Source organism: Hippopotamus amphibius, chromosome 9 (assembly GCF_030028045.1).
Source record: "Hippopotamus amphibius kiboko isolate mHipAmp2 chromosome 9, mHipAmp2.hap2, whole genome shotgun sequence".
NCBI lineage: Eukaryota > Metazoa > Chordata > Mammalia > Artiodactyla > Hippopotamidae > Hippopotamus > Hippopotamus amphibius.
The window spans coordinates 38,592,568-38,656,859 of NC_080194.1; the positions used below are offsets into that span (position 1 = coordinate 38,592,568).

At 34.2% G+C, this 64,292-nt stretch overlaps 3 protein-coding genes and 2 pseudogenes across 3 annotated transcripts; all 5 read right to left on the reverse strand.

Annotated features, from left to right (window-relative positions):
* Positions 1-3,606: 3,606 nt before the first annotated feature.
* LOC130860794 (putative olfactory receptor 56B2) lies at positions 3,607-5,870 on the reverse strand (annotated as a pseudogene).
* A 10,676-nt stretch (positions 5,871-16,546) lies between these two features.
* LOC130860795 (olfactory receptor 52N4-like) lies at positions 16,547-23,600 on the reverse strand. Its single transcript, XM_057749367.1, has 2 exons — positions 23,530-23,600; positions 16,547-17,519 (listed from the first exon to the last, which is right to left on the reverse strand). Exons 1-2 carry the CDS (start codon positions 23,598-23,600, stop codon positions 16,547-16,549), a joined length of 1,044 nt encoding a protein of 347 aa, XP_057605350.1.
* An 11,112-nt stretch (positions 23,601-34,712) lies between these two features.
* On the reverse strand, positions 34,713-35,672 carry LOC130860796 (putative olfactory receptor 56B2). Its single transcript, XM_057749368.1, has one exon. The coding sequence runs from the start codon at positions 35,670-35,672 to the stop codon at positions 34,713-34,715; it is 960 nt and encodes a 319-aa protein (XP_057605351.1).
* Positions 35,673-42,020: 6,348 nt separating this feature from the next.
* LOC130860797 (putative olfactory receptor 56B2) lies at positions 42,021-42,980 on the reverse strand. The gene has a single exon (XM_057749369.1). It carries the CDS (start codon positions 42,978-42,980, stop codon positions 42,021-42,023), a length of 960 nt encoding a protein of 319 aa, XP_057605352.1.
* A 13,073-nt stretch (positions 42,981-56,053) lies between these two features.
* LOC130860798 (putative olfactory receptor 56B2) lies at positions 56,054-57,013 on the reverse strand (annotated as a pseudogene).
* Between the last annotated feature and the right edge of the window lie 7,279 nt (positions 57,014-64,292).

The following is a 64,292-nucleotide window of genomic DNA, read 5'->3' on the forward strand; positions in this document are numbered from 1 at the left end:
CTGCTTATAAAATGATATACAAGTAAGAGAATACTTTCATCTGCATGTATCTATATCTGTGTTCTTGTCTGTGAGCAATATATAATATGTATATGCAGAAATGAGAATTACCACAATTTAATTTTAATGAATATTAGAAATTTTAATATTTATTGAAGAGTTTTGTTTCTTTCTGTGCCAGATCTCTAATGACACATGTTGAAAGCACTTACAATGTTTAGTAATGTTTCAATAACTCTCACACACGTTCATATGTTTATACGTCTATTTTACTTTCAAGTGGGGATGATGATAAATATTATGGCATTGCAGAAGTCATCAAAAGTTCAGGTTTATTATGCTTAGATATTAAGTTAGGAAAGTTTAGATGCCCGGTTTTCAGATAATAATGATGATGGTAATAATACCAAAGCCAACAATAAAACACAACTGATTCTAATTTTATATCCCTTGATTAGATAATAAAAGTAGTTCTTCTGTATTTTAATGAAATGAAAAAATAAAAATGATTTTGGAAGTAGATAAATTGAACCCTTTAATTCTATAAGGTATAGGTAACTGATGATAATTGTTTTTAATTGAAGCAATTGGTTTACAATATTGTGTTAGTTTCAGATGTACAGCAAGTGCTTCATTATACATATATGTATGTTTTTCATATTATTTTCCATTGTGGGTTACTATAAGATGTTGCATATAGTTCCCTGATCCATGCAGTAAATTCTTGATGTTTACTTTATATATAGTAGTGTGTATCTGTTAATCCCATACTCTGAATTTATCCCTCTCTCACCTTTCAACTTTGGTAACTGTAAATTTGTTTTCTATGTTTGTGAATCTATTTCTCTTTCGTAAAGAAGTTCATTTGTGTCTTTATTTAAGATTCCACGTACAAGTAGTATCAGATGATATTTGTCTTTCTCTGTCTGACTTACTTTACTCAGTATGATAATCTCTAGGTCCATCCATGTTGCTGCATGTGGCAATATTTCGTTCCTTTTTTATGGCTAAGTAATATTGAACCACTTCTTCTTTATCCATTCATCTGCTGATGGACACTTATGATGCTTCCATGTCTTGACAATTGTAAATAGTGCTGCTATGAACACTGGGGTGTATATCCTGATACATTTTTAATATACAATTGCTATGTATAATTTCAAAAAACAATATTTGAATGATATCATATTAAAACATAAATATTGAAATTATATAGTAAGCACATTCAAAACAGGATTATTCATGAATATTATGATTAAGTGGAAGTACATCTTATGTATTTACACAATATCTTTACTATTTTTCTATTCTTAGACATATGTTTCTTTAGTTTATAGGAAATGAATGATACAATAAATACATATCTTGAGAACAATTTTTGCACTATTTCCACTTTATCATTTTTTAATGAAGTGAAATTTACATACCATCAAACTACTCATTTGTACCATTTTAAAATGAACAACTGAAAGCTTTTCCTATATTCACACTGTTGTGCAAATGTCAGCACTATGTAATACCAGAATATTTCCATTTCCTCAAAAAGAAATTCCGTAACTATTAATCAGTCACTCCATATTGAACTGTCCCTTCAGTAACAACAAATTTTATGTATGTATGTATGTATTTACTTATTTATTGGCTGTGGTGGGTCTTCGCTGCTGCTGCGTGGGCTTTCACTAGTTGTGGAGAGTGGAGGCTACACTTCGCCGGCTTCTCATTGCGGTGGCTTCTCTTGTTCGGGAGCATGGGCTCTAGGCACGTGGACTTCAGTAGTTGCAGCACATGGGCTCAGTAGTTGTGGTGCATGGGCTTGGTTGCTTGGAGGCATGTGGGATCTTTGCGGACCAGGGCTTGAACCTGTCCATGTCCCTTGCATTGGCCAGCAGATTCTTAACCACTGTGCTACCAGGGAAGCCCCTAATTTTCTTTCTAACTTAATGGATTTACCTATTCTGGACATTCTATGTAAATGAAGCCATAGAACTTGTAGCATTTTGTGTATTAATTTTTTCACTAGCAGAATATTTTCAAGTTCATCAATACAATAGCATGTATCCATAATTCATCCTTTTTATAGATGACTAATAATTTCTTTTATGGATATGATCATCCATTCAGCAGGTGATGGACATTTAGATTATTTCCATTTTTTTGGCTGACAATGTTGCTATGAACATTAGTGTACATATTCATAATTTAACACCTGTTTTGCATTATTTTAGGTGTACAATTAGGAATCGAATTGCTGAGTCAGTTTATAGTTGTGCTTAACTTGATTAACTGTCAAACTGTTTTCCCTAGCTCTGGTATAATTTTATGTTCCCACCATCAATATGCGAGAGCTCCAATGTATCCACAAAGGTGCCACAATATGTTTATATGATTAAAAATTAATATAGCCATTTAAGAGTATATAGGATACTTTATAGTGGTTTTGATTTGTTTATCTAATAATTAATGATGTTGGGCATCTCTTAATGTGCTTGTGAGCCACTGCACATCTTCTTTGGAGAAATGTCCATTAAAGTCCCTGGTCTATTTTAAATGTATTTTATTTATTTATTTATTTATTTATTTATTTATTTATTTATTTTTATTGGGTCTTCTTTGCTAAACACGGACTTTCTGTAGTTGCGGAGCTGGGGCTGCTCTTCATTGTGGTGCGTGGGTTTCTCATTGTGGTGGCTCTTGTGGAGCATGGGCTCTAGGCATGTGGGGTTCAGTAGTTGTGAAGCGTGGGCTCATTGTTAGTGTGGCTCATGGGCTTAGCTGAAGTCCTGGGTCTATTTTAAAAAGATATGACACATCATAAAGCCAACAGACAAATGGCAAGAGTAAGTGCTCTACTATCAGTAATTCTATCAAATATACATGGAATAAACACTCCAATTAAAGAGAAGAGAATGGCAGGAGTCTGTTCTAACCTTCTCTGTTAAATAATTTTTAAAAACATTTGAGTTTTCACTTACTCTTGGTTTTTTTTTAAGTTTATTTTATTTATTGGCTGTGTTGGGTCTTTGTTGCTGCACACAGGCTTTCTCTAGTTGCTGCGAGTGGGGGCTACTCTTCATTGTGGTGTGTGGGCTCCTCATTGTGGTGGCTTCTCTTGTTGCAGAGCATGGGGTCTAGGCATGTGGGCTTCAATAGTTGCAGCAGATGGGCTCAATAGCTGTGATGCACGGGCTTAGCTGCTCCATGGCATGTGGAATCTTCCCAGAGAGGGGCTTGAACCTGTGTCCCTTGCATCAGCAGGAGGATTCTTAACCACTGCACCACCTAGGAAGTCCTCCCCTGTTGAATATTGTCTGGAAGTTTTAGCCAGGGAAACCAGGTAAGAAAATGAAATGTCTATTCTGCTTTTCTTTTCCTTGGATTTCTTGAGACAATCATCATTCTGTTATTATTTTTGATGAAGATCTTCCTTGAGAAACATGATTACAACTATTAATTTTAACAATTTTTGGAAGTTTCATTAGTTGTGACCAAGTATTTATACTAACCGGAAAATTTCAGTGTTTCTTAGGTCTCATGTGATCTGCAATTACTGGAAAATATAATGAATACATATGTGGGAAAATTATAAAAGTGAACATCCTCTCCAAGTTAGTTGACTTTGAAGTACAGCTTAAACACCTTATATAAACTCTGTCTGAGCTCCTTGTTCTTGAGTGCATAGACCATGGGGTTGAGGGCTGGAGGAACGACATTATGTAGTACATTGAGTAGAACTGGGATGAGAGGAACTATCATTGCTGCACTATAGGTAATTGAAATGACAATAATGACTGTGTAGAAGAAAAGGACTAGGATGAGGTGGGAAATGCAGGTACTTAGGGCCTTGGATACAGCTTCTGCTGAGTTCAGCTTCAACACAGAGTGAAGTATCAAAGCATAGGATAAAATTATCAAACCCCAGTCACTTCCCATGAGTGTCCAGGTCAGAAGTAACTGGTAGATACTCTTGACTGTCCTGTTATCATCACAGGATAGGCTAGTGACTCCAAGATTAGAGCACAGACAGTGCTTAGTTTGGTTCTTTGAACATCACTGTCTCTGAGCTGCAAACACAGGAATTGAGATAACAGTCAGGCTGTTTCTGAGTGCCATGAACACAGTTGCTTTGACCAAAAGGTTCAGTAATTATCAATCAATAGCATAGTGGTCAACAAATGGCCACATTTCTATCTATAGCCTGCAGACAAAGATGCCTGATTCCACACATGTAAAACAGTGTATGACCTACATCTGTATAAGTCACTCAGGGAGACTGATGGCTTTAGCATTAAGCCATAAGATGGCCAAAATCCTGGGCATGATGCTGGTAGCCAGGCCCATATCTACCTCAGCCAAGATGCCCAGGAAGTGGTACATAGGCTGGTGCAGTGTTGCCTCTTGATTAATGATGATCAAGATAAGGATGTTGGCGCTGAGAGCTAAGAGGTAAAGCAGAGCCAGGGGCAGGGAGAGCCAGTGCTGCCAGCTGTGAATGCCTGGGAATCCCATCAGAATGATCTTAGAGCTGGAAATTTGAGCTATTGGAGTCTCTTCCTGGAACATCCTCCCCTAAGAGACAAAGTAATGAAGGTTACTACTGTTAATAATCTCTCTGACAGTGTTTGAAAGGAGTTATCCAGGTTCATAATATCAAAGGTGGGAGAATTCATCATCTTTATTATTCTTATCCCAGCACCAACATTTATTGGACATTTTTAATGAAACATGAACTGTGGTAACACATTCTCTGTGTTTTAACTAAGTTGATGATCACAAAAACACCATAAAGGAAGTCATATTTTTCCTCCTTCTCATACCATAGGAATAGAGCATTTGAGGAAATCAGGACCTTGGTCATGATCTTCAGTCTTGTAAGTCACAGAAGCTGGACAGGATGAAAGTCCTCTGATATCACAGTCTCATTCTATTTATTTATTTATTTATCAATCTTTATTGGAGTATAATAGCTTTACACTGTTGTGCCAGTTTCTGCTGTACAACAAAGCAAGTCAGCTGTATTTATACATATATCCCCATATCCCCTCCTTCTTGAGCCTCACTCCAATCATCCTGCCCACCCTCCCTATCCCACCCCTCTAGTTCATCAGCAGTCATCGAGTTGATCTCCTTGTGTTAGGCAGTTGCTTCCCACCAGCTATCTATCTTACCTTTGGTAGTATATAAATGTCAGTACTACTGTTTCACTTTGTTCCAGCTTCTCCTTCCCCACCTCACCATGTCCTCAAGTCTGTTCTCTACACCTGCATCTTTATTCTTCCTCTACCAATGGGTTCATCAATACCGTTTTTTTAGATTCCATATACATGTATTAGCATACGGTATTTGTTCTTCTCTTTCTGCACAGTCTCATTCCTAAGTTTGACTTTGCTAATGGGTTTTTTATTTAGAGACCAAATACAGAGACTCAGAGTAGTGATTTTTATGCATATAGTCTTTTTAGGTAACATATTAGACTCTAATATATTTTAAAGAACTCTTTTTCAAGGACTTGAGAAATTATGAAGTACTCAGACTTACTTAATTTGAATTAAAATAAATGAGGTCATTACTATATCCATTTTATAGTGAGGAAAGTGAGAGGAATGTGATGGGAATAAGATAAGCTTAAGCAAGAAAAGACACCCTATTAGAAGAATTTATGGGCCCTGTGTATACATCTCACGTATCTTGAAGTTTATGACCCTTTCTCCTAATTACCCAATTTACAACCCTTCCTCTTAATCACCTAAACACACAAACTGAACCGGAGTGATGGTTAACAGGTGCAGGGAGGCATTCACTAAATTTTATAACTCTTACCTTAAATCTCTTTGGTGTTTACCTAAAAGTTTGTGAAACTTGCAAGGAGACATTTTAAATCTTATTGACAGTTCTTTTCAGGGTATATAAGACACACATGTAAGACCCCTTCTCAGGTCTCTCCACCCCCTTCTCGTGTCTATGCCAGAAGCTATTGTACTCTCTCTCTAACTGCTCTCTAATAAACTGTTGCTTTTTACTTAAACTTGAGCAACGATTTGTTCCTGATCTTGAGGAGAAATTATTTTCTTCTGAAGATCGTGAATCCGTTCCCCTAGACGGATCTCACAGACTTCAAAAGTGATGTCCAAAATGCTAATGATCTGTGTAAAGCCAAGCAACTATGAAAGAGAGAAAAATAATTTGGATATATCAGTATTTTTAAACCGGTTGTTTCTTCTTTTGAGTGACTTTCCCCTATTACAACATATTTTTGCTTCTTGAAGTAGTGCAGACATTCACACTACAACTATTAAAGCATATATAAAAACATACAAACAAGAAAACTAACGAAATTAGTGAGTTTGAGATAAATGTTTTGTTCTGCTAAAATCAAATAACTGTATATTTAATATCTTTCCTCCATATGGCATTTCATTAATATTTTATTTTAAAATTGAAAGAAGATTGTTACTATGTGTTCATACTAAATGTGTGTTAGTTATTAATTTTAAAAATGGTACTGATGAACTCAGTGACAAAAACAAGGATGCACATACAGAGAATGGACTGGAGAACTCGAGGTTTGGGAGGGGGCTGGGGGTGAAGGGGAAACTCAGACGAAGCAAGAGAGTAGCACAGACATATATATATTACCAACTGTAAAATAGGTAGTCAGTGGGAAGCTGTTGTATAACAAAGGGAGTCCAACTCGAGGATGGAAGATGCCTTAGAGGAATGGGGGGGGAGGGTGGGGGGGACTCGAGGTGGGGGGAATCAAGGAAGGGAGGGAATACGGGGATATGTGTATAAAAACAGATGATTGAACTTGGTGTACCCCCCCAAAATAATAAATAAATAAATAAAATTTAAAAAAAAGAATTTCATATATTAAAGACATAATATAAAAACAGGATATTTAAAAATATTTTGGTTTAAAGTTATAGTATATACGGAGGAGCAGTGTTGATGTAAACTTTGTGGATATATTTAACTTAACCCAGATAATGGCATTCTATACTACTCAAAACATTACAAACTAAAGTAAATTAATGGAGATGGCATTACAAATTTTTAATTATTAATAAAATATAACAAATGCAACTTTTAATAAATAGAATAAATATCAAATTAAAAATATTTGAATTCAAAATGAAGGGATAAATTTAATACAGCTCTCTAAAACTGTCAAGATGTCATAGTAATCTGGAGAGAGACTCTATAGGACAAGAGTGCTAGTGACTTCGGTCTGGCATTTTAACCCCCAAATCTGAACAGGAAAATGGTCTTGGGCATGACAAAATGACTGTTAATAGTGAGATTGCTTCATCAATTTAAAGTGATGAAATAGCTTTCACCTTACTAAAATGAGCAATTAGGAAGACTTTTTATTGTCTAAAGAAGAAAAAAATGATGTGTATTAATGCCCAGGTCCTTAAGTTAATTTACATATATTCTGAAGAAACCAAGGCAAGGCATATTTGCCATTTATGTCACTGGTTTATCCTGAGAGTCTGGTACTTAATAGGCACTCGGTATATATTTGTTATATTCATAAATATTGGAGGAGGATTAAATACTACACGTCCTTGATTTTTTGTATTTTTCATGAGGAGATTAGAGCTATTGATGGATGAGTATGTTAAATATGAAAAAGAATGATGGTGGGAGTGAGGGTGAAAATAATCATGATAAAACAAAAAAGGCTTAAGAGAAATAATGAATATTTTATCAAGGCCAAAATGAAGTCAAAAATAATCGCAACCATTAGAAAACATGAAAACTACAACCCACACATTTCTGTAACCACAGTAATTACTATGGAATATGATTGTCAATTAAATAGGAATTCTCAGATTAAGTTTTTTAAAAGTGTGTATTATTTATTTGAAAAATACTTAAAATCTTTGAAAACAAATTATAGAATGAATCGTATTCTTAAGCGAAACAATTTAATAATATCAATATTAGATATTTTAGAAGCAGTAACAGTTAAAATGATAATTACACAATGATGAAAGGAATGATTAATAAAATAACATAATATCTGTGACTTGCCTGAATCTAAGCACATAACTTTAACCTGAAAGAAATTCAAATAGTGAATTAAATATTCAAAGTTATGCTAAGAAATTTTTAAATGTAAATATTTCTTGAAATTAATATGTAAACCAAAATTGGTAACAATATTTATTTGACAGCACAATTAAGAATTTTGTACCAAAGAATTTATATATAAACCTATATGCAAAACAGCAAGAGATTATAGAACATTTCAAGCATGCAATTAAGCCATGTTCTCATTATAAATGAGAAGTAAAAAAGAACAAATATATATTACAAGACGGAAACAGGTTCATAGATCTAGAAATGAAACTTATGGTTACCAAAGGGGAAATGTCGGGGAATGGGGTAAATTGAGAGATAGATTGGGATTAACATTTACACACTACTATGTATCAAATAGATAACTAACAAGGACCTTCTGTATAGCACCGGGGACTCTACTGAATGTTCTGTAATAACCTATATGGGAAAAAAATATCTGAAAAATAATGGATATATACATGTATATATACAACTGATTCAGTTTGCTGTACACCTGAAACTCATGCAACATTAAACAAATCAACTATACTTCAACAATAATCTGAAAAAAAAATCTGATCTGAAAAGTAAGAATATAATAGTGATCACAAATCAAAATATTTTAAAAAATTGACTAAAGAGACAAAAGAGACAAAATAAATGCATATATTTGAAAGATTTAGTAATAATATGAAATGATAAATGGATCAAATGTAAAATAGTAGTAAAAATAACATAAGATAAAGGATAGAAAAACAGTGAGAAAAAAATTTAGGGATGTGGTTAAAATTATATTTAATGAATCCATAACTTGAGTGTATTACAAACAAAAATGTGTTTATGAATTAGTAGAATAATAAATTTAGGAATTATAATAACTAACATCAAAGTAAACAAATAAAACAGAATAAAAATAAGATAATAAAGTATTGGAATTAAAGAACATAAGAATTCTCTAAAAATGAAAGATATTGTTTATTTAAAGATAGTCATAAAATAGACAAAACCTAAGAAAGTATTCAATGGAAAAGAAAAATAAAAAAAATGAGACGTGGCATGTAAACAATTATTTTAAAATACTACACAATATAGGGAGTTACTTTATGATTCAAAATTGAACATTTAGAGACTGTAAAATATTTTATAGTGTGTATAATTCACTAAAAATAACTAAAACAGATAAATTGAAACAGAAATTGGAGATGTTCACAATATCAGAAAAATTTGCCAGGAAATTTAAGATATAATTGTTAAATTTTATCTTAAAATATAAATTACTTCTTGAGAAATATAATTACATTCCTGTGTATGTTATTCAAGGAATTATGAAAAAGAGGAAAACTTTCTAACTACCAAATTAAGACGATTTCAAACTGCAAAATCCATTTCAGAAAATAAATATTTTAAGGACATTTTGATTATAAATTTCAAGTATAAGCAAATCTAAGCATGAAGCATGTAAAAATCAGTATATCATGCATGTCCAAGTGTGACATCACTAGACATATATTAGTTGTAATGCACTACACTAAAAATATTAAGGAAAAATGCATGTAGGCTGTCGAAGGTATATGGGATATTTTTGTGCCTTCCACTCATTTTTTTTTATGGTGAAATAGACATAACATAAAATTTATCTTAACTATGTTTCAGTGACATTAGATATATTTCCTCACACAGTTGTCACCGCCATTCATCCCCATAACACTTTTCATCTTGTAAAACTGAACCTCTATACCTATCAAACAATCTCTCCATTCTCTCCTCTCCTAATCCCCTAGCAACTACCATTACACTTTTTTTTAAGCTCTTTATTGGAGTATAATTGCTTTACACTGTTGTGCCAGTTTTTGCTGTACAACAAAGTGAATCAGCTGTATTTATACATATATCCCCATATCCTCTCCCTCCTGCGACACCTTCCCACCCTCCCTATCCCAGCCCTCTTTTCATCTTTATTATTTTCACCACTTTAAGTATCTCAGAGGAGTGGAATCATACAGTATTTGTCTTTTCATGTGCCTTATTTCACTTAGCATAATGTCCTCAAGTTTCATCTTCTTTGTAGAACATTACAGAATCCCCTCCCTATTTAAGGGAAAATAACACTCCATCGTGTGTGTGTGTGTGTGTGTATTGCGTGTATATACAACATTTTGCTTATTCATTTATGGGCACGGGTTGCGTCCTTGTTATAGCTATTGTCAATAATGCGCTATAAACATGGATGTAGAAACCTGTATTCAATTATTTAGAGTATATACTCAGAATTGGAATTGCTGGATTATATGGTGATTCTATTTTTTATTTTTGAGAAACTGCTTCCTGTTAAATTTTTCTGTGAACTAGATTGCTCTAAAATATAAAGTGTATTAAAATGGTACAAATCAACTGGTTTGCAAGGCAGAAATAGAGACACAGATGTAGAGAACAAGCATATGGACACCAAGCAGGGAAAGCGGGGATGGTTGCGGGGGGAATGAATTGGGAGACTGGGATCCCAAATTGTAGACTCTAAATATATGTAGTTTATTGTAAAAAATAAAAAAATAAAAAGTTAAAAAAAACACTTTTTAAAATTTAAAGAAAAAAATCAATATAGGTAAGAAAGATCAGAGAAGTGTTCGACTTTATCTATTTATAGTTAAAAATTAAATTTAAACCAGGCAAAAAGGGAACATTTGTAATATATAATATGCAACAAAATTTTTAAATTACCTATTTAACAAACAAGACAGAGATGCATCATGTCCATTTCTATTCAATGTAGTAGAGATCCAAAAGCTAATGGATTTGTAAGAAAAACAATAAAAAACAAAACACAGCTTGCAGCTTAGAAAATGGAATGACCTAGATGGAAATACCAAAAAACTTAAGATAAAACTTTTGAGACATGAAAAATTGTTTGGAACAAAACTGTGTAATGTATTCTTACAGTGGATTATGTGTATTTATCCACTGATTTGTGCTAAATATAAATATTATATCTTGCGACTACTTTAGGAGAAATTGAGTCCTTTCAGTTAGAGGGTTTCACTTTGAAAACCATACACTTTAATGTGTTATTCTTATAGTTCAGCAAAAATTCAAATATTTTGGATGAAAATGAAGCTCTGTGTGGTCCTACGAACTAGAAAAAATGCCTTAGCCTCTTGATTCCTCTGTTCTAATCTATAAAATAAAATAATTCATTTCTAGCTACTAAGGTTTCATTAAGAATTAAATTCTGTTAAAATCCTTGCAAGACAGAGGAGAATTAATATTTATGCAGTCAATTTAAATGAGGTCCTAAATGTCTGCTTCCTTGGTCAAGACAGTACCCATCAAGGCCTGGTACCATGACACTGCTTAGAAGTCAGAAAGCTAAGAAAAACAAGTGCATGAATATCCACAGAAACTCAGTGGAACCTGAGAATGATGGCTTCTGATTCAGCCAGCTAAAATGTGGGCTTGCAAAATTTTGTGAAAAATTATAGAAATAAATTGTATCTAATAAAATAAAATTGAAAAAACAATGAATATGATTCTAAAGAATATTGGTATTAATATGCTCTTATTTTTTATATATCAGAGCATAGTGATTATGGAAAATTCTAATATTTTGATGTATCAAAGCCAAAAACATGTTCCAATATTTAGATTAATTTTGCCCAAAGTGTACTTCATGATTTCTATAGAGATACTGGAGGATTATTATGCAGATGCTCCCATCACAGGTGAATCCTTCTATAAGGCAACACTAAATCTCTATAGAAGATTAAAAGACTGGTTCTGGCCCCAACTTACTGTGGGGTTACTATACTCTACTTGGCTTAAGTAAGGGCTACTGTACTCAACTTGTCTGGGGTACAGTCAAATTTCAGTATACTTGGAGCTGGCTTATAACTATTGCAGATGGTTTCTAAGGTTTACCTGTGGAGATAAACTCAAGGGGCCTGCTGTGATGGCAAGAAAGCCAATTCCCTAGAGTTTTAAAACCCAAGTCATCCTGACATAGTCAAACCTAGGAGGATGTTGTAATTAGGGATAAATATTAATATCTCGTCATTTGGCTAACACCCTAATTTGTGTTTGATGAACCTAGCTTTTATTAAAACAGGCATAAATGTGTTTACATGTTTATGTTTTAGAATAGCTTTCTTTTGAAAGAAAGCCTTTTGGAAATATTTTTGAAGGAAAAGTGGAAGGTAAAATCTCTTCTTCCTTATATATATAAGTTTTGTATTTACATAAAATGCAGAGGGATTCTCTCTCAATTTGTGTCTCTAGGACTTGTCCAATTTTGAATAAAAGATGGGCCTCCAAAAATAATTGGGTCTGTGAGCTGTAGATATTAAATAATAGTAAGTGAATGATAAACTACCTGAAAAAAGGCTTGGAATTCTTGCATCATGTTGTACTTGGCTAGATTGTGTAAAGAGAGGGAAGACTGTACTCGTAGCTCTTTGATAGACTGCGGAGCAGCTTGATTCTCTCTGGGTGACCCTGGGAATAGTTTTCAGGAACAGTCAATCAATCTCCTCAGTCCTACCCCAACTCACCTTGCAGAAACATACAGAAATCAGAAAAGCATATAATTATATAATATTCCATATCAACATATGCATATTTTAATAGCACAGTGTCCACAACAGCTTTTCCTAAACTATTTTCCACACCTGACAGGCAACTTTTCCTTCATTAAGCTAGATTCAGAACTACTTTATTTCATAATAAAAATAGCAAACACTTACATAGTATTACTGGATGCCATAAATTATTCTAAGCATGTTAGATATTTTTAAAAATTAATCCTCACAATAGGACTTCCCTGGTAGGTCAGTGGTTAAGAATCCACCTGCCAGTGCAGGGGACACGGGTTTGATCCCTGGTCCTGGAAGATCCTACATGCTGTGGAGCAACTAAGGCAGTGCACCACAACAACTGAGACTGCTATCTAGAGCCCACGAGCCACAACTACTGAGTCTGCAAGTCTAGAGCCTGTTCTCCGCAAAAAGAGAAGCCATTGCAATAAGAAGCCTGGGCTCTGCAGTGAAAACTAGCCCCCGCTCTCTGCAACTGCAGAAAGCCTGGGCACAGCAATGAAGACTCAGCTCAGCCAATAAATAAAAAGTAAATAAATAAATAAAAATTTAAAAAAATAATCCTCATAATAACCTCTATTGAGTTAGGTACCATTATTTTTTCATCTTATAAATGAGAAAATTGATACATATAAACCTTAAGAAACTTGCCTGGCATCACACAACATGTGGTAGCACTGAACTTAGAATTCAAGCGCTCATTATTTCCTGTTCATCCTACCTATACAAACAACAATTCCAATACTAAATTAAAATAACTATCAGTCAAATCTAATCCTATTTTGGGGGCCTATTCCAAATTCCTACATGACCTGAGCCAGTAGTTACTATGCTGAATAAGAAGGAAAATATTCTTGCCCTTAGGGACATTCGCTACATTTTAGCTGGAAGGAAAAATCAATGAAAAAACATATAAAAAAGAATATTTAAGGAAATATGAATCTTGATGATGTATTCGTAACAATTGGAGAAACCCCTTTACAGACTTTGGACCTTAGACCTGATACATGTAAAAAAAAAAAAAGCCATGAGTAACATGATTAACAAGTATAAACAGTGAACAGATATGGAACCCCACAGCAACCAAATAGAAAACATATATCTATTAACAAGACCATAAGATGTGTACTTATAAATTAATGTATATTGGGTTCAAAAGGATGTCTCAATACCTCACAAAAACTTTACCAGTAAAATATATTATCTAACTATAATAAAACTGGAATTTAATAACAAAAGAACAATTAGACTACTGTCTAAAATATGTGCTGCTAAGTACCTTCGGGGAAAAAAGAAAAATTCATAAAAATAAATCACATTTAAAGAATTTCATGATAAAATGGGGGTGACATATCAAAAGCACATATCCTGAGAAGTTCTCTTTTTTTAGCTTTATAACCTCTATCAAAAGAAGGAGGCCAATTCACAATAATAAAGCAAATATTTTATCCAAAATTTGAGACAAAGAGCAAGAGAGTTAATTCAAAACAGACAGAAAATAACTTAGGCAAGAGCAGAAATTCATGCAATAAAGTAAGAAAAACTATAACATGTACATTAAGGAAGATTAAAACTGACTAAAAATATTATTGAGATATATTTCTTGTAAATCTGATTAAGAGGAAATTAGAAATGAGATACAAGTAAACCAAACTTGGACCTCCAAAAACCACAAGAAATAAATAGCATGCACTCAATTTAAAATAATGTTTACATTATAAATGCTATATTCTAACCAATTTGAAAACAAAAATATAACACAAAAGATCTAAAAAATAAACATGGAAAACTTTTTAAAGAAATTAACATCCTATTCAAATCTCTCCAATGAACTGCATTCCCCCAACAAGCAAATATGCTGTGAAAAGCAATAGGCCTATATTGTTTCTCTTTATGGGAGAAAAACAAATTTCTTTATTCTTAAATTATACAAAGTATGACCAGATAATGGTAAAATAGGAAAAATGCACAATTTATTTTGCAAAGCACTTGTAATGTTAATTTCAAGGGTGTGTGCTGTACAGGTAGTATACAGCAATAGAAACAAAGTTATAGACAGTTTCTTGATGAATTTATAATAAAATTTATACATAAAATAATTAACCAGTAACAGTGTACTAAAACCATATAGTAATCAAATAATGTTTATCCCAATGATACACACATGATTTGATTTAGCAAAGTTAAGTACTTCTTTACAGTATTAAAGAAGAAACAAAAAGTATGTAATTATCTATATTTGTAGAAATTGTGGGAAATTATTTTATGTGGTTCTATGTCAATTTACAATAAAAACAGTTAAAAAGAAAAGAAGAAAATTTTTTGACTTAATAAAAGATATATACTAAAATGTCCAGCTTGTATCATACTCAACAGAGGGTGTTTGGACTCCATCTTTTTAACATCAAGAGCAAGACAAAGACATCTAATGCCATTCCATAGTACTGGTGACTGTGAGAAGGAGAAAATGTGAAATTTCTAATGTTTCTGAAGTCAAAAAATGTATTTCTAGACAGCAGGAATAAATGAATTACACTCAATATTTCTGAGAGGTAATGCTGGATGAGAAGGGAAAGTAGCCTATTCAGTTTAAGGTGGAAGGCAATGGGGAAGTTACTAAAAGTAATTCCAGGTGATGAGTAGGAAAGATAAGCTACCTTATCTTTAAGTGAGAATGCTTTTGTTAAGAGGAAAAAGTAAATGTTGATAATTATTACAGAAAGCTTGCTCTTAAAGTAAGAAAAGATGACACATGGATAGTGTTCTTGTTTTGAAGGGTGGTGTGGTTTTTTTGGCATGATTTAAAAATGGGAGTAGTAGGGGAAAACCGGACAAAATTAAATTTAATGAGTCTACATATATTGAATTGAGGGAAGAAATGTGTATTCTTGTTAGTTGGATAGGGAGGGATCAGAGTAAATAACTGAGTTTCTCTAGATCCTATTTAATTTGTATTACTTCTGTAGTATTAATGTAAAATGACTATTTTATTTGGTCTATCCCCTAATTTTTAATTTGGAAAAATTTAAACGTTAAAGAGAATGTAGATTTCATTCTCAAATGGAGAGAAGACAACAAGATAAGTGCTTTTTGTTCCTCCCTCAACCTGTGCTTATAAAATAAAGCTATTATGTTTCTTAATTTGGTTAACAGATTTTTATCTCTCCAGACTATGCAGTTTTGAAGGCCATCTTGAAAAGAACTGAATTTCCCACTAGTCTGTAAGGAAGCAGGTTTGTTTGGACACACAAGGAGAGATACTGTCAGACAGGTAACATTTCCAAATTAGAAATTCAGGCACTGTGACCTCATTAAACTAATGACTTCATGGATATTTCATAGTTTTTCCATAAGGAAGACAACATTGAGAAAATAGAGGAATTTGGGTAATGATGAGCAAGACATAGCATTTATTTTCCAAAGTAAAGTCACAATATCCTTCACACTGGAAATTCCAATCCCTATTTGGACATATGACAAAGTGGAATCTGGCTGTAGATGATCTCCTTCCATTAGGCATTCACTGAAGCTGATTTTTGTTTCCCTCAATTATCTCAGCATCCTATTATATTTTAATCCTGGGAACATTGGTTAATGGTGAGAACAGTCCTTCACAGGGTGAGGAGATGAAAAATTCTTAGAAAGTGTGGTGGGCATGCCAGTGACGTTGGGATTCTGGAGACACTTACTGGGAATGCACCATTCAACACCATCTCATGTCGTGGCCAAAATGATGCTCTCAGGAAGGCATTATTAGACCCTGATTATATCACCAACAGAAGTATCCCTTTCCTTCAAGGTTTTCCCCTGGATTCCCTTCCCTCTCCTCTCCCCTTCTCTTTCTTCCCCTTGCTCCTCTTTCCCTTCATTTCTCTTCCCTTCCCTGACAAATATCCTTTTCATATGCTGTGGGATTTAGTATCCTTAGAACCTAGGAGGGTCCTTATGACACAGTCTCGTATCTGCTTGGTTTTCACCCCATAGATGATAGGGTTCATAGTAGGGGGCAGGAGCAGATAAATATTGGCCACAATGATGTGACAAGATGGAGGAATTGTGTGGCCCCCAAAGCGGTGGGAAAAGAAACAAAAGAAGGCTGGGCTGTAGGAGAAAACTATAGCACAGATGTGGGCGGTGCAGGTGCTGAAGGCCTTCCCCCGAGCTTCCGCTGAGGAGAGGCTGACCACTGCCCAGAGGATCATGGTGTAGGAGACCGTGATGCACAGGATGTCAAAGCCCCCAATCAGGAGGGCAACCATCAGACCATAGATAACATTGATCTTGATATTTCCACATGATAGCTTGGCTACAGCCATGTGGTCACAGTAGGTGTGGTGTATTATATTGCCTCTGCAATAGGGTAGTCGCTTGATGATGAAAGTCAAGGGAAAGACAAGCAACACACCTCTCAGGAAAGTGGCAAGCCCAGCCTTTGCAATGACAGGATTGGTGAGGATAGTTGGGTAGCGCAGAGGGTGGCAGATGGCCGTATAGCGGTCCAGGGCCATAAGCATGAGCACCCCAGACTCCATCCCTGTGAAGGTGTAGATGAAGAACATCTGGACCAGGCATCCATCAAAGCTGATTTCCTTGAGATGAAACCAGAAGATGCAGAGGGCTTTAGGGGTTGTAGTTGTGCACATGACAAGGTCAGTTAGAGAAAGCATGGCCAAAAAGTAATACATGGACTTGTGCAAGGAATCCTCATATCGAATGAGGTAGAGGAGTCCACAGTTCCCTACCACAGCCACAACATACATTGTGCAGAATGGCAAAGAAATCCAGAGATGCCTGTCCTCCAGCCCTGGGATCCCGGTAAGAATGAATGAACCTGGCGTCAGGTCTGTTTGGTTCAGCATTATCACGGTCAGGCTGGTATAATCATTAAACAGCTTACAGAACTTTTATTCATTTCTTAGTTTTTTTTGTTTGCTTGTTTGCTTGTTTTGTTTTGTTTAAAGATCCTCCAGTATTAGGGGGGGAAAAGAGAAAAATCTTAGTTTTCCTCTCTCTCTCTCTCTCACTCTTCCATTTACTCTCTATCTATGCCAAACATGCATTTTAATATCAAATGACCAAATATGTTAAGTGCAATAGAATACTTAAATATGTTAAAACCATTTGGGTGATGTTTGTTAGTTCATTAATTTATCAATTCATTCAACAAACATTTAACATTCACTATGTCCCAGGTTCTATCACACTATATTGTTTCCACATTATTTTGAAACAAAAATGACATAGATTAAATCCTCATAAATTTATAAGTAAAGGTAATTATGTTATGATCTTTCTAATGAGATTTTTGTTAGAATATTTTATTTAAATACTAATTGCTATACCCATATCCTTTTGACTGTTTTCTTAAGGCAAAGTTTATCACCTCACCAGTGACCTAACATATATGATAAGGTTGTTTTTATTGTCATTGCTTTTAATGAGTTATATTTCTGCTATACTAAATTTTACAAATATTAACTCATTAATCCTCACTACAAACCCAGGAATTATTTTTTTTAATTAATCTGCACTTTATAATTGAGCAAATGGAGGCACTATGCAGATGAGGCTTCTTCATGTCTGAGTTGCTGTGCGTTCAATGCCAAAGCTGAACGCTCTCTGACCTCTTCTCATGATTTGTTTCTTCTACATTTTGACAGAGAAATGTGTATTAGAAAAATTGTACCATAGACTAATAATGAAAATTAAAAAATACCCAGCTCTATCACTTGGATTGTTGAAGTCCACCTTCCTGTATTTCAGGTCTCCACTAGCATTGACCTTTGCATTTCTAAATAATTTGTCTACTTTGCTTTATCTTCCTTTTCAGCTTAAAATTGTTGCTGTTTAAATTTTTAATTAGTGTTTAATTTTTGTTACAGTATAATATTATTGATTGCTGAGTCACATCATATGACAATTATATTTTCTTCATTCAATATTTTTTCTTTTGATACTTTGCTTTTTTGGGCTTTGTGTTTGATGTCGATATCGCAAAAACTTTAACTCATTTTTAGAATTGTAAAATAGTTTTATTATAATTTGTTGACAGTTAAACACAATCTATTAATGCTAGTACTTCCTACATCATCTGCCTGTTTCCAGGAAGTCTGGGTCCTTCTGCTTCTCTGGAACACAGCTGTTTTCTAGTTTTGACACATAATTCTCATCCAGAAATTCGCCTTCATCTACTGTTTGTGTTATATCACTATTTGTGGATCTGCTTTTTTATTTCTTTCTATATTTCTGACTGCATGGAAAACATGTTTTTGAGATCATCTGTGTCTGAGTATGGTTTGTTCTGTTTACAATTTTGCTGATTAAAAGTTCTTGGTTTAATGTTATTTTCTCTCGGAATTTTGAAGGTATTTCTCTGTTGTCTCCTAGCTTCCAATGTTAATATTAAGAGGAAAATTCTGATTCTTGATGCTTTTTACAAGAATTATTATTTTTTTGTATTTCTTCATTTATGTTTTTGGTTCTGCTCTACTTAAGAACATTTTACATTTTTGTGCTTTGCTATTTAATGGTGATAATAAAGATGTAAGTGTGCCTGTGTATGTCTTATTGTAAAGGTACTTAATGAGCTTTTGAGACTGGAAACCTGTGATTTATTCTTTGGGAATTTTTTTTTTTTTTTACTTAATTTTGATCATTTATTCTTAACTTTTAAAAAATCTTTCTACAACTTCTTTTTAGTCTGATATTGTTTCTTCTGAATTTATTCTCTTATTTTGCTACTTAATTCTTATAAGTTGTATCTATTTATTTGATCCACTTTCTAGAAAATTTCATCAATTTTATTTGCCCAATATGTTGATATTTTTTGTTGTCTAACATGACAAATTTCCAGGTTCTTGTTTTCTCTCTTTATTGTGAATGTACTATACATATATATTTATCTATTTATATTAATAACTGTAGTTATATATATTGCAATATGAATATTATTTCCTTAACTTCTGTTTCAATGATTTATTTTTAATAGCTACACTGGTTTTTATATTTTATCTTGCAAGAGTTTCCTAATTGTCTGGTAATCTTTGACCATAATTTACATTTAATGAGGAGTCTTTAGAAAGGTGATTTAAAACTCCAGTCTCATCAATTGATAGTATTTACTGAGTGCCCTTGTGGGGACCTCTTTGCTTCATTGTAGACATCCTTTGTTATCAGTGTTTATCATATCTCAGCTTATTAGCTTATCTTTAATTCCCTAGTTAACATCACTGGTGCTGAAATAAGTTAATAACTGCAAAGCTAACAGACATCTTGTAATCTGTATTATAAACAAAAAACAATGTGTTTATAATAAATAATTTTTCCTTGATTACCAATATTGTCATTGTTATTCTTTTCTATCAGGTGTGTAAAATTCTACTTTGTATACAACATTATGTTTTTCAGATTACTTTTACAGGCATTATTAAAAGTAACAAAACTGTAACAATTCACATATACATGTACACATACATATATATGTATAAAACACATGCATACATACAGCACAAATATATGTGTGTGTGCATGGAAAAAATTTGGACTTTGAAATGTATTTTTGATAAATATTTGGCCAGTAGAAATGAAGTTGTCACAAGTGATGAAAAACAAGGTCACTACTCATTTATCTCTCAATATATTCAATCAACCAACTCAATTCTAGGTACCTGTATAATAGAAGCAAGCAGAAAAATTAAGAAAAGCATAGATATCCAGCAACTGAGAATAGGAAATGTTCTGAAATTGCCTGTGCTCTATTTTTAAGAACGTAGTTCTTAAATATGAGATAAATATCACATTTATGTCTCTTTTGTTTTCATTTTCTAGTTCTGGTGTCAATTAATGAAACTAGCTTTGTTGTTATGTGAGAAGTTAAGGTCCTATTTTCTTTAAATATGCAAAACTCTTTGTAAAAAATAGAAGCTTATACAAAACAATAAAATATTAACTACAAATTAAAATAGACTTTTTCCAACTTATATTTAAACTGATTTTGATACATTAATTGTGCTGCGAGGAAAATGGATTCATACTATGCCGTGAGTGAGCAGGTATATCAGTATACAGGAATAGATGTGGTAACATCAGTAGATAAATATCACCACTTACCAAATACAATAGTCTCTCATCTCTTCTCAGTCCCAATCTCCATTGACAATCAGTTTATTTCCTTACTAGACTGTCGTCAGTTTTATGACTCCTGTTCTCTCAATATGACAGTAGATTCCTCCAAGTAGGTTTTGCCATCTAAAATGGATGAAATACCCTCACAAATAAGTGTCTCTAGAATGGAAGTAAGTAAATTAGATTCTCATCTCAGAAGAATGGGAGGGCAAGTAAGAAGCAAGAGTGTTGTGACCATGACGAGGAACTATTCTCTAAGCTATCCTCCCATTCTTCTTGTCATGGGAGTGATTCCTACTTGACTTCCACTACAACAAAACCAGATTCCTATTTGCTTAGGAAAACAGATAGATATTCATAGTCATAATGGAAAGTTACACTGACTTGCAATCTGTGAAGTGGAGAAAAAAAACAGTTTCAGGAAAATTCAATCTTTTATATCACTTCTGCCTTCAACTGGTAGATAGAATCAAACCTCAAGTTGTAAGAACCTAATAATCAATTCATATACATCCCAAACTCTCCACTCCTTTTTACTGCCTACAAAGTAAAAAAATCCTATCTCAATTCCCACTTTTGTATGACCTTCAATACCTTGGTTTCTGGTGAGGAAACGATAAGCTGAATGCAGTCTGTTCCAGGTGTTCAGGCCTTTTGTCAAAAAACATCACAGTTTTACAGTGTATATACACGCACAATCTTCAGCATCTTAATCCTTTGTTATCTGTACCATAAAAATGAGCATTTAAGGAAAAATATGTGTTATATATCCCAAGAGGATATTTCAGACTGTTAAAGGCATAGGTGCCCTTGTGGGAATCAAGCTTACCCCTATGGGAAGATGAAAACTAATGGAAGCTTTCTATTCTTACTACCTATGTGGTGGTACATAATTAAGTGAATAATTCCATATGTGTGTATACATGTGTTTGTGTGAAGGCATGTATAAATGGGAAGGAATGAAAATAAACACAAACTTTTTAAATAAAAACATAATTTTGGTATTTATTGCAGAGTATTATTTCTTTCTATGGAAGCTTTTGTGGGACACAAGTTGAAAGATCCTAAATATAGAATGTTTCGATCAACCACACATCCATCTATTTTTCCTTTATGTATTTGTTTTTTCATCTCTCTAAATAAGATCACTAAGGATTTAATACTCCTCATATCATGCTGGGAACTATGCAGATCAGATAACATTGGCCTTGGTTTTCAAGAAGATTACTTTCAACTGAAGTAGATGATGAATCTTATGGCCTTCTAGAAACACATCAAAAATTCAGGATTTTTATGCATATACATTAGATTAAGAATAAGTATGTGCCTAAAGCTAGATATAATAGTGATGATGGTGATAGTAACAGTAAAAAATCACAGTACCTGGTTTTAATTTTTTTCCTTTAAATAATAAAATCTATGCCTTATGCATTGTCTAATTTTGAGAGACAAAAGTAAGTTTGTAAAGGGATATATAGAATTCTTAAATTGTATAATGTAGAGATATCATACATTTCATATGTATGTGTACATATGTTTTGACAAAAGACCTCATCATACCATATTAAAACATAAATTTTGCTATTTTCAATATTCATACAATTAGCACATTCTAACAAGATTTATTCAGTATTACTATGATTGAATAAAAGTTCATAATATGAATTTAACAATTTGTTCACAATTTTCCTCTTCTTATGTATGGAGGTTCTTTTATTTTACAGGAAATAAAAAATAAATACCTATTTAAAGCATATTTTAGCTCAATTTTGAATTTCATTTTTTAAAAATTAAAGTTAAATTCACACAATATAACATGAACCATTTTAACCAATTAAAGATATACAGTTTAGTGGCTTTAATTACATTCGCAATGCAGTGCAAACATCTCTACCATATAATTTCAGAACATGTCCACAGCCTCAAAAAGAAATCTCCCTAAACATTAAATGGTCACTTGTGATTGCTCCATTCATTAGTCCCAGGCAACAACTATTTGTTTTATATTTCTATGTAGTCACCTATTCTAGACATTTCATAGAAATTGAATGATATACATCCTTTGTGTCTAGGTTTTTTCCCCTAGCATAACGTTTTCAAAACACAGCAGGTACAAGTCCTTTTCTCTTTTCATGGCTGAGTAAAAATTCATCTTATGGATACACTTCATTTTATTTATCCATTCAGCAGCCAATGGACATATAGTTTCTTTCTACTTTCTGGCAAATGATGCTGCAAATGATACTATAAATGACCGTATAAATGATCATATATGTAAAAATAATATTTGTTTAACCACCTGCTTTCAGGTTATTTTGGTTCAATACTTAGATTTGACAGACCATACAGTAATTTTATATTTAACTTATGAGGAAATGCAATGTCATTTTCCACAGTGGTTACACCATTTTACAATCCCACCAGCAATGTAAGATGGTTTCAGTGTGTCTGCACCCTGCTAACACTTGCCATTTTGTATATTTTTAAATCATTGTATCCATTTTAGTGTGTGTATTGCTATCTTATTGTGGATTTGATTCACATTTGCCAAATGACTAAGAATGATAATCTTTTCATGTGCTTGTTGGCTATTGGCATATCTTCTCTGGAGCATGTCTGCTTAGGTTATTTGCTCATTAAAATGATATAAAGCCTATTAGCAAAACAAACAGCAAAATGACAGAAGTCAGTCCTTCCACAGAGTAATTAGAGTAAGTGGAAATGGGATAATGTCTCCAATTAAAATGTAGAGACTGACAGAATGTCTGCTCTAGCCTGAGCAATTAAAGCAACATCATCAACAACAATAGCAACAAGGACAACACCCATGTACAAATTGGGAAAATAAGTAAAACTATGTCTATAAACAGAGATAGCATGGTATATATTGAAAATCTTAAAGAATTCACAAAAATACTATCAGGTAATACACAAATTCAGCAAAATTTCAGGATGCAAGATCAAAACATAAAAATCAGTTGTAATTCTGTTCACTAGCAATGAACAATCCAAAAGGGAATATCAAAGATCAATTTCTTTTAAAATAGCATCAAGATAATAAAATACTTAGATTTTACTAAGAAAGTGCAGGATTTGTGCACTGATAACTAAAAGAAGTGTGAAAAAAATTAAAAAGACCTAACTAAATGGAAAGACTTCTTATGTTCATGAATAAGAAGACTGTTAAAGTGGCAGTGTTATCCAAAATCACTATAGATTCAATGTAATTCCTACCAAAATTCTGACAGTTCTCTTGCAGAAATGGAAATGCTTATTCTCAAGTTCACAAGAAATTGCCAGAAAATCTGATTTGCCAAAACAATCACTAAAAAAAATTGAATGATTCACACTTCCTGATTCCAAAACTTATTACAAAGCTACAATAAGAAAAATGGTGTGGTATTGGCATAAGGATAGGCATTCATGGAGTGGAATTAAAAGTGCAGAAATGAACTCATATATCTATGGTGAATTTGCATTGTCTCGAGCAAATAGTGATGGGGTGGCAGGATATCCACTTACAAAAGAATGAAATTGGATTTTTAACTCAAACCACATACAAAAATTAACAATAGATCAAATACCTAAATATAAGAGCTAGAGCTATAAACCACTTACAAGAAAAAATACGGGTAAATTTTCATAACCTTAGACTTAGCAATTGTTTATTAGATATGAAAGTAAATGCTTAATGATGAAAAGAAAAAAAATAAAATGGACTTCATCAAAATTAAAAAACAAACAACTTTTTTGTATATCAACGGAAACTAGCAAGAAAGCGAAAAGTTGTTGATTCCTTTTCCATTCTGGGTCAAGGCTTTGCCCGTCTGTCAAAGCAATATTGTCTCCCATACATATTATGACCACATATCAGTGGTAAAGTTATCCTGTGCCAGTATCAAGGTCATTGTCATATATGGTCTGATGGGTGCCTTTCTGATTGGAGTGTTTGATATCTGCTGTATATCTGTATCTTACATTATGACCCTCCGGGCAGTGTCAGACTCTCATCAGCAGATGTTCAGCAGAAGGCTTTCAGCACCTGCATTGCCCATCTTTCTGTCATTATTATCATCTATGTTCCAGCATTCTTCACTTTCCTTACCCACCATTTTGGGGGACACACATACCACCTTCTCTTCACATCATTGTGGCTAACTTCTATCTTCTTCTTCCCCAAACTTTGAACCCCATTGTTTATGGGGTAAAGACAAAAAAGATTCAAGACAATGTCATAAAGCTCTTCCAGGGTTCAAGTACTCAGGACAACTGAAATTAGACAGAAGGAAGACAAATGAAAAACAACAAAGAAGAAATTCAGATGTGATATCACACAATCGCTCATGTGTGATAACATGTTTTTTATAAGATCTATGTTATTTTTGCAACTATGATGGGAAAATATATATATAATTCTGGATTTATATTCCAGTGCTTTCCCTTTTTTTTTCTCCATCACCAGTTTGAACCAAGTCATTTGTAGAGAACTACAGAGAACACAGAGGACACATGGGACATTGACTTGGAGTAACAATCCTGAGAGAGCATGACTGGTTACATGGCTGCAAGCAGTTCTGAAAGTAGAACTAGTCTCAAGGAAAACCGATTGAGATAATGCAGTCATATAGCCTGATGGCTCCAGGCCGCAGCTCCGAGTTAAAGATTAACAATCTCCCCTAGTAGTCATAAAAAACAAGGTGTTCTGCTTTTTTCTCTAATTGAAGCATAAACCTTGTGATGTCCATTATCGTGATTTATAATCCAGAATGCTAGAATGCTAGAATGCTTTTTCTCAATAAATACACTATGGGAATCAGAGCTCGGGATTCTTGATTGGCTTGGTCTTGAGTCCCCTAACCCCATGCTTTCCTATACTTTTGTGTGAATTTTCTTAATTCCGCCATGCCACTCACATTCAGGTTCGTTCGTGTGGATGAGACCTCCACAGTCATTGACAGTGGTTCACTACAATTTCTTCTAGTGTTTCCATGTAAGATATTTTCTTAACCTTTTGAGAGATTTCTTAAGTGTCATGTCTGTGTTTGTAATCTTATGTATAAGAATGCAATGGCTTTTCAGGACATTTTCCAGGCTACGCAGTCTTTGAAGCTAAAATTCAGGTTATGAATTATGGTGATAATATACGGGTAAAAATGGTAATGGTAAATGATAATATACGGGTCATTGACTTTATTTTATTTTGCTTTCTTTAAGATTTATTTATTTATTTATTTGGCTGTGTTGGATCTTTATTGCTGCACATGGGCTTTCTCTAGTTGCAGTGAGCAAGGGCTACTCTTCATTGCGGTGCGTGGGTTTCTCATTGTGGTGGCTTCTCTTGTGTCGGAGCATGGGCTCTAGGCATGCGGGCTTCAGTAGTTGCGGCATGCGAGCTCAATAGCTGTGGCTTGTGGGCTCTAGAGCACAGGCTCAGTAGTTGTGGTGCACTGGATTAGTTGCTCTGTTGCATGTGGGATCTTCCCAGACCAGGGCTTGAGCCTGTGTCCCCTGCATTGGCAGGCAGATTCTCAACCACTGAGCCACCAGGGAAGCCCAGTCATTGATTTTAAAAGAATGGCATTTAGTAAACATCACATTGTTAAATGCCACACAGACCAATTTACTTAAGAAGTAAAGAATACTGGTAATACAAAGGTTAACCTTCAAAAATAATAAATGAAATATAAGACTCAAGAAGTCTATGTTATTTCAGAAAACTGATTTAGTTTTTTTCCATTATTTACTGACATCAGGGCTTTTTCTCTGTTGAATAAAGTTACTTATTTAGAATACCCATGGACACTACATAAGTAATGCTCCCAACTACCAGGTCTGTGAAAACATCTTGGATATCGTCTCTTCCCTGCAGTCTCTCGGTTCAATAACATCTTTTTCCTGTTTCACTGATCATCAGTCATCTATCTTGTTTCCTCCCCTTTTACCTCTGGAATGGTAGTTGATCTTGAAGCCATAACCAACATGTCTCTATTCTATTTCATACTATAGATTCCTCTCTCCCATCTCCATGGCTGGAACTTCACCTAGCTTAGGTTTTTGTTGTTGTTGTTGTTGTTCTGTTTTGTTTTGCTTTTGGTATCCACTACTGTGAGATACTTCACGGAATAAGCCCCTGAATTTCTAGCCCCCTTCTAGTACTTTTAAGCTATACTTGCCCGTTTACCATACATTGGAAACACCAAGAGGTCCCTAATTGGAGCATTTACTTCCAGACATAATCCTCCTGCTACTACTATGTAACAGCAATCATAGTTCCTCATGACAATCTGGGTCAAGTATTTCTGCCACTAAAGTTACTCCTTTCTCTACTTCCTAGTCTGTAGGCATGGTGAGCTACAAATGATCAAGCAGCAGCCATAGTTTTAGGACTCTGTCCCTAGTAGAAGAGGACCCCTTGCCTTGAAAATAAGGATAATCTAGAGTTAACATAATGAGGGACACAATTTTACAGTGTCTTATTGCAAGTTACGACACTGCTTGAGAGCTTTCCTCAGCTAGCAGACAGAGAAGTCCAGAATCGACCAGGAATTAACCCATTTAAGTCCAGTAATGGGAGCTGGAGAGCAAATACTCAAGTGTTTTCATCTCATGGTGGGAAAATGCTGATGTATGTCCCATAACATTATCCAAAGTACCTCAGTGATACTGAGCCCACATAGCTACAGCCAGTAATCTGCTTATGTACATGCTTTATATTGACTTCCTTTTCTTTCCTGTCTTAGATTCCCTCCCATCAAGTTTTCCAGTACAATCTACCAAATAACATACTTAAATGAAATTCTTATCTCAGGTCCGTTTCTGCAAGAACCCAGCATAGGGTAGTGTTTCTTCTAAATCAGACTATAAATGTGAGAAACTGAAGACAGATGCTCAGTGTTTATTCTACTTATTCATAATACATGCTGATATTTACAGGTTGGATAAAAGGGAATATTATTATCCATATTTCAGTGATGAATTTCAAAGGGTTTGAATGATTGTTTTAGAACATACAGAAAATAAGTGGCCAAATTAGGATAAAACCTGGTCTGTCTATTCCAGAGCCAAAGCTTTTAACTGGTGCAATATATTTCTTTACCTTAAACAACTACTGGCTATTAAGGAGAAAAATGGTCAGAAAAATTTATACTGTTCAAATAGATTCATTCATTTACTTTTCTCCAAATTGCTGCTAAGAAAAAAAAAGCAGAAAAAAAAATCAAACCACGAAGTATACAAGAATGATATATTAATTTTAGGAATTATGGATAACATTGCAGTATAAGAATTAACAAACATTTATACATAGACTGCCTAGTTAATAACAAAATATCATTTATATGAATTTCAAAAGCAGAAAAAAAATAATTGATGTTGATAGACGTCAAGCGAGTGGTTACTTTTTAAGTTATTGGATGGGAACCTGGAGCAATTCAGATGCTGGAAAGTGCATTTCTTGTCCCAGTTAGTGTTCTCTTCATGATATTTCACCCAGTTGTATAGTAATTACTTGTGTTCTCTTTTGTGTGTTTCCTATCCCTCAAATAAAGTAAAACTTAAAGCATCAATGTTTGCTTTTTTAAGTTAATATTTGTGTCTCAAAAATTTTAGCTGATTGCAACAATGAGGTATGTAATGAACTAATTGTGGCATAAAGTTATAAAGAAAACTTACTGTATTAGTCAAAAACACATTGAGGAGGCATTACACAGTGTGCTGATTTTACATCTATGAAAATTTTACAATCTCTTTCAAGGAAAGTTTCAAATCTAGAGGTGATAGGAGTCAGGTAAAGATACTTATCATACAGTTTTTTAAAAGTCTTTTTAGAGTTTTTACATCAATGCAGATGAGGGACTTAATCTCTATTTAATCCAAGTAAAATCTGTGATTTAACTTTACTACTATCAGAAATATGGATTGATTTTCATGAAGAGTGAAGACCTGCTACTCTCTAGCTTTTTTCTAGTAAATGAGCTCAAATCTTTAACAAGAGCTCAAATAAAATGAATACTGTTAATGAAAAACTTGCCTGAAGAGAATAGGTATGTTTTATTTTATACTTGGATTAGAAAAATGATACATTATATCATCATACACTATTGTATGCTTCAGAAATTGATTTTATTGTTACATTTTTAATTATTCTTTTGTCCTCTGTTGAGAAATCCATAGTTAGAATTTTTTTTCCTTTTGTATCCATTACCCTGTGATCTATAGCATGTTAAAGCACAGTGCCTTGCTAATAACAACTTACAGTCTTGACTTACATGATACTGACACTTGCTCTTTGTAGTCCATGTCTATCAGTGAAGTTAAACACAATTCTACAGCTCTGTCTGAATCCGATAGGAATCTAGAAGTAGACCTGAAACTTACCCAGGTGGTCATGGGAGGTTCAATGGATCTCTTAGATATACTCCTGCAAGTCTCAAAATTCTTCTATGATACTCTTATCTTCCGAAGAACCTACCTAAAACCTCACAATGAGCAAATACTATGCTAATTGTGATATAAAGTATAAGTTAATGACCATTAAATTTAAAGTGAAGAAAATGGACTTGCTCAGTCAAAAGTATGCATTTAGAACTTACACTATATATCTGGCATTATGCTGAAATGCTATTGATAGAGAAATGAATGTCACTAATATTTTCATGGGGTATTTGGTTCAGAGGTCCAGACAGATGTATAACAGGCATTATGCTAAGATATGAACTGATGAATTGTGAGAATTAGGAAGGTTATCTGATAATGCAAATGAGAGGTCTTTCAGCTTATTTTAGGTCAAGCCTGTATCTATCATTTAACTAGTTGATTAACAAACAATATAAATGAGCCCTTGATTAACAGCACACTCTATTAGAAGATTAATCTCCAAAATATACAAGCAGCTCATGCAGCTTAATACCAAAAAAGCAAATAACCCAATCCACAAATGGAAGGAAGACCTAAATAGACATTTCTCCAAAGAAGATATACAGATGGCCAACAAACACATGAAAAGATGCATAACATCACTACTCATCAGAGAAATGCAAGTCAAAGTCACAATGAGGTATCACCTCACACCGATCAGAATGGCCATCACCACAAAATCTGGAAACAACAAATGTTGGAGAGGGTGTGGAGAAAAGGGAACTCTTCTGCACTGTTGGTGGGAATGTAAGTTGGTACAGCCACTATGGAAAACAATTTGGAGGTTCCTTAAAAAACTACAAATAGAACTACCATATGATCCAGTAATCTCACTGCTGGGCATATACCCAGAGAAAACCATAATCCCAAAAGAAACATGTGCCATAATGTTTATTGCAGCACTATTTACAATAGCCAGGACAATGGAAGCAACCTAAATGCCCATCAACAAATGAATGGATAAAGAAGATGTGGCATATATATATACAATGGAATATTACTCAGCTATGAAAAGGAATGAGATGGAGCTATATGTAATGAGGTGGATAGACTTAGAGTCTGTCATACAGAGTGAATTAAGTCAGAAAGAGAAAGACAAATATTGTATGCTAACTCATATATGCAGAATGTAAAAATGGTACTGATGAACTCAGTGACAAGACAAGAACAAGGACGCAGATGCAGAGAATGGACTGGAGAACTCGAGGTTTGGGAGGCCGGGGTTGGGGGGGGGTGAAGCGGAAGCTGAGACGAAGTGAGAGAGTAGCACAGACATATATATACTACCAACTGTAAAATAGATGGCCAGTGGGAAGTTGCTGTATAATAAAGGGAGTTCAACTCGAGGATGGATGATGCCTTAGAGGACTGGGACGGGGAGGGTGGGGGGGAGTCGAGGGAGGGAGGGAATATGGGGATCTGTGTATAAATTCAGATGATTAAACTTGGTGTACCTCAAAAAAAATAAAAAAGTAAAAAAAATAAATAAAAAGCCTGAAAAAAAATATTACCAATTTTTGCTTCTTTCTGGGTCAGGCCCTTAAAGGCAAAGGTCAATGGTCCTTACAACATTTCAGAATGTTTCAATCACTCTCACCCACATTCATTCACATGTTCCTTTATTTGTTTATTTTTTTTCAAGTGACATTGATGATGAATAGTATCACATTACAGAACTTCTCCAGAAGATCAGCTTTATTAAGCACACATCTTAAGTGAGGAATATTTAGGTACCTAAAATTTGAGATTAATAATGATAATGATGATAATGGCAATAATAATAATAAAACACAAAAGCTGGTTCTAGTTTTATATCTTTAGATTAGATAATAAAAGCAATGCCTTCATATTTTTATTAATTGGAAAAATAAAAATGAGTTTTGAAAGAAATAATTTTAACCCTTAAATTCCAAAAAGTGCAGGCTACCAGATACATTTTTAATCTACATTTCCTATACATGTTTTTGAAAAAAAGTTTTGACAATATCATATTAAAACATCAATTCTGCAATTTTAAATTGACATTCACAACAGGGCTGTTCAGTAACATTATGATTAAATAAAAATGCATTATATGTATTTATACAATTTCTATAATGATTTCCTATTCTTAGACATATACATTATTTTGCAGGCATTGATACAGGTATATATGTAGAGAAAAGATTTAGCACAGTTTTTTTCATTTTATCATTTTTTTATTGAGGTGAAATTCACATACCCTTAAATTAACCATTTTACTCTTTGAAATGTCAGTTGAGGATTGTGCAAACATCAGCACTATATAGTTCTAGAAAGTTTTCATTACCTCAAAAGGAAACTCCATAAAAATTAATCAGTCACTCATTGTCCTGTTTTTCCAGCTCCTGCCAATAAATAGTCTGCTTTCTGAATCACTGAACTTACCTGTTCTGGATATCCAATATAAACGGACTCATAGAACATTTACCATTTATGTCTGGCTTTTTCACTTAGGATGATGCTTTCAAATTTCATCTCCATAACAGCATATATTTTTTAAATTTATTTTTTATTGAAGTACAGTTGATTCACAGTATTGTGTTAATTTCTTCTATACAGCAAAGTGATTCACATATATATATATATATATATATATATATATACACATTCTTTTTTAATATTCTTTTCCATTATGGTTTATCATAGGATACTGCATATAGTTCTCGGTACTATACTGTAGGACTTCTTTGTTTATCCATTCCATACATAATAGCCTACATCTGCTAAACCCAACCTCCTACCTCCTCCCCTCAATCCCCTCCTCCCAGTAACCATAAGTTTGTTTTCTATACCTGTGAATCTCTTTCTGTTTTGTAAATAAGTTCATTTTAACCATTTTTTTAGATTCCACATATAAGCAATATCATATGATATTTGTCTTTCTCTGAGCCATATGGCAATCTCTAGGTCCATTCGCGTTCCTGCAAATGGCATTATCTTGTTCTTTTTTTATGGCTGACTTTAGTATTCCATTGTATATATGTACCACATCTCCTTTAACCGTTCATCTGTTGATGGACATTTAGGTGGTTTCCATGTCTTGGCTGTTGTGAATAGTGCTGCTATGAACATAGCGGTGCATGTATCTTTTTTTTTTCTTTTAGATGGCATCAAATATCCAGATAAGTTTATTTTTTAAGGCCAAATCAAATAATACACAGTTTTCATTTACCCACACATACATAAACCATCCTTAATATGAAACGCACTGTCAGTAAATGACACATGAAATAGAAAGGGAATGCAATTTTACATATGTAAAACAATTGCCAGCTATAACAATTTAAGTCAAATTAATCAAGACCTTGTATATTTTAAAAAATCCATCTTTTTTTCAGCTTTATTGAGGTATAATTGACAAGTAAAAATTGTATATATTTAAAGTGTACAACATGATCTTTTTGATATTTATTTGACTTCCCCTTCCCTTTTATCTTCCCTTCTCCTTCCATATTATACCTTTCCAATAACCATTTTGTGTCCAGGCAGCCCATGTTGAAACGTATTTTTCCATGATTATATAATAATATATAAACACAAATATGTTGTATTAGTCTGCTAGGCTTGCCATAGCAAAGTCCCACAGACTGGGCAGCTTCAACAGTAGACCTTTATTTCCTCACAATTCTAGAGGCTAGAAGTCTGAGTTCAAGGTGTCAACAGGATTAGTTTCTTCTGAGGTCCCTCTCCTTGGCTTATAAATGGTCATTCCTCTGTGTGTGCACATCTGTGTACAAATTTCCTCTTCTTTTAAGGACACCAATCACATAGGGTTAGGGCCCATGCTAATGACCTGCCTACAAGTGGGATTGATGAATCACATGGTAATGCTATTTTTAATTTTCTGAGGAACTTCCATACTGTTTCGCATAGTGGCTGTACCAACTTACATTTCCACCAACAGTGTAGGAGGGGTCTCTTTTCTCCACATCCTTCTCAGTATTTGTGTAATAGCATATATTAGCACTTCATTTTTTATATGAATGATTAATAATTCCTTGTATAAATATATCTACTTTGGTTTTGCCATTAAATGGTTGCAGAGCATTTGGGTTCTTTCTATTTTTTATCTAGTGGTGCTACTATGAATATTAATGTACAATTTTTTGTTTCACACAAGTTTTCCAATATTTTGGGTACACACTTAGGAGTTGAATTCCTGAATCATATGGCAAATGTGTCTACCTTTCTGTCTAATTGCCAGAACTGTTTTCCACAGTTCCTGTACAATTTTATATCCCCAAAGCAATGTATGAGTACTCCAATATATTAACAAAATCACCAACACTTGCTAATTTAATTTAATAAAAAAAAGATTAGCCCTTTTAGGGGATATAGTGGTCTCTTACTATGGTTTTGATTTGAATTTGTTTAATAAGTAATAAGGTTGAGAATCTTTTCATATGCTTGTTTACTATTGTATATCTTCTTTAGAGAAATACCTAATAAATTCATTTGTCCAATTAAAAAAATATAAAAACACATTAGGAAGCAAATACACTAATTGCTAAAGAAAGTCCTGTGCTATTGATAACTATATCAAATGTACCTGGATTAAATTCTCTAATTAAAAAGAAGGGACTGTCAGATATCTGACACATCTATTCATCTTTCCAAGTTCCAGCCAGTAAACAAGGTAAGAAAATGTAATGCCTATTCCACTTGCCCTTCTCTTGGATTCCTTTAGGTAATGATCATCAATGTGTTATTCTTTTTAAATGAAGATCTTTCTGGACAACTAAGATGACAAATATTAGTTTCACCACTTTTTTTGAAGTTTAACTTTTCACCACATATTCCTTATGCTAACTGAAAAGCTGCCACAGTGTCCATGTCCTTATTTTTTTGTCATTTCAAAACCTTGGAGAATATTCTGGATATATATGTAGGGAAAATTAAAAAATGAGCACCCTCTCCACATTAGTTGCTCTTGCTGTCTAGATTAAGAACCTTATATAAGTCTTGTCTAGCTCCTTGTTCTTGAGGGGATATGTTGAGCCCTTTTCATGTGCTTGTTGGCCATTGCACATGTTCTTTAGAGAAATGTGCTTTCAAATCCTTGGTCTTTTTAAATACATAAAAAGACACATCATAAAGCCAAAAGATAAATGGCAGGAGTATGTACTATTATATCAAATGTACATGGATTAAAGAATCCAAATAAGAGAAGAGAATAGAAGATATCTGATCTAACCACTGCTATTAAATATTCTCTGGAAGTTTTAACCAGGTCAACTAGGTAAAAAATAAAGTGTTTATTCTGCTTTTCTTCCCCTAGGACTTCTTGAGAAATAATCATTGTGTTACTACTTTTGGTGAAGATCTTTCTTGAAAAACATGGTTGCAAATATTAGTTTTACTACATTGTTGGAAGTTTCATTATTAGCAACCAATTATACTAACTGAAAAATGTTAGTGTTTTTTAATTCTTCTGCCATCTGCAATCCTTGGAGGATCTAATAGATATATATGTGGGAAAATTATAAACTGAACACCCTCTCCAAGTTAGTTATTTTTGAAGTCCAGTTGAAGCACTTTATACAAACTCTGTCTGAGCTCCGTGTTTTTGAATGCGTAGACCATGGGGTTGAGGGCAGGAGGAATGATATTTTCAAGTACATTGAGTAGAACTGGGATAAGGGGAACTGTCTTTGATGCACTATGGGTGATGGACAGGACAACAAGTATAGTGTAGAAAAAAAGGATTAGAATGAGGTGGGAAGTGCAGGTACTTAAGGCTTTGGATGCAGCTTCTGCGGAGTTCAACCTCAGCACAGAGTGAAGTATCAAAGCATAGGATACAATAATCAAACCCAAGTCACTTCCCATGAGTGTCCAGGCAAGGGATAGCTGGTAGACGCTGTTGATTCTCCTGTCGTCGCAGGAGAGGCTAGTGACTCCAAGAGTAGAGCACAGACAGTGCTCAATTTGGTTTTTTGAGCAGTAGTGTCTCTGAGCAGCCAACACAGGCACTGGGATGGTAGATAGGCTGTTTCTGAGTGCCATGAACACAGTTGCTTTGACCACAAAAGAGTCAGTGATTATCGATGGATAGTGTAGTGGTCGACAAATGGCTACATATCTATCTATAGCCATGCAGACAAAGAGGCCTGATTCCATGAACATAAAAAAATGTATGACATACATATGCAGAAAACACTCAGGGAGACTGATGGCCTTAGCATTGAACCACAAGATGGCCAAAATCTTGGGCATGATGTTGGTAGCCATTCCCATGTCTACCACAGCCAAGATTCCCAGGAAGTGGTACATAGGCTGGTGCAGTGCTGCCTCCTGTTTGATGATGATTAGGATAAGAATGTTGGCACTGAGAGCTAAGGGGTAAATCAGAGCCAGGGGAAGGGAGAGCCAGTGTTGCCAGCTGTAGATGCCTGGAAATCCCATCAGAATGAACTCAGAGACCTGGAACATTGAGCTGTTGGAATCTCTGAAACCCTGGAACATCCTTCATTAAGAGGAAAAATATTCAAGGTTACTATTCTTAATAATCTCTCTGACAGTGTTTGTAAAGGAGTTACCCAGGTTCATGATATTCTAGGTTGTGGGGGTCAGGGGATACATTGCCTTTTTTAATTTTCACCCCAGCACTAAATTTTATTGGATATTTCTAGTGAAACAGGAACTCTTGTAGCACATTTTGTGTTAACTCAGTTAATCTAACACAAACTTCATATCAGAAGGCAGTTCATATTGTTTCCATCTTCCCATGACTGAGGCATAGAGCTTTAGAGAAAATTAGGACCTTGGTCACTAACTTTAGCCTGGAAGTCATGGAAGCTGGACATGATGAATGCCCTCTGATATCGCAGTGTGGTAACTTGAATTGATTTTCCTAAAGTGTTAGATTATTAGAGACATAGTGTCTAGAATGAGTGTCGAGATTTTTATGTATGGAGACATTTAGATCACAGATTAGGGTAAATTATGTTGAAAATAACAGTTTTTTCAAGGATTTGTGATTTGGAGAAATAATCATTTGTATTATTTAATTTTAATTGAAGTGTATGAAGGAATTTATATACACATGTTCTAGTGAGGAAACTTCTGTCAAAAATTGCTAATGACCTGTCCAGAAGGAAACAACAATTAGAGAGAAATATGATTTTGGAATCTCAGCATTATTTAAAATCAGTTGATTCTGGTTTTCAGTAACTTTTCCCTATTTCACACAGTTTTGATTCTTGGAACATTCCAGATGGTCATACCATAAAGAATAAAGCAGACGTTAGAGAATTACTTTGAGGTAAATAGCTTGAAATTCAAATTACTCTAATCAAATTACTGTGTATCTACCAATTTTTAAAATTTATTTATTCATTTATTCATTTTAATCTAAAAACAAACAGATTTTCATGATACATTTCTCCTAAATGTTTGCTATTTATTATTTGATTCCCTTTAATAATTTAAATATTAACAATGTAATCAAGACAAAATATTTGAAAAATGTTGTGGTTCAAAATTATAGTATCTACAGAACAACAGTTTAGGATACAGATCTGGTGAATATATTCATCTGAATCTAAGTGATGATATTCCATTATACGTATAACATAATGAAGAATGTAGACTGAAGAAGATCTATGTTTATACAAATATACCTACTCTACTTCATATATATTAATAACCTCTAAATTTCAATAGTTTATTTTTATAGCTTGCATTGTTTTTATTTTTAATATTGGAACTATTTCTCAAATATCATACATTCTTTGACTATTAATTCACAGTTAATAAAGAGTTTTAGAAAGCTGATTGGAAACTCCAGGTGATGAGTGAGTCTCATTACGTGTAGGATTTACTTTGTGTGCTCTTGTAGGGTTCTCTTTGCTTCATTGTTGACATTCCTAGTTACCAGCGTTTATAGATATTTTTTCCTCAGAGACTTTCATTTTTTCAAAAAAATAATCTATGAATCTGCATCCTGGAGAAATATGTGACTGGCTTCCAGTGTTCTTGATATTGAAAAATAGAAGGACACTGTCTGTCTTACATTTAAATATGCATATTGGATTCTCCTTCTCATTTTTTATGATGTCTCGTTCTTGTACTTCATTACACCTGATGTATTTGCATTCATAGTACATATTAATGGGTTTTTCCCCACTATAACCTTTCAGTTATCATACGAGGATAGTTAACATTGTTTACAATAGTGGACAAATCAGAGGTATAAAGTTGTTACTTATTAATTTTTTACCTACATCCTTTTTTTATCTTAATGCATTCACGATGAAAGGTGACAGTTTAGATACTTCAAAAAACAACTTCTTTCGAAGTAGCAAAGCAACATAGCATGAACTACTTAATGAGAGTGCTCTTCAGAGAACTTTCTTGTGCCATGAAAAATTGTTGGAGTCATACAGGAGTAGGTAGAAATGAAACTAAGCAAAACTTTGGAGGAGATCCAGAGAACTTTCAAAGAGAAAAAAAGACAAATGGTCTTCTAACTGAAGCAAGGTTAGGATACTGCTGGGCCAGTTTCTTTCTTCCTTCAGTCCTTCCTTTTTTCTGTCCGTCCTTCCTTCCTTCCTTTCACCTTTCTTTCTTTCTTTCTTTCTTTCCCTTTCTTTCTTTCCCTTTCTTTCTTTCTTTCTTTCTTTCTTTTCTTTCTTTCTTTCTTTCTTTCTTTCTTTCTTTCTTTCTTTCTTTCTTTCTTTCTTTCTTTCTTTCTTTCTCTTTCCTCCTTCCCTCCTTCCCTCCTTTCCTCCTTTTCTTCCTTTTTTCCTTCCTTCCTTCCTTCTTCTGAATAAAAAGTGGGAAGTTCAATTAAAGCAAACACAACTTTTAATTGATGCTCAATTTCCTGTTTAGCAGCACTGGTGTGAATTTAAGCTAACAAATGCAAGGCTAACAAAAGCCTTGCAGTTTGCATTATTGGCAAAGAATCATATGAGTTTACAATATAAGAATGTGTTTCCTTACATATCAAAATTTCCATCAGGTTTCTTTCTTTTGAGGTTTATAAATTTGTTCCAAATATTTGTAAGCCATTATCCTTTTCACATTTCTCTAAATTTTTCAATAAGAAACTAAACTGTAAAATATATATATGTATAGTTACATATATATTTGTACATATACAAAACTGGTTCCTGTAGAATAAGATAGACTTTGAAATGTATTCTTGATAAATATTTGAATTTTGTATATAGATTTTCAAAATTTTGAAAAAATAAGATTGTTGCTCATTTCTTCTTCTCAATAGATTTAAGTGGTCAACCCTTAACACTACATGTCCATACAACGGAAGCAAGTAGAGACATTAGGGAAAGAATTGATACTCATAAATAACAAATAGCAAATATATCTCTGAGATTACTTGTGATCTATTCCTAAGGATATAATTCCTAAACATGAGATAAATATCCTATTATGTCCTTCATGTTTCCTTTTGGTAGTTCTAGTGTTGATTATTGAAACTGATTTTATTGTTACATGAGAAGTTTAGGTCCCATTTGCAACACAATTGCAATATTCTCCATTAATGATCCAAGCTTACATCAAATATTGTAGTATTGACCATAATTATATTAGGTGTTTTCCAAAACAAATTTAAAATGATTTTGATATATTATAACTTAAATTTTCTGAAGGAAACAGGCTCATATTAATCTGTGGGAGACGTGTATTGAAGTAGTAACATTAACACAAGAATATGGACACTTGTTTATAAGTACAATTATCATATCACCTGTTGCCTATTGCTGTTTCTAAACTACATAGAAAAATTTTGTTTCCTCAGTAGTCAGTCCTCAATTTTACATCCCATTTTCTTTTCCTAATATGGTTTGTTCCTGCAAGTAGATTTTCCTATCTAAAATGGATAAAATTCACTCACAAATAAGTGTCTCTAGAAATAAAGCAAGTAAATTAGATTCTTATTCTGAGAACAGTGGGAAGGTAGGTGACAGGACAGAGTATTATGACCATGATTAAAAACTATTCTCTTGCTATTTCCCTATTCTTCTAGTCATGGGGGTGATTTTTTCTTGATATTCAGCACAACAGAGCCAATGATTCCTATTTGTTTAGAAAAAATAACTAGCTATTCACAATAATCATGGAAAGTGACAATATATTGCAATCTGTGAATTGGAAAAATAAACATTTTCTGTGAAAACCTGGTCTGTCATAACAATTCTGCCTTCAAATGGGTAGATGTAATCAAACTTGAAGTTGTGAGGATGTAATCAATTAGTACACATCCGAAAACTCTCTCCACATTTTTCACCACCTACAGAGTAAAAAAAGAAAAGAAAAAAAAAAAAAAAAAACCTGCCTCTACCTCCCACTTTTGTATGTCCTTTAGTACCTTAATTTCTGGATAGCAATGCAGTGAGCCAAATGCAATCTGATCCAGGTGTTCAGGATATTGGTCAAAAAAATAAAGTCATGAATCTATAACATATATACATTCAAAGTCCTCAACTACTAAATCCCTTGATATTTGTACTATTGAACTGAGTATTTCTTAAATTGTGTTATATATCCCAAAGGGATATTGCAAAACACTTGAGATATAGGTGCTGGTACGGGAATTAAGGTAACCCCCATTGGAGAGGGAGAGGGGAAGCTTCCATTCTCACTGCCTGTAAGATAACTCATGGAGAATATATTTATCAGCATGTATCTAATCTGGGTGTTTGCATTTGAGGAATATATATGGGGGAGTGAAAATGAACACAATCTAATTTTAATGATATTAGAGATTTTAATATTTATTAAAGAATTCTGTTTCTTTCCTTGTAAGCATGTTTAGAAGGTTTTAATCACATGCACATTCCTATGTCCTTTTATTCACTTATTTTTTATTTCAACTGAGGAGGATGATAAGTATTATGGCATTGTAGAACTTCATCAATAGTTTGGGCTGATTATGAATTACGTTAGTAATATTTTGATGCCCAAGTTTTGAGATAATAATGGTGGTGGTGATAATATCAAAAATAATAATAAAGCACAACTGATTCTAGTTTTATATCCATTAATATGATATTAAAATTAATGCCTGTATTTTTTGTTAATTGAAAAAAGTATTTTGGAAGTAGGTAAATTGAACAATTTAAATTCTGTAATTTAGAGGTAATTGCTGATACATTTCTTAATATACATTTGCTGTATATATTTTTGACAAAAAATTTGGATGATACCATACTGAAACATAAATTTTATCATTTTAAATAGATATTATGTGATAAGTAATTTAAATTGTTTTAACCATTTTCCATATATATACATATGTGTGTATATAATACAATAAAAGAGATTATATTATATTATATATAATATAATGAGAGAGAGAGAGACAGCATAGTTTTTTTCACACTTTATCTTTTTTTATTGAAGTGAAATTCACATGCCATAAAATAACCACTAACATCTCCTAAAAATGTACAACTGAGTGCCTTTTAGTACATTTAAATTGTCGTGAAACCATTAGCACTATATAATTTTAGGTCATTTCCATTTCCTCAAAAGAAGTATCTGTAAACATTAATCAGTCACTACTCATTGACCTGTCCCTACAGTACTTGCCAACAACAAATCTGCTTTTTGGTTCAATGGTTTACCTATTCTGGAGATTCAATGTGACTGAAATCATACAACATGTAGCTTTTTGTGTCTATCTTTTGTCATTCAGTGTAGTGTTTTCAAATTTCATCTATGTAAAAGCATGCATCAGCACCTCAAACTCTTTTATGAATAAAAAATAATAGCTGGTGTGGATATGCTTAATTTTGTTTATCCATTCAATAACCGACTTTCAACCACATAAGGCTTCTTTCCATTTTTTAGTTAACACTGACATCGTGAACATTTGGGTATAAATTTGTTGCTATACCTGTGTTCAATTGTCTGGTTGTATGATTAGGGGATTAATTTTTGAGTCATATTTCAGCTGTGTTTAAAACTGAGTAATCACTAAATTGTCATTTTTACATACCCTCCAGCAATATACAAGAATTCTAAAGTTTTCAAAAAATTGCAAATGTCTTCTCAATTAAAGGAAGATCAACTCAATGACTGGTAAATACCTAAAGGGGTGGGATAGGAAGGGTGGGATAGGAGGGGTAGGAGGGAGGCTCAAGCGGGAGGGGATATGGTAATATATGTATAAATATAGCTGATTAGCTTTGTGGTACAGTGGAAACTGGCACAACAGTGTAAAGCTATTATGCTCCAATAAAGATTGAAAGAAATAAATATATATTTTAGAGTATATATTGGTACAATATTGTGGTTTTGATTTGAATTTAATGATGTTGAAATCTTTTCATGTGTTTGTTGCTCATCGCACATCTTTAGAGAAGTGTCTATTCAAGTACTTTGTCCATTTAAAAAGATATAAAACACATTAGAAAGCAAACACAGAAATGTCTGGAGCAAGTTGTATGCTATCAGGAATTAAATCAACTATACATGGATTGAACACTCTCATTAAAAAGAAGACAATGGCAGACATTTCTTCTAACCACATCTATTAAACGTTGTCTGGAAGTTCTACCAAGAGCAACTAGATAGAAAACTGAAATGCGTATTCTGCTTGTCTTTTGCTGGAGTCCCTGAATCAGCATCATTTTGTTATTCTTTTTGATGAAGATCTTTCTGGAAAGACAAGTTTACAAATAATAGTTTCACACCATTTTTTAAAGTTTCAGTTATTGCCACTGATTCCTTATACTAACTGAAAAAGGTCAGTGTTTCTTAGTTCTTCTGCCATCTGCAATCCTTGGAGGATATAAGGAATATATATGTGGGGAAAGCACAAAGGTGAGTATCCTCTCCAAATTAGTGACCTTTGAAGTCCAGGTTAAGAATCTTATATGAGCCCTGTCTGAGTTCCTTATTCTTGAGTGCATAGACCATGGGGTTGAGGGCAGGAGGAATGATATTTTCAAGTACATTGAGTAGAACTGGGATGAGAGGAACTGTCTTTGATGCACTATGGGTGATGGACAGGACAACAAGTATAGTGTAGAAAAAAAGGATTAGAATAAGGTGGGAAGTGCAGGTACTTAAAGCTTTGGATGCAGCTTCTGCGGAGTTCAGGCTCAGTACAGAGTGAAGTATCAAAGCATAGGATACAATAATCAAACCCAAGTCACTTCCCATGAGTGTCCAGGCAAGGGATAGCTGGTAGACGCTGTTGATTCTCCTGTCGTCGCAGGAGAGGCTAGTGACTCCAAGAGTAGAGCACAGACAGTGCTCAATTTGGTTTTTTGAGCAGTAGTGTCTCTGAGCAGCCAACACAGGCACTGGGATGGTAGATAGGCTGTTTCTGAGTGCCATGAACACAGTTGCTTTGACCACAAAAGAGTCAGTGATTATCGATGGATAGTGTAGTGGTCGACAAATGGCTACATATCTATCTATAGCCATGCAGACAAAGAGGCCTGATTCCATGAACATAAAAAAATGTATGACATACATATGCAGAAAACACTCAGGGAGACTGATGGCCTTAGCATTGAACCACAAGATGGCCAAAATCTTGGGCATGATGTTGGTAGCCATTCCCATGTCTACCACAGCCAAGATTCCCAGGAAGTGGTACATAGGCTGGTGCAGTGTTGCCTCCTGTTTGATGATGATTAGGATAAGAATGTTGGCACTGAGAGCTAAGATGTAAATCAGAACCAGGGGAAGGGAGAGCCAGTGCTGCCAGCTGTGAATGCCTGGAAATCCCATCAGAATGAACTCAGAGACCTGGAACATTGAGCTGTTGGAATCGCTGAAACCCTGGAACATCCTTCATTAAGAGGAAAAATATTCAAGGTTACTATTCTTAATAATCTCTCTGACAGTGTTTGTAAAGGAGTTACCCAGATTCATGATATTCTAGGTGGTGGGGGTCAGGGGATACATTGCCTTTTTTAATTTTCACCCCAGCACTAAATTTTATTGGATATTTCCAGTGAAACAGGAACTCTTATAGCACACTATATGTTAACTCAGTTAATCTAAACACAAACTTCATATCAGAAGGCAGTTCATATTGTTTCCATTGTCTCATAACTGAGGAATAGAACATTAGAGAAAATCACAACCTTGGTCATTGTCTTTAACCTGGAAGGATGGAAGCTGGACAAGACGAAAACCCTCTGATATCACAGCCTGGACTCTTGAATTTGGTTTTGCTAAAGTGTTGGATTATTAGAGATTTAATATATAGGGTGAGTGTTGAGATTTTTAAGCATGGAAACATTTAGATAGATTAGAATATATGATATTGAAGATAACTTTTTCAAGGACATGAGATTTTGTGAAAGGATCATGTTTATTTAATTTTAATTGAAATATATAAGGTAATTTAGTATACACATGTTTTACTGAGGAAACCGATGTCAAAAATTGCTAATGACCTGTCCAAAATCAAGTAACAATAGGAGAGAAATATGAGTTAGGAATCTCAGCAAAATTTAAAAGCAATTGCTTCTGGTTTTCAGAAATTTTCCCCATAGCTTTGATTCTTGGAGCACTCCAGATATTCATACCAGAAAGAATAGATCAGATGTTAAAAATTAATTTGAGGTAAATAGTTTGAAAATAAATTACCAAAATCTAATTACTGTTATGTACCAAAAATTTTTAATTTAATCAATTATCCATTTCACTCTAAACACTGAAAGAGATTTGCATAATCTGTTTCTCCTAAGTGCTTGATATTTATTATTTGTTCCCTTTCAATAATTTAAATATTAAGGATGTATTATCAAGATATAAATTGTTTGAAAAATGTTGTGGTTCAAAATTATAGTATCTACAGAAAATCAGTATGGATACACACCTCGTGAATATATTCATCTTAATCCAAGTGATGACTTTTATTATACCTATAACAAATTGAAGAATGGACTAAAGAAAATATATATTTATACAAATATACCTACTCTGCTTCATACATATTACTTTAATAACCTCTAACTTTGAATAGATTATTTTTATAGCTTGCATTGTTTTTATCTTCAATATTGGAACTATTTCTCAAATGTCATACATCCTTTGACTATTGATTCACACTTAATAAAGAGTCTTTAGAAAGTTGATTAGAAACACCAGGTGATGAGTACGCCTCATTACTTGGTAGATTAACGATTAACGTTGTGTGCTCATGTAAGGTCCTCTTAGCTTCTTTGTTGACATTTCTAGTTACCAGGGTTTACAGTTTTTGTTGTTGTTGCTGTTTTTCCCCTCAAGGACTTCCAATTTTTTGAGAAAATAATCTATCAATCTGCATCCTGGAGAAATATGTGACTGGCTTCCAATGTTCTTGAATTGAGTAGTAGAAGGATACTGTCTCACACTTAAGTACGAATATTGGATTCACCTCATTTTTTATGATATCTCATCCTTGTACTTCATAGCACCTGATGTATTTGCATTCATAGTACATATTAATGGTTTTTTACCAAGCGTAATCTTTCACACATCATAAGAGGACAGTTAACACTGTTTAAAAAAGTTCATGAATCAGAGATATAAATTTGTTATTAATTTTTCTACCTACATACCGGTTTTGTCTTTGTGTACTCATAAGGAAAGATGACAGTTTGGTTACTGCAAAAGGTAACTTCTTTGGAAGTAGCAAAGCAACATGGTATGAACTACCTAATAAAAGTTCTCTTCAAAGACCTTTCTTTTTCCATAATAAGTCCTTGAGTCGTACAGGAGAAGGTAGAAATAAAACTAAGGAAAACTTCGGAGGAGATCCAGAGAATTTTCAAAGAGGAAAGGACAAATGATTTTACATTTGAACCTTGGTTAGGATTCTGCTAGATCAGTCTTTCTTTTCTTCCTTTCCTTCCTCCTTTCTTTCTCTCTTTCTTTTCCTTTCTTTCTTTCTTTCTTTCTTTCTTTCTTTCTTTCTTTCTTTCTTTCTTTCTCTCTCTCTCTCTTTCTTCTTTCTTTCTTCTTTCTTTCTTTCTTTCTTCTTTCTTTCTTTCTTTCTTTCTTTCTTTCTTTCTTTCTTTCTTTCTTTCCTTCTTCTGTAGCTGTTGGCTATTTCTTATGTTCACCGATATTTTTATTTTTGTAATTTTGTAATTTTCTATTCCATTTTCTGCCCTCCCACAACCAAATCCAACTTCAAGCATCACCTTCTTTAGGAATATTCAACTCTCTCTCAGAGGGAACAGGGAGCCATCCTTTGAATCTTCTTAACATGATGTAATTGCAAAAGAGGCAGGCTTTGTAGGCAAGGTATATATCTGTCAGGGGATCAATACCTCTTTCTATCTTAACATCATGGTATTATAAAAAGTATTGATAACATGAATTCACCAGAATTTAACCAAACTTTTAATATTTAGACACAATGCATTTGTTTGTATTTGCGTTGTTTAGCAAGACATTGTGCACATATTTCATATCAATAAATGTTTTTGAGTGAATGAACAGATTAATGAATAAATGATTCAAATTTTGTAGGGATTTAAGAATTCTTGCACTCTATTTTAAACATTATTTTTGGAAAGTATAAAAGGAACTACCTTAAGAAACAGAACTATAATTTGTATTTCATAATACAACAGAAAACTTAAATTCCTAAAAAAAAAAATTCCTCATCCCAAAATAGATAAAACAAAAGAAATTTCATAAAAATAAGGGAAAAAATAAGGGATAAAATAAGGCAACAGTCAAAACAAGTATTTTAAATTCGGAAATGAAGCTCAGTCAGTTAGATAATACTATACATTGGCCATATTTTACACTGATTATATGCAAATGTTTACACAATAAAATATATATACTTATATGTATGAATCATAAAAAGAGTACAAAGAAAGCAGTAAACTGAAAATCCACAAAGATATTTGGAAACAAAAATTCTTCTAACATACCAAGCACATACCCCCAAATTAGGGAGGGAATATTACAGAAGACAAAATAAAAACCCAAACAAGTAGATGGAGGATCAATATCACCTTCATGAAACAGTAGATGACATGTATTACATGCAGCAGTTAAACCTCAGTGCACCAAATTGTTTCATTTCCATGTTCCTTATGGTTGTCAACAAACAAAATTATAGAATATGTTGAAATTATCTTCTTCACTTAATACATGGTAGAAAATTTAAAAGTGAGGAATTAACTGATCCTTAATTTCCTGTTTAGCAACACTGGTGTGGACTTAAGATAATAATTGCAAGCCTAACAAAAGTCTTGCAATTTGCATTATTGACAAAGAATAATATGAGCTTACAATATAAGAATGTGTTTCCATACATACCAGAATTGTCATCAGGTTTCTTTCCCGTGAGGATTGTAAATTTGTTCCTAATATTTGTAAGCCATTGTACTTTTAACATTTCTCTTAAATTTTTCAATAAAGAACAAAACTGTAACAATTCATATATATGTCTATTTACATATATATTTTCACACATATAACTGATTACTATAGAATAAGACAGACTTTGAAATGTATTCTGAAAAACATTTCACTTGTGTATACAGATTGTCGAAATTGTTAAAAAATAGAATCGTTATTCATTTCTTCCTGTCAATACATTTGAACAGTCAACTCTTAACTCTATGTGTCCATGAAACAGAAGCAAGTAGAGAAATTGGGGAAAACATAGATACCCATAAATAGAGACTATCAGCGATATCTCAGAGGTTGCTTGTGCTCTACTCTTAAGGATAGAGTCCTAAATTTGAGGTAAATATCCTATTTACGTCCTTCATGGAAATTTTTTTGATAGTTCTAGGGTTGCTTATTAAAACTGGTTTTATTGTTACACGAGAAGTTTAGGTTCCATTTGTAACACATTTGCAAAACTCTCAGTTAATAAACCAAGCTTACACCAAATATTGTAGTATTGACCATAATCATTAGACATTTTCCAAAACAAATTTTAAATGATTTCAATACATTATAGCTTAAATTTTCTGCAAGGAAAATGGGCTGATATTATTCTGTCAGAGACAAGTGTACTGAAGTAGTTATATTAACACAAGAATATGGCCACTTACATATAAGTACAATTATCATATCACCTGCTGCCGATTCCCATTTTTAAACTCCATAGAAAATGTTTGTTTCCTCACTAGTCAGTCCTCAATTTTACATGCCATGTTCTTTTCTTACTATGAGATTTATTCCTCCCACTATGTTTTCCATCTAAAATGGATAAAGTCCAGTCACAAATAAGTGTCTCTAGAAATAAAGAAAATAAATTAGATTCTTATTCAGAGAGCAATTAAAGGTTAGGTGCAGAGCAGAATAAACCCAAGGAGAAACATACCGAGGCACATATTAATGAAGCTAATGAAAATTAAAAAGAAAACAAATTAAAAGCAGCAAGAGAAAAGTAACATATAAAGGAAAGCTCATAAGGATAACAGCTGATCTTTCTGCAGAAACTCTGCAGGCCAGAAGGGAGTGGCAGGATATATTTAAGTCTTGAAAGAGAAAAATCTAGAGCCAAGAACACTCTACTCAGCAATAATCTCATTGAGATTCATTGGAGAAAACAAAAGCTTTACAGACAAGCAAAAGTTAAGAGAATTCAGCACCACCAAACCAGCTTTACAACAATTGCTAAAGGAGCTTCTCTAAGCAGAAAACACAAGAGAAGGAAAAGATCTACAAAAACAAAAACAAAACAATTAAGAAAATGGTAATAGGAACATACATGTAAATAATTATGTTAAATGTAAATGGATTAAATGCTCCAACCAAAAGACACAGACTGGCTGAATGGATACAAAAACAAGACCCTTATATGTGATGATTACAAGAAACCCACTTCAGACCTAGGGACATATATAGACTGAAAGTAAGGGGATGGAAAAAGATATTCCCTGCAAATGGAAATCAAAAGAAAGCTGGCGTAGCAATACTCATATAAGACAAATTAGACTTTAAAGACTACTACAAGAGACAAGGAAGGACACTACATAATGATCTAGGGATCAATCCAAGAAGAACATATCACAATGGTAAGTATCTATGAACCCAACATAGGAGCACCTCAATACCTAAGGCAAATACTAACAGCCATTAAAGGGGACAATGACAGTAACACAATAATAGTAGGAGACTTCAACACCCCACTTACATCAATGGACAGATCATCCAATTAGAAAATAAATAAGCAAACACAAGCTTCAAATGACACATTAGACCATATCGACTTCATTGATATTTATAGGACATTCCATCCAAAAAACAGAATACACTTTCTTCTCAAGTGCACATGGAACATTCTCCAGGACAGATCACATCTTGGGTCACAAATCAAGCCTTGGTAAATTCAAGAAAATTGAAATTGTATCAAACATTTTCTCTGACTACAATGCCATGAGACTAGATACCAATTACAGTGGAAAAAAAACTGTAAAATATACAAACACATGGAGGCTAAACAATAGGCTATTAAACAACCAAGAAATCACTGAAGAAATCAAAGAGGAAATTAAAAAAATACCTAGAAACAAATGACAATGAAAACACAACAACCCAAAACCTATGGGATGCAACAAAAGCAGTTCTAAGAGGGAAGTTTATAGAAATACAATCCTACCTCAAGAAACAAGAAAAATCTCAAATAAACAACTTTACCTTACACCTAAAACAATTAGAGAAAGAAGAACAAAAGCCCCCAAAGTGAACAGAAGGAATGAAATCATAAAGATCAGGACAGAAATAAATGAAAAAGAAATGAAGGAAACAATAGCAAAGATCAATAAAACTGAAAGCTGGTTCTTTGAGAAGATAAACAAAATTGATAAACCATTAGCCAGACTTATCAGGAAAAAAAAAAAAGAGAGAGAAGATGCAAATCAACAGAATAAGAAATGAAAAAGGAGAAGTAACAACCGACACTGCAGAAATACAAAAGATCATGAGAGACTGCTACAAGCAACTGTATGCCAATAAATTAGATAACCTGGAAGAAATGGATAAATTCTTAGAAAAGAATAATCTTCCAAGACTGAACCAGGAAGAAATAGAAAATATGAACAGACCAATCACAAGCACTGAAGTTGAGACTGTGATTAAAAATCTCCCAATACACAAAAGCCCAGGGCCAGATGGCTTCACAGGCAAATTCTATCAAACATTTCAAGAAGAGCTAACACCTATCCTTCTCAAACTTTTCCAAAATATAACAGAAGGAGGAACACTCCCAAACTCATTCGACGAGGCCACCATCACCCTGATACCAAAACTAGGCAGAGATGTCACCAAAAAAAGAACATTTAGGCCAATATCACTGATGAATATAGATGCAAAAATCCTCAACAAAGTACTAGCTAATAGAATCCAACAGCACATTAAAAAGATCATACACCATGCCATGATCAAGTGGGTGTGCAAGGATTCTTCAATATATGCAAATCAATCGATGTAATACATCATATCAACAAATTGAAGGATAAAAACCATATGATCACCTCAATAGATGCAGAAAAAGCCTTTGACAAAATTCAACATTCATTTATGATAAAAACTCTCCAGAAAGTGGGCATAGAAGGAAGTTCCCACCACATAATAAAAGGCATGTATGACAAACCAACAGCCAACATCATTCTAAATGGTCAAAAACTGAAAGTATTGCCTCTAAGAACAAGAATACGACAAGGGTGCCCACTCTCACCAATAGTATTCAACATAGTTTTGGAGGTGTTAGCCACAGCAATCAGAGAAGAAAATGTAATGAAAGGAATCCAAATTGGAAAAGAAGTAAAATTGTCACTCTTTGCAGATGACATGCTAGTAAACATAGAAAACCCTAAAGAAGCTACCCAAAAACTGCTAGCACTAATTGATGAATTTAGTAAAGTAGCAGGATATAAATTAATGAACAGAAATCTCTTGCATTCCTATACACTAACAACAAAAAAGCAGCAAGAGAAATTAAGGAAATAATCCCATTTACCACTGCAACCAAAAGAATAAAATACCTAGGAATAAACCTGCCTAAGGAGGCCAAAGACTTGTATGCAGAAAACTATAAGACACTGATGAAAGAAATCAAAGATGATACAAACAGGTGGAGGGACATACCATGTTCTTGGATTGGAAGAATCAACATTGTGAAAATGACTACACTATCCAAAGCAATTTACAAATTCAACACAACCCTTATCAAATTACCAGTGGCATTTTTCACAGAACTAGAACAAGAGATTTTACGATTTGTATGGAAATGCAAAAGACCCTGAATAGCCAAAGCAATCTTGAGAAGGAAAGACGGAGTTGGTGGAATCAGGCTCCCTGACTTCAAACTGTACTACAAGGCTACAGTGATCAAGACAATATGGCGCAGGCACAAAAACAGAAACAGAGATCAATGGAACAGAATAGAGAGCCCAGAGATAAACCCACAGACATATGGGCACCTTATCTTTGACAGAGGAGGCAAGAATATACAGTGGGAAAAAGACAGCCACTTTAATAAGCGGCGCTGGAAAAATTGCACAGCTACATGTGAAAAATGAAATTAGAATACTTCCTGACACCATACACAAAAATAAACTCAAAATGGGTTAAAGACCTAAATGGAAGGCCAGACACTACAAAACTCTTAGAGGAAAACAGGCAGAACACTCTATGACATATATCAAAACAAGATCCTTTTGGACCCACCTTCTAGAAAAATGGAAATAAAATCAAGAATAAACAAATGGGACCTCATGAAACTTAAAAGCTTTTGCACAGCAAAAGAAACCATAAACAAGACAAGAAGACAGCCCTCAGAATGAGAGAAATGTTTGCCAATGAAACAATGGACAAAGGATTAATCTCTAAAATATACAAACAGCTCATGCAGCTTAATACCTAAAAGACCAAGAAGAAAGAGAAATTAAGGAAACTCTCCCATTCACCATTGCAACAAAAAGAATAAAATACCTAGGATAAACCTGCCTAAGGAGGCAAAAGATCTGTATGCAGAAAACTTTAAGACATTGATGAAAGAAATCAAAGACAACACAAACAGATGGAGGGACATACCATGTTCCTGGATTGGAAGAATCAACATCGTGAAAATGTCTGTACTACCCAAAACAATTTACAGATTCAGTGCAATCCTGATCAAATTACCAATGGCATTTTTCACAGAACTAGAGCAAGAAATCTTACGATTTGTATGGAAACGCAAAAGACCCCGAATAGCCAAAGCAATCTTCAGAAGGAAAAATGGAGTTGGTGGAATCAGGCTTCCTAACTTCAAACTATACTACAAGGCCATAGTGATCAAGACAGTATGGTACTGGCACAAAAATAGAAAGGACGATCAATGGAATAGAATAGAGAACTCAGAAGTAAGCCCAAACACATATGGGCACCTTATCTTTGACAAAGGAGGCATGAATATACAATGGAAAAAAGACAGCCTCTTCAATAAGTGGTGCTGGGAAAATTGGACAGCAACATGTAAAAGAATGAAATTAGAACACTTCCTAACACCATACACAAAAATCAACTCCAAATGGATTCAAGACCTACATGCAAGGCCAGACACTATAAAACTCCTAGAGGAAAACATAGGCAGAACACTCGATGACCTCCATCAAAGCAAGATCCTTTTTGACCCACCTCCTAGAACAATGGAAATAAAATCAAGAATAAACAAATGGGACCTCATGAAACTTAAAAGCTTTTGCACAGCAAAAGAAACCATAAACAAGACTAGAAGGCAACCCTCAGAATGGGAAAAAAATAGTTGCCTATGAAACAATGGACAAAGGGTTAACCTCCAAAATATACAAGCAGCTCATGAAGCTTAATACTAAAAAAGCAAATAACCCAATCCACAAATGGGCAGAAGACCTAAACAGACATTTCTCCAAAGAAGACATGCAGATGGCTATCAAACACATGAAAAGATGCTCAACATCACTAATCATTAGAGAAATGCAAGTCAAAGCCACAAGGCATCACCTCACACCTGTCAGAATGGCCATCATCAAAACATCTAGAAACAATAAACGTTGGAGAAGGTGTGAAGTAAAGGGAACCCTCTGTACTGTTGGTGGGAGTATAAATTGGTACAGCCACTATGGAAAACAGTATGGAGTTTCCTTGAAAACCTAAAAATAGTACTATCATATGACCCAGCAATCCCACTCCTGGACATATACCCTGAGAACACCATAATCCAAAAAGAAACATGTACCACAGTGTTCATTGCAGCACTGTTTACAACAGCCAGGACATGGAAGTAACCTAAATGCCCATCAACAGATAAACGGATAAAGAAGATGTGGCACATATATACAATGGAATATTATTCAACCAGATAAAGGAATGAAATTGAGTTATTTGTAGTGAGTTGGATGGACCTAGAGCCTCTCATACATAGCGAAGTAAGCCAGAAAGAGAAAAACCTATACCATATGCTAACTCACATATATGGAATCTAAAAAAGTGGTACAGATAAACTCAGTGACAGGGCAAGAAAGGTGGAGATGTAGAGAAAGGACTTGAGGACACGGGGTGGGGCGTGAAGGGGAAGCTGGGATGTAGTGAGAGTAGTATTGATATATATACACTACCAAGTGTAAAATGGGTAGCTAGTGGGAAGCTGCTGCATAAAACAGGGAGATTAACTGGATAATGGGTGATGATTTAGAGGGCTGGGATATGGACTGTGGAAGGGAGTATTGGGAGAGAGGGGATATAGGGGTATATGTATAAATACAGCTGATTCACTGTTTTACAGCAAAAACTGGCTCAGTAGTGTAAAGCAATTATATTCCAATAAAGAGCTTAAAAAGAAAAGAACTATTCTTTTGGTGTTTCCCTATTTCTTGTAGTCACGGGGGTGATTCATACCTCACATCTGCCACAATAAAACCAAAGGATCCTTTCTGCTTAGAAAAATAAGTAAATATTCATAATAATCATGGGAAGTTACACTGTATTGTAATGAGTATTGGATAAATAAATATTTTGCCATGAAAACCCAGTCTTTCATAATAACACCTCTCTTCTCAAATGGATAGATGAAATCAAACCTAAAGTTGTGCAGTGTGGATATAATGATCAATTAGTATACATCCCAAAACTCTCAACATTTTTAGTAACTTTAGAGTAAAACAAACAAACAAAAAAACCCCAAAAAACAAACAAACAAAAGACCTTCCGTCTCTACTCCTGCTTTATTATGCCCTTTAATATCTTAAATACCTTAGTTGGTTTCTGGATAGCAAAACAGTCAGCTGGATGCTATTTGGTCCATGTGTTCAGGATATCGATCAAAAAAAAAATGGATCCACAATATATGTACATTCAAAGTCCTCAACTACTAAATCCCTTGATATTTGTACTATTGAACTGAATATTTTTAGAAATGTGTTATATATCCCAAAGGGATATAGCAAAATACTCGAGATACAGGTGCTGGTACTGCAATTTCGCTAACCCCTATTGGAGAAAGAAGAGTGAAAGTTTCCATCCTCACTGCCTGCAAGAAAACACATGGAGAATAAATTTATCTGCATGTATCTAATCTGTGTGCTTGTTTGTGAGGAATATATATATAGGAATGAGAAGGAACACAGTCTAATTTTAATGAATATGAGAGATTTAATATTTATTAAAGAGTACTGTTTGTTTCCTTGTAAGGATGTTCCTAAGGTTTTAATTACACACACATACCTGTGTCCTTTTATTCTTTCATTTTGTCTTTGAAGTGAGGATGATGATGAGTATTATAGCATTGTAGAACTTCACCAATATTTCAGACTTATTATGCTAATAATATTTTGATGTCCAAGTTTTTTAGGTAATAATTATGATAGTAATAATATAAAAATAATGATGATACACAACTGATTCTAGTTTAATATCCATTAATTATGTATTGAAATTAATGCCTCTATTTTTATTAATTGGAGAATATGAAAAATACGATTTTAGAAGTGGGTAAATTGAACCCTTTAATTTCTCCAGTGTAGAGGTAACTGCTTATACATTTCTTTTTTTGAATTCAATTCAATTAATTTATTAATTTATTTACTTTATTTATTTATTTATTGGCTTCATTGGGTCTTCGTTGCTGTATATGGGCTTTCTCTAGTTGTGGTGAGTGGGGGCTACTCTTCATTGCAGTGCATAGGCATCCCAGTGCAGTGGCTTTTCTTGTTGAAGCGCACGGGCCTTAGTTCTCGCGGGCTTCAGTAGTTGCAGCACCATTGGCTCAGTAGTTGTGGCTGGCAGACTCTAGAGTGCAGGCTCAGTAGTTGTGGTATACGGGCTTAGTTGCTCCACAGCAAGTGGGATCTTCCCGGACCAGGGCTTGAACCCATGTCCCCTGCATTGGCAGGTGGTTTCTTAACCACTGTGCCACCAGGGAAGTCCCAATACATTTCTTTTTTTTTTTCTGACACATTTCTTAATATACATTTACTATATATATTTTTGACAAAAAGTTTGGATAATACCATACTGAAACAGAGATTCTACCATTTTAAATTGATGCTACATGATAGGTAATTCAAATGATTTTAATTATTTATACATGCAGAGACAGAGACAGAGGGAATAGTATTTTTTACACTTTATCATTTTTTTATTGAAGTGAAATTCACATGCCATAAAATAACCACTTAAACCACTTAAAAATTTATAATTGAGTGACTTTTAGTTGTAATATTTAGTGCCATTCAAAGTGTTGCGCAAACATCAGCAATATACAATTTCAAGACATTTCCATTGCCTCAGAAATAATATATGTAGACATTAATCAGTCACTACTTATTGACCTTTCCCTCCAGTCCTTGCCAACGACAAATTTGCTTTTTGCTTCAATGGATTACCTATTTTGGAGATTCCATATAATTGAAAGCAGATAACATGTACCCATTTGTGTCAGTCTTTTTTTAATTTAGCATAGTGTTTTCAAATTTCATCTAAGAGCATGTATCAGCACTTCATCCTTTTTATGAATGAATAATAATCCCTGGTGTGGATATGCTTAATTTTGTTTATCCATTCAACAAATGACATTCAACAACATACGGCTTCTTTCCATTTTTTAGTTAACGATGGCATCATGAACATTTGTGTGTTAGTTTGTTGCTACTGCTGTGTTCAACTGTCTGGTTATTTGCTTAGGAGTTGAATTTCTGAGTCATATTGCAGCTGTGTTTAAAATTGAGTAATCGCCAAACTATTTTCCACACCTTCTGTGTGATTTTTACATACCCTCCAGGAATATGCAAGAACACTAATGTTTGCAAAAAATTGCAAACATCTGCTCAATTTTTAAAAATAGCTATTTTAGGGTACATATTTGTATCTTATTATGGTTTTGATTTGAATTTAGTGATGTTGAAATCTTTTCATGTGTTTGTTGGCCATTGCACATCTTCTTTAGAGAAGCGTCTGTTTAACTTTTTTGTCTATTTAAAAAGTTGTAAAACACATTAGAAAGTAAGCCTACAAACATCTGGAGCAAGTCGTATGCTATCAGTAATCAAATCAGATATACATGGATTAAACACTCACTAAAAAGAAGAAAATGGTAGATATCTCTTTTAACTACATCTATTAAATGCTGTCTGGAGGTTCTATCTAGAGCAGCTAGATACAAGAATGAAACATATTTTCTGCTTGTCTTTCCCTGGACTCCCTGAGAGAATCAGTATCATTGTGTTATTGTTTTTGATGAAGAGCTTTATGGAAAGACATGGTTGCAGATATTAGTTTCACCCCCTCCTATTAAAGTTTCATTTATTGCTATTGATTCCTTATACTAACTTGAAAAGCGGCAGTGTTTCTTAGTTCTTCTACCATCTACAATCTTTGGAAGATGTAATGGATACATATGTGGGAAAAGTACAAATGTAAGCATCCTCTCCAAGTTAGTTGCCATTGAAGTCCAGCTTAAGAAACTTACATAAGTCCTGTTTGAACTCCTTGTTCTTGAGTGCATAGACCATGGGGTTGAGGGCAGGAGGAATGACATTTTCAAGTACATTGAATAGAACTGGGATGAAAGGAACTGTCATTGCTATACTATGAATAACTGAAATGACAATAATGTTTGTGTAGAAGAAACTGATTAGGATGAGGTGGGGCATTCAGGTACTTAAGGCATTGGATTCAGCTTCTGCTGAGTTCAGTTTCAGTACAAAGTGAAGTATCAAAGCATAGGATTCAATAATCAAACCTAAGTCACTCCCCATGTGTGTCCAGGCCAGAAGTAGCTGGTAGATGCTGTTGATTCTTCTGTCATCACAGGATAGGCTAGTGACTCCCAGGTTAGAGCACAGATGGTGCTCAATTTGATTTTTTGAGCAGTTGTATTTGTGAGCAGCCAACACAGACACTGGGATGATAGACAATCTCTTTGTGAGTGCCATGAACACAGTTGCTTTGACCACAAAAGTTTCAGGGATTATTGATGAATAGCATAGTGGTCAACAAATGGCTAATATATCTATCTACAGCCATGCAGAGAAAGATGCCTGATTTCATGGCCAGAAAACAATGTATGACATGCGTGTGCACAAAGCACTCAGGGAGACTGATGGCCTTAGCACTGAACCACAAGAGGGTCAAAATCTTGGGTATGATGTTGGTAGCCTTTCCCATGTCTACCATAGCCAAGATGCCCAGGAAATGGTACATAGGCTGGTGCAGTGCTGCCTCCTGTTTGATGATGATTAGGATAAGGATGTTGGCACTGAGAGCTAAGGGGTAAATCAGAGCCAGGGGCAGGAAGAGCCAGTGCTGCCAGCTGTGGATGCCTGGAAATCCATCAGAATGAACTCAGAGACCTGGAACATTGAGCTGTTGGAATCTCTGAGATCCTGGAACATTCTTTAGTAAGAGGAAAAATATTCAGTTAGTTTTCTCAATAATTTTTCTGACAACATTTGTAAAGAAGCTTCCCAGATCATGATATTACTAGAGGGATTATTTATCTTCATTATTTTCTCTCAGCCATTAACATTTATTAGAAATTTCTAATGAAATACGAACATGGAGCACATTGTATATAATCGTTAACAAGCCCTTCATATGGTGGGTCACCTTATTTCCACGTTTTCATAAATGAGGAACAAAACATTAGAGGAAGTCTTGTCCTTGGTCATTATGTAACAGCTTGCATTTTATGGAAGCTGGTCAGGAGTAAAGCAATCTGATATCACTGCCAGGCCTCTGAAATTTAGTTTTGCCAATGAGTTTGTTCTTTTAGAGAACAAATGTATAGACTCAGAGTAGTGGTTTTTATACATGGATATATTTAGATAACAGTTTAGATGATTATATACATATATATATACATATATGCACACATATATTAAGAAACACTTTTGTCAAGAACTTGAAAATTAATGATAATCAAGAATATCATTTAATTTTTGTTAAAATAATGAGGTAGTTCAGTATATCATTTTAATGATGAATCTGATGTCTGTGAATGCTAAGGAGCCATTTAAATCCATGTACTATGAAAAAGAAAATTATGGTTGGGAAATGTCACTATGTTTGAGTCCAGTTGATTCTGGTTTTGAGTTACTTTCCCCTACTCGGACAGACTTTTCCAGCTTGGAGGAGTCCAGATAGTGACAGTATAATCAATAAAGTAGACATCAAAACATAAAACAATAGTTTGAGATAAACATTTTGATAGTAGGCCTGCTAAAATCACTGATACCATATCTATGGTATATTTAATCTTTTCTTAACACTTTAATTTAAAAGCTGAAAGCAAACTTTTATGATCTGTTTTGACCATGATTATGCTATTTATTATGTTTTCTTTGAAATATTTAATTATTAAATGCATAACATAAAGTCATGATATTTTAACATTAGGTGGTTTAAAATTATAGTTTCTACAGCAGGGTAATGTTGAAGTGAATTTGGTGGATGTATCAATCATAAACCATGAAATGACATTTCCAATACTTATTATATCATAAAGAACAGCATATAGAAGTTATGTATTTACATAAATATATATATTCTGCAACATATATTTTTATAACTTCTAAATTTCAATAATTTATTTTAGTAGCATGGTTTGTTTTATAATTTTGGAACTTTTTTTTTAGGAACTTTTATTGAGATACAGTTAACAGACAATAATAAACAGCATATATTTAGACTGTACAATTTGGTATCCCAATCTTCCAGTTCATCCCCCTCCAACCCTCCCTGCTTTCCCCACTTGGTGTCCATGTGTTTGTTTTCTGCATCTGTGTCTCTATTTCTGCCTTGCATTTCCTCTTGCATAGTTGTTAGCATTTGCCTTATGTATTGCGGTGCTCCTATATTGGGTGCGTATATATTTATAATTATTATCTCCTCTTCTTGGATGGATCCCTTGATCTTTATGTAATGTCCTTTCTTGTATCTTGTAACATTTTTTATTTTAAAGTCTATTTTATTTGACATGAGTATTGCTACTCCAGCTTTCTTTTGGTTTTCATTTACATGGAATATCTTTTTCCATCCCCTCACTTTCCATCTGTATGTGTCTCTAGGTCTGAAGTGGGTCTTTTGGAGACAGCATATATATGGGTCTTGTTTTCATATCCATTCAGCCAGTCTGTGTCTTTTGGTTGGTGCATTTAGTCCATTTACATTCAAGGTAATGATCGACATGTATGTTCCTATTACCATTTTCTTAATTGTTTTGTTTTTGTTTTTGTAGGTCCTTTTCTTCTCTTATGTTTCCTGCTTAGAGAAGTTCCTTTAGCATTTGTTGTAGGGCTGGTTTGGTAGTGTTGAATTCTCTTAGCTGTTGCTTGTCTGGAAAGCTTTTGATTTCTCTGTCGAATCTGAATGAGATCCTTGCTGGGTAGAGAATTCTTGTTTGTAGGTTCTTCCCTTTCATCACTTGAAATATATTGTGCCACTCCCTTCTGGCTTGCAGAGTTTCTGCTGAAAAATCAGCTGTTAACTGGATGGGAGTTCCCTTTTATGTTATTTGTCCTTTTTCCCTTGTTGCTTTTAATAACTTTTCCCTGTCTTTAATTTTTGTCAATTTGACTACTATATGTATTGGCATATTTCTCCCTGGGTTTCTCCTGCTTGGGACTCTCTGTGCTTCCTGGACTTGGGTAGCTATTTCCCTTCCCATGTTAGGGAAGTTTTCAACTACAATCTCTTGCAATATTTTCTTGGGTCTTTTCTCTCTCTCTTCTCCTTCTGGGGCCCCTATAATGCGAATGTTGGCACATATAACATTGTCCCAGAGGTATCTTAGGCTGTCTTCAGTTCTTCTCATTCCTTTTTTCCTTATTCTTTTCCTCATCATTGATTGTCACCATTCTGTCTTCCAGGTCACTTATTCACCCTTCTGCCTCAGTTAATCTGCTATTGGTTCCTTCTAGTGTATTTTTCATTTCAGTTATTGTGTTGCATATCTCTGTTTGTTTGTTCTTTAATTCTTCTAGGTCTTTGGTAAACTTTTCAATCTTTGCATCCAATCTTTTTTCAAAGTCTTGGATCATCTTCACTATCATTATTCTGAATTCTTTTTCTGTAAGGGTGCCTATCTCCTCTTAATTTAGTTGTTTTTCTGGGGTTTTATCCTATCCCTTCATCTGGTACAAAGTCCTCTGCCTTTCCATTTTCTGTATATTTCTGTGGCTGTGGTTTTCAGTTCCACAAGATGAAATACTGCTGATGCTGCTTGATACCACTGTCTGCCCTCTTGTGGAGGAAGCTATTTAGGAGGCTCCTGCGTGCTTCCTGATGGGAGGGACTGATGGTGGGTAGGGTTGTGTGGGCGGAGCTCAGTAAGACTTTAATCTGATTTGGTGGGCAGAGCTCAGTAAAACTTTAATCTGCTTGTCTGCTAATGGGTGGGGCTGTGTTCACACCTTGTTGGTTGTTTGGCCTGAGGCTACATAGCACTGGACCTTCCAGGCTAGGAGGGTTCACACCAATGAGCACTTCCCAGAACCCCGGCTGCCAGTTCCCCTGTCTCCTAGCTGAGCCACAGCAGGTAGGTCTGGTTCAGTCTCCTATGGGGTCACTGCTCCTTCCCCCTGGGTCCTGGTGAGCACACTTTTTTGTGTGCCCTCCAAGAGTGGAGTCTCTGTTTCCCCAAGTCCTCTGGAAGTCCTGCAATCAAATCCCTCTGGCTTTCAAAGTCTGATTCTCTGGGGATTCCTCCTCCCATTGCTGGACTTCCAGGTTGGGAAGCGTGACATGGGGCTCAGGACCCTCAATTTAGTGGGTGGACTTCTGCAGTATAACTGTTCTCCAGCTTGTGAGTCACCCACCCAGCATTTATAGGATTTGATTTTAATGCGATTGTGCCCCTCCTACCTTCTCCTTGCAGCTTCTCCTTTGTCTCTGGATGTGGGGTGTCTTTTTTGGTGAGTTCCAATGTCTTTCTGTTGATGATTGTTCAGCATTTAGTTGTAACTCTGGTGCTCTTGCAAGAGGAAGTCTAATTTCTTCATCTTTAAACAGGATAATAAGCTTTCCCAGCTTCTTATAATTTGGTCCTGGGAAAACAGAAAATAAAAAGCCTTTATGAGGACTATTGATGACCTAAGATCCTGATTACTAATGTTGGAACTATTTTTTAAATGTCTTACAATTTTTGACTATTAACTAACACTAATAAAGAGCCTTTAGAAAGCTAACCTGAAACTATGTGATGAGTGAGTCTCATCTATTGGTAGTATTTACTTTGAGCTCTCTTTCCTTCATTGGAGAAATCCTTAATTAGCAGTGTTTAGAGATCTTCTCTCAGGGACTTTCAATTTTTCCTGAATGTAATCCACCAACTTATTCCTTCAGGAGTATATTACTAGTTGCCAGTGTTCTTGGCAGTGAATAGCAGAAAGACACTGGGAATCTCACACTTATATGAAAAAAATAGATTGAGCCTTCTCATTTTTTATGATGCCTCATATTTGACATATATATCCATTTATACTATTTTGTTAAATATTCTTTCACAATAAACTTCTAGTCATCATAAGATTATAATTAACATTGCTTAGAATAGTAAATAAACCAGAGATTTCAAATTTCCTTATCTATTTTTTCTACCTACATCCTTCCTATTTTACCTTTATTTATTCACTTTGAAGGATGACAGATTAGATACTGTAAAAAGTGACTTGTTTTGGAAATAGTGAAGCAATAGATGGCAAACTATTTCATGAGAGTGTATTTCAAAGACTTCTCTTGTGTCACCATAAACTCAGAGCGATGCAAAAGTAGTTAGGGAATGGCAATTGAGCAAAATTTTGTAGGTCAGTAAGTTTTTGAAAGAGGAAAAGATGAATGTTCTTAGACCTGAAGCTTGATTAAGAATCTGCTAGATAGTTTTCATTCTGTTGCTGCTTGCTGTTTCCTATTTACATCACACTAGTTTTATCCTTGTGGATTTTTCAATCCTTTATTCTGTTTTGTGTCCTCCCACCAGCAAATCCAACTTCGCCCATAGCTTCTTTAGAACAACTCAACTCTTTCTCACAGAGGATAGAGAGCCAATCTTTAAATCTTTTTAATATGATATAATTGGAAATTTGGCAGGCTTTGTAGGCCTGGAATATATTTGTTGATGGAGTCAATATTTTTCTTTATTTTTAATGCCATGGTATTATAAAAAATGTATTTTTGAATCAACAAAAAATTATCCAAACCCTTAATATTTGGACATTTTTTATATTTATATTTGCAGTGTCCAGCAAGACATCATGTGCATTTTACATGTTACATATACCCTTTTTTCTTTTTTTTTTCCAGATCTTTATTGGCGTATAATTGCTTTACAATGTTGTGTTAGTTTCTACTGTACGACAAATAGAATCAGCTATATGTATACATACAACCCCACATCCCCTCCCTTTTAAGCCTCCCTCCCACCCTCCCTGTCCCCACCGCCAGGCATCACCCATCATCGAATTGATCTCTCTGTACTATGCAGCAGCTTCCCATGAGCCATCCATTTTACATTTGGTAGTATATATATGTCAATGCTATTCTTTCACTTTGTTCCAGCTCCTCCTTCCACCCCCGCCCCCACCATGTCCTCAAGTCCATTCTCTGTGTCTGCATCTTTATACTTGCCCTTCCACTAGGTTCATCAGTACCATTTTTTTTAGATTCCATATATATGCATTAGTATACAGTATTTGTTTTTCTCTTTCTGACTTACTTCACTCTGTATGATAGACTCTAAGTCCATCCACCTCACTACAAATAACTCAATTTTGTTCCTTTTTATGGCTGAATAATATTGCATTGTATACATGTGCCCCATCTTCTTTATCCACTCATCCATCGATGGACTTTTAGGTTGCTTCCATGTCTTGGCTATTGTGAATAGTGCTGTTACATACACTTTTAAGTGAACGACCAGACTGAGTAATTGAATCAAATTTCAAATTAGAGCTTAATTATTACATTGTGGTCTGAATATAATTTTTTGGAAACATAAAAGGAACCACTAGAAGAAAAAGAACTTAATGTCTACCAACAGATCGGTAGAAATTTTAAATTTCTCTAAATTATTCCAAATCATAAAATGCACAGTGCAAATAAATTCTCAAGAAGCAATGAGAAAAATAAGGCAGAAGGCAAAATAAATATTTGGGTATAGCAATCAAGGTCAATTAAACAAAGATGCTATTAATTGGTCTTATTTCACAATGTCTTTTATGCAATAAAACATTTATGTAATAAATTATACATGTCCATATATGTGTGTAAGAAAACCATACACAAAGTGCACAGAGTTTAGGGCAATGAAATTTATATTAACACATCATACACATTCCCCCAAACTATGTTGGAAACATTTATATCAGACAAAATAGAAACAAAAACAAGTAAATGGTGGATCAAGAGCAACTTTTAGAAACAATAGATGACATGATTTGCACAGGGCAATTAAAACTGAATGTAACAAAATTTTGCATCTCCAGGTATGATATGGCATTCCACAAGCAAAATAATAAAAAATACCAAAGTTACCTTTTCCTCTTTGTTAGAACAGGGTAGTAAGTAATGTAAAAACGTGGAAGGGAGGCTTCCCTGGTGGTGAAGTGGCTAAGTATCTGCCTGCCAATTCAGGGGACACAGGTTTGAATTCTGGTCCAGGAAAATGCAACATGCCACAGAGCAACTAAGACCATGCACCACAATGAAGGAGCCCACACTCTGCAACTACTGAAACCCACTCATCTAGAGCTGGTGTTCTGCAACAAGAGAAGCCACTGCAATGAGAAGCCTGTGCACTGCAATGAAGAGTAGCCCCCACTCTCTGCAACTGCAGAAAGTCCACACACAGCAAAGAAGACCCAACACAGCCAATAAATAAAAATAAATTAATTAGAAAATACTATAAAAAATAAAAATAATAAAATTAAAATGTGGAAGGAACTTAAAGCAATAGCAACTTACTAACCGATTCTCAATTTCTTGTTTAGCAACACTGGTGTGGACTTAAGCTAACGATGTCAAGCTGAACAAAAGCCTTGCAATTTGCATTATAGACAAGAATAACATGAGTTTACAATATAAGAATGTACTTCCTTACAAACCAAAATTGTCATCAGGTTTCTTTCTTGGCAGGCTTATAAATTTGTACTTAATGTTTGTATACCATTATACTTTTCACATTTCTTTGAGAATTGTCATTAAGAAAAAAAACAGTGACAGTTAATCTATATGTATAGTTACATATATATTGCACACACATATAACTGATTCCTGTTCAATAAGATAAATCTTAAAATGTATTGTTGATAAATATTTGACTAGTGTATACAGATTTTCAAAGTTGTTGAAAAATAGGATCATTACTCATTTTTTCCTCTCAACATATTTGAACAGTCAACTCTTATCTCTATGTGTCCATGCAATAGAAGCAAGTAGAGAAATTAGGGAAAGCATAGATACCCATGAATAACGAATAGCAAATATATCTCTGAGGTTACTTGTGCTCTATTCTGCAGGATATAGTTTCTAAATATGAGATAAATATCCTCTTTATGTCCTTCATGTTTCTTTTTGATAGTTGTAGTGTTGGTTATTAAAACTGGTTTTATTGTTACCTGAGAAGTTTAGGTCCTATTTGCAATACATTAACAAAACTCTCAGTTAATATCCAACTTT

Coding starts and splice junctions, on each gene's coding strand:
- LOC130860797 (XM_057749369.1), bottom strand. CDS start 42,980: ATGTTCCAGGGTTTCAGCGATTCCAACAGCTCAATGTTCCAGGTCTCT.
- LOC130860796 (XM_057749368.1), bottom strand. CDS start 35,672: ATGTTCCAGGGTTTCAGAGATTCCAACAGCTCAATGTTCCAGGTCTCT.
- LOC130860795 (XM_057749367.1), bottom strand. CDS start 23,600: ATGGGTGTTGTCCTTGTTGCTATTGTTGTTGATGATGTTGCTTTAATT. Junction 17,520..23,529: donor CAGGCTAGAGCAGACATTCT/GTCAGTCTCTAC, acceptor TGATTATACCAG/CCTGACCGTGATAATGCTGA.